Source organism: Rhinolophus sinicus, chromosome 15 (genome assembly GCF_057876585.1).
Source record: "Rhinolophus sinicus isolate RSI-liver-muscle chromosome 15, RSI-T2T, whole genome shotgun sequence".
NCBI lineage: Eukaryota > Metazoa > Chordata > Mammalia > Chiroptera > Rhinolophidae > Rhinolophus > Rhinolophus sinicus.
Genome location: NC_142515.1, coordinates 110,277,756 through 110,335,189, shown reverse-complemented (window position 1 = coordinate 110,335,189; position 57,434 = coordinate 110,277,756). Strand labels below are relative to the sequence as shown.

General features: G+C 45.1%; 1 protein-coding gene across 6 annotated transcripts; it reads left to right on the top strand.

The window, feature by feature from the left end:
• Positions 1-2,347: 2,347 nt before the first annotated feature.
• On the top strand, positions 2,348-49,162 carry FHDC1 (FH2 domain containing 1). Of its 6 annotated transcripts, none has more exons than XM_088792572.1 (13): positions 2,348-3,748; positions 10,107-10,221; positions 17,269-17,882; positions 26,054-26,115; positions 26,783-26,885; positions 32,305-32,390; positions 32,480-32,580; positions 34,540-34,610; positions 34,708-34,815; positions 36,590-36,660; positions 38,742-38,859; positions 42,479-42,643; positions 44,850-49,162. In XM_088792572.1, exons 3-13 carry the CDS (start codon positions 17,403-17,405, stop codon positions 46,872-46,874), a joined length of 3,390 nt encoding a protein of 1,129 aa, XP_088648698.1. In that variant the 5' UTR covers positions 2,348-3,748; positions 10,107-10,221; positions 17,269-17,402; the 3' UTR covers positions 46,875-49,162. The 6 variants fall into 6 exon arrangements, with proteins under 6 accessions (XP_088648698.1, XP_019578155.3, XP_088648699.1 ...); XM_019722596.3 differs by lacking the exon at positions 2,348-3,748 and adding an exon at positions 8,425-8,540; XM_088792573.1 differs by lacking the exons at positions 2,348-3,748; positions 10,107-10,221 and adding an exon at positions 10,858-10,993.
• The last annotated feature ends 8,272 nt before the right edge of the window (positions 49,163-57,434 follow it).

Here is a 57,434-nt window from a genome sequence, read left to right as displayed (position 1 = left end):
ATCTTAAGAGTGAAATGTACACCTTGCTGGCATGGGGGTACATAAGGAAGAAAAATGTAAACCATATTAGTTTGCACCACATCGTGGAGTCTGGCTGTTGAAGTTCTAAAGAAAAAGCAGTCTCGCTGTAAAAAATTTTTTCTTTTTCAAATGGGTGGAAGTATGGGAGAGGGAGAGAGAAGCTAACTAATCTGGTTGGCCTTCCTGAGAAGTTTTAAAACTTCAGTTTTCAGAATAATGAATCAAGTACTCAAATTACACATGTGAATTTATTTTTATCCTCCCCCAAATGATGTCTAATTCTATTATCGTATTAGGAAGATTTTATGAAAAACTTACAGGTGAAGTGACATATTGTCTGCAACTTACTTTTAAATAGTTCAACAATACATACATACATACATATATGGAGAGAAAGCTGGCGGAGAGAAAAAGGAAGGAGAGGAAAATGTCTTAAATATGGCAATATGTTAGCAATTGTTGAAATAGGGTAGTTGTGTGGGATTTCATTGTACTAGTCTTAACTTTTCCTTCTTTGAAAGTTTTCATAATAATTTAAAAAAAAAACACCTAGGATATTTGATCCAGAAATACAGGTAGGTGCTCGCTTCGGCAGCACATATACTAAAATCAGAAATACAGGTAGTTTCCTGATAAGTTTTCCCTCTTGCACCAGAGTGGCAATCAAGCTTTTTTGGGTACAGCTTATGACTGACACACTCCTGCAGATATCGGAATCCCTCCTCTATGTAATATGTGAAAGACATTGGTTTGTACTTGGAAACAGAAATTCAGGAACAATAAAATTCAGGAAAAATAAAGTTGAACAGTTTTCTGTTTTCCAGTAAAGGTTATGGAAACGGCAACTGAAATAGCAGCAATAGCTTAAGATAATGAGACTAGTTAGAAGCCAGAAGTCATGTAGGAACTACCTGCATCACTAACTAGATTTTTTGCCTCTCCTTTTCCCCTCAACTGTCTAAACAGCTATTTGAAACTAAGGGAGCTTAAGCTCGAAAGTAAAACACTTACTACATTTCAGCTTTACTACAAACAGTTTCTTCTGTCTCAATTGTTCTTAGAAATAAGCATACACTACTGTACAACTCTAGATTTCTTAAAACATAGCTGTTCATCGCTTCATTTATAACTTACACTGCTTACAATAAAATATGTGTATACATTGGTAATTGTTAACAATTTATTCTCAATCTAAAAAGATATTTTATGAGCTGGCCAAATAGTCCTTAATTCACACTTCTTAACTTGGTCAGTTATTAGCTTAAATCTTTAAAGAACTCCCCCCAAAGAAAGAATGGATGTTTATTTACATTGCTCTCGAATTCTGTTTCCTGTTCCTTCACCCCTACTTTAGGTCAGAACAAGGAAAATCCAGTGGATTAACATTTTCTAACTAGTTTGCATCAATAATAAAAGCAGCAAAAAAGCCCAGATGATGTTTTGAGAATTGAGTTTTTACCATGGCAATGGTTACTATATAATCACTGGTACTATCAAGTGACTTGAAAAAAAAAAAATCTAGGTTTAAACGGTCATGAGTATTTACTGAATGACTGGTCAGCTTACCGGTGTTGATTTTCATCACCTGATTCCACTACACCCTCAAGAGTTTCAGATGGTCCCTGAAGTGGGTCTAACAATTTCTTCTTGGACTGGTGTTGGCCACCGGAGAGGGACAGACCTTTTTTTTATTTATTTAATTACAGTTGACATTCAATATTATATTAGTTTCAGGTGTACAGCATATGAAGTGGTCACCTTGGTAGGTCTTGTACCCATCTGACACCATTGTAATTGTAATATTATTAACTATAGTTCCTAAGGTGTAGTTTTACATCCCCATGGACTATTTTACTACCAATTTGTCCTTCTTAATCCCTTCACCTTTTCATTCAGCCCCCCAAACCCCCTCCCATCTGGCAACCATCAGTTTGTTCTCTGTATCTGAGTTTGTTTCTGTTTTGTTTGTTTATTTTGTTCTTTACGTTTCACATATAATAGAGATCATATGGTATTTCTCTGTCTGACATTTCACTTAGCACAATACCCTCTAGGTTCATCCATGTTGTCGCAAATGGTATGGCCGAGTAATATTCCATTGTATATATGTACCACATCTTCTTTATCCATTTGTTTTTTAATTGGAGCATTTAATCCATTTACATGTAAAGCAATTATTGATAGGTATGTAGTTATTGCCATTTTATTCATTGTTTTCTGATTGTTTTTGTAGTTCTTCTCTATTCCTTATTTCTCTGGCTTTCTTGTATATTGATGACTTCCTGGAGTGCTGTATTTGGATTTCTTTCTTAATATTTCTTGTATATTTCTTATAGTTTTTTGGTTTGTGGTTACCATGTGCTTCATATATATCAAGTTATGTTTATATCAGTCTGTTTTAAGTTGATGGTTTCTTAATGGAGAATACCAGACCTTTAATTCATCATTTAGATTTCCTGTGGTATGGTTTTTAAAAAAATAATCTGTCTTTTATGTTCTCTAAACTTTATTTCTCTAACAAGCCTCACGATATTTTCTCTGAAGTTTAGTTAGCATTTTTCTCCAATTAAACCAGCCATAAAATAAGAGAAATTAGTTAGAAATTTCAAATGAGCAGCTATATGTCTAATGATATATTGAAAAAAAGAAAAAAGGAAAAAAGGAGACCTTTCCTAAACTCACAAGGAAAGGGAAAGTGAAGTATTAAAGCTTCATGCTTCATAGCAGACTGTGGTCCAAACTTGCCTCTTTAATAAAAAAAAAAAATGCAGTGACATAAGAAACCATTGTGCTGTCTTCCGGTTTTCAAGCTTTTGGAGTCACTATTTGTGCTCATGACTAGAGCAATGAAAAGTCTTTTTTCCCCCAAAACACAAGTAGCTTCAGTCCAATCCACTCCAGACTTCCCTGCCAGCGACCCCAACACTGACCTTGACTTATTCTAGGAAGAACTCGGCCTGTGTAGTCCTTTTAGCTCATTTTTATGTGAATTACTGTTCAGGAATGGTGAACTGAGACCGCCCCATTAAGAAATCCTTCATTCATGATACATTTAATTTGTAGTGTGCTGGCTTTTCATTATTGTAGTATCTCTTTTCTGTACGAGCCTCTGTGGCATCTTGTCCTCTTAGCCTGTAAGCATTTTACCCAAGCAGTGACAGAGCCAGACTCTGACCAAGGGCATGCGTAGTCTGTGACAGGCGTCCCCATCCTTTTGCTGTAGCCCTCAGAGAAGTAGAGGATCCACGCTACAAGCTTCGATTCTCAATCCTCGGTATCGAATTTCAGAAGAGAGAACTCAATCCCAGTCATTCTTCGCCCCAAACATTGTCAAAGCTGGAGGTGTGTTTCAGTCCAGCACGGGGCTCCATTACTTTGGGTCGAGCATCAGCATGTCTCCTGAAAGATCTCACTTGACCGGCCCGTGCATGCCTACATGTCGTCAGTTCACCGTAAAATGTTATGTTACCTGGCTGTTCGTTTCACGTGCTCTGAGTCTGCTTCAAGCAGCTTGAATCTCGTCTGGTGGATTTCCTTCTGGATCACAGAAGCCTCTTGAGAACGAAACTGTTTTGAACATTTCTGTAGCCCTCCCTGTACCTTGCACAGAGGCTTTCAGTTACGTCAGTAATGACGATTATCGTTACTGGAGCTTCTAGTGCTGAAGGACTAGAGGCCACTGCTGTCATTCGCTGGTGATGAGGACCAAGTTTAGTGGGCAGACACAGTGAGTAACCAACCATTGTCAGAGCCCTGGGAATAGATCTTACTGAGATACGAAGGTGAATGAAGACAGCCCTGCCCTCGACCTTTTTGGTTTAATGGGGGGAAAGTCTATGCAAACACTGGGGATAAATGGTTGAGGGGAGGAGAGGGACCAGTATATGTAACATGCTCTTAGCGGTTGAGTGTGGAAGCAGCCAGCCTTAGGCTGCAAAGTGGAATGTCTCATGCCTGCGTGTGTGTGATGCAGAAGGCTACATTTTACTCTCCTACGGTGGCAGCTTGTCTGTGGGAATGGGCCTATTCGTGTTGTCAAACATAAACCAAATCTTAAGTACCGTACAATATTATTTTTTGTAGGCTTTGAATCTTAACTTTTTCTATTTTCCTTGCCAGCAGTCCAACAGAATGCTTGAATCCTTTTTACCTAGTAGCACTAGAGTGTATTTTGGACAAACAGGCAGAAGTTGTCTATAGGTTGTAGGTCACCAGGGGAGAATTGTTAGAAGATTTAGTAGTTTAATACATGACCTTAGTTTCCACCTGGAGGTCACCTGAGTGCTCCCATTTTTGAGAAGAAAAACAAATTAATGACTAATTACCTAGCTACTTGAATGGGTGGCTTATAACTAGGCATGCAAGGACGGGGGTGCATGAGTGTTTTAAGGTCACCCAGGGAAACCTTAGGACCTGCAAATAGGGCCTTCTGGAATTTGAAAACAATTCTGGTCAAGTCCTTTATTGCAGTTTCTAGTCTTGTAGTCTGATGAAGAAGAAATCAGCTTCTTTTGACAGGAAAGACACACACATACAAAAAAAATGTCTTTGTTGGTTATCTCAAGAAATGTGGCTAAAGTAGAATAGCATGTGACTTAAAAATCTAGGTGTTAATAAAAATGTGGGGGTGAGTCATAACTCCATGGCTCCCCCGTCTCCTCATGCCCCTGGTCCTGCTCCAGCCTTGTGAATTAGCCCCTCTGATTTCTTTATGAGGCCTCTAGCCAGCCTGATACACGGGACAAAGGTCTTTAAACTATCCAGTGACTTCTGTAGACTCTGTACCATGAGCACGGGGATCACAAAGGGCCCCCCTTTTTATGAGGCTCTTGTACAGTGGAGCTACTGTGGTAGAATTCCTTCCTCTGCCCTCCTTCAAGTAGACAAGGTTTAACCCGATTATGCCCAGCAGGCAAGAAAGCGCCCTTGGAAATGAGTCTCCTTACTGAGATGAAGTGTAAAGAGGGCTTGTGAAGGAAAAGATGCACGGCTAACAAATATGTCCAAGTATTTGATAACGGGGTGTGTGGAAAGGGAGGATGAAGATGTGTGAACATCTAGCATTTTCTCTGCTCTCCCTTATTTATACTCTTAAATTACAAATGTGATGTGACTTTGTGACCCCAAGCTTGGGTTAAATAAGAATCCATAATGAGAGGGTGCTCAATTTCTCTAGGAAGAGAAATTACCTCTCTTTCTCTCCCTCTCTCTCTCTCTCTCTCATATAAATATATATATATGTATTTTATATATATATCTCATATATATATATATATATATATATATATATATATATATATATATATATATCTTTGGAGGGGGAAGGGATTTGGTGAAGCCATTTCCAGCATAAAAATAATTCCATTATACAGTGTAAATTAAAGTCCTGTGTTTAATTGTGTGTTTACCTTGCACTCCCTCCCTCCTTGTGTAAAACAGACACTCTGAGTGTCACTGCACGTCAATCACCTCAGAGGAAGCACCAAAACACAATTTAAAACTCAGAAATTCAGAAATGTGTTTACCTGTGCCTTCAACAAAGGTGTGCTGTGGGGAGGGAGCCCAGCGTTTTACTTAGAAAACCAGCAACATTGCAGGAAAAATTTAAAGTGATTTTCTCTTTTCTCCAGCCTAGTCCTGAGAAGTCACCAGTAGAAAAATACTTTTTACAGATAAATTTTACTCTCTTTTATGACCTGACATACAATTCAACACAAAAAGCTGACCATATGCACAAAAACACTAAGTAAAAGGAACTTAGAAATGTGAGGGGAAAGTTTTTCATCCATTTTAAACTACAAATGGCTGAATGTTTCATACCACCTCTCTGAATTGATAAAATACAGGAGCCTCTTCTTTCAGGAGGGGCCGGCAAATTAGGAGTGAAAATGAAAAGAGAAGTCCTGGGTTTAACCCCAGTGCACCCACCCCCCTTTCTGCTTTAGCCTGGACAAGCCCACAGAGGGATGGAGCTGTGAGCTAATTGGGAGCCTCTTTGTGGCCAAGGCCAGTCAAAATGTGAAAACTGGTCTTTCCATCAAAAGGCTTACCGTCTTTACTTTCTCCAAAAATGGTCCATTGTAATTATTCCCATAAATTTGGCTTGAGAAATATTAAGATGCTAATTGTTGTGGGCTCGTTTTCTTATTTGCTCTCATATCTGGTCCACCAAACGAAGTACAAATTTCATCTCCGAGGGGAGTAAAAAGGGCTTTACAAATTGCTAAGTGACCCACATGTCCTTTCACACACCTTTATGTGTGCCACAAAGTCTTGCACGGAATGTGCACATAGTATTTCCCCAGGGAGGCGCGCGCGCGTGTGTGTGTGTGTGTGTGTGTGCGCACACACACACATACACACACACACACCCCCACACACACCCCCACCACCACCACAAACCAATATTGTTGGTATGGGTTTCTGTTTGGAGACTGCCTATACTGTGTGTGTTATGATTTCAAATTACTGTTTGCTCTTCTAACTTCTTAGAAGGGTAAACAATTTGGAAACAGTTAAAACCAGTAGCAAAAGAAACTGTCACCTGACACACTCCTTAACTTATTGAGACTCAACACTTATTTTTGATGGTGCGCAGTGGAAAGAAATGATAACGCTTTCATGTTACATTTTAAAGCTATTTTTCTCCTCAAAATGTGAGTAGTAACCAGACCCTATATTTATAATCAACACCAACCAGTTTTCCAAGCACTATATCAATTATAAACTCAAAAAAGGCCTAGCTAAAGGTTTTCTTGATAAAAACTCAGTGATATATACAAAGTGGGTTTGAACTGCGCCATTTCACTTATACTCAGATTTTTTTTCAGTAAGTACTGTAAATATATTTTCCTTATGATTTTTATCATCAGTATATAATACATATAACATACAAAATAATGTGTTAACTTACTGTTTATGTTATTGGTAGGGCTTCCACTCAACAGTAGGCTATTAGTAGTTAAGTTTTGGGGGAGTCAGAATTTGTATGTGGTTTTCAACTGTTGGGGTCAGCGCCCCTAACCCATGCCTTGTTCAGAGGTCAACTGTATTTCTCTTTCCTTAGTTTCCACTTCTATCCCTTCCTCCAACACACACACACACACACACACACACACACACACACACACACACACACCACAGCCCTTAAAAGGGAGAAAATGGGCAGTTTGCTCTACAGAAACATAGACAGGTGGGAACAAGGGTCCCTGGGTGTCCACTTACCTTATTCCTGTATGTTGGGTAAGGGTTGTCTGTCATCCCTCCTATCCTCAAACAAATCAGGCACCGTTACTGACAAAATACCTGTATTTACTTCTGGTAAAGGAAATGCTGTTGATGCTGCCGTGGCGTCACATGTGAAAGCATTTTCTATGTAAAACTTGCAAAAATCACTACTTAGCATCTAGAAAAAAAGTTTCTCCCTCTTAATGATCAGAGCTTAGTCATTGCGTACTACATTTAAAGCCAATTTGCTATTTCAATTTCTTAGCCTACAGAAATAAAACATTTTGTCAGTTCTAAGTTGTTTGGAAAATTATAATACCATGTCTGCAGTTTGCCCATAAGTTAATTGATGCAAATTTGCATTTATAGTGACAGTAATGATTCTGCTGATTTTATTTATTTTATACTTTCTACCCTTTGAGGGAAACAGGGTCTAGGAATTCCTCTTAGAAACGACTGTTACTAGAAGGGTTGGTGAGTCTTTGCAAGTCTGTTTCAGTAGTGTTGGTAGAGTTTGTTTCTTTTGCAGTTTCCAGTTGTAAGAGCCAAGACACAGCCTGTAATCTAAATACTGAACAACCGATCTCATCAGATATGTTTTAAGAAGAATAAAGATTAAGTAAATCTCAGTCTGTATGAGAGGGGGCGGTATTTAAAAATCAGTTTGATGCCTCACGCTGAAGTGAGTCCACTGTGGTTCTCTAGAGGGCCAATGAAGTCAGCTCATGAATTAGATTTATTCCTTAAGCAAATAAACCTATTTTAAAACTGTAAGCCTGTAATTCTTGGGCATGGATCCTAAAATTTGATTCATTTTTTTGTTTGAGGCTTTGTTTAGTGGCTCCTAATGACAGATTTGAATACAAAATACTTGATGTAGGAGAAACAAAAAGCTGCTCAGGGCTAAGGAGGTGAAGCTAGAAGAAAGAAAATGAATTGGGCAAAGGAAGTGGAGCAATCTGGCCTGGCAAAGGGAAGCGCAAGCTGCAAATAGAATTCTTCAGTAGGGCTTGGAGCTGGCACCTGTGAGGCCCGTTGCCTGGGCCACACTAAGCTACTAACACACTCCCCAAGAGGTTTGGCTGGCTTGGAAAAGTGCAAGCGGGCCACACTGCCCACTGCTCCAGAGCCCCTGCAGCAGCAGCAGCAGCCACCTCCAGGCCACCACTTCCAGGGGCTGGGTTGACTGGGCATAGTTGGCCTCAGGAGTCTTTCCAGCCTTCCTCAGAGTGACTGGCACATTTGTGGGAAACAGATGAACAGCAGATCTTTACGCCCAAGCACAAACTCAGGTGAGATGAGGGTGTGGTTAACAGTCAGCATATTAATAGCTGAATAAATTGTTCTCTAGATTTGCAGCCTTAGATCAATCCATCGAAACCTTAGCTCTATTTGACAGTTGTGCTCTGCTCTCTTCGTGTACTTTTTTGGCCATCTAAGAGTCACAACATAGAAAATAAGAGTCAAAATAATCATGACACATTCTGGAGCAGCACACATGCTGGTCGGGTGAAATGGGATGCTTCAAACTGGGGGAGTTAGAGGTAGGATGCCGCAAGAGTGTCAGACTGAAGAATGCCTGTAGGTATACACGTGAACCTATAGAATGGATTGAACAGGTAGGTAATATGATGAGATCAGACTTTTAAAAGCACTGACCTGACGCAGAGTCAGGGAGAAGAGAGGATAGAGAAGGCACGCGGAGCGAGTGGACATAGGAGTCCAGTTTAATTTCTCAGAGAACCAAGTGTGATGCCTGACATTTGGCCAACAGCAAATAAATATCAGTTTCCCCTTCCTCTAATTGGGGCTCGTGTGGTGACAATGAATATAGAGTACAGATATAAGAGAGACTACTTGGGGAAAAGCAACACATTTGGCAAATACTTGGATATAAGGAACTTAAAAGAGAAAAAGCACCAGAGGAAAGCTGGGGTTTCAGGTTTAAAAAATCAAGTCTTAAGGGATGAGGGCGGGAAGAGTTCTAGTTTTGAGAGAAAGATAAGTGGACTTTGGACATTGAAATTGGACTTGAGATATTACAGGGACGGTAAGGGTTCAAGAGTCCCTGACACAGAGGTGAAATCAGAAGTGGATTTGCCTTGGAGCTCAAGTTTTCATGCCCCTCACTTTGCCCAGACACAGATCTAGTACCGGGTTTTTCCGTTTCTATTGTTTAACTAGCTCCCTCAAGAGTTACTTACACAGGCTTCAGGCCCTACAAAATCGGGAGTCATCCAGATTGAAGTCAGAAGGCAGTACTCGGGATAATTGGAGAGAAAGGGTTGGAAGAATCCAGTTACTGTCCTCAAAGGACAAGATGGGTCAGCAGAGGAGGCCAGGGAGGCAGAGGGGAGGCCTGTAGGCCAGGATGCTGCAGGGAGATCAAAGGGAAGGGGGGCTGAGAACGGGTCACTGGACTTGACCTCTCAAAAAAGTGACTGATTTTAGAGCTCACAGTACAGTGGGGGAGGAGGGGGTGAGCGGTGCGGGGAGCCTAAGTAGGAGGGGGCTTGAGGAGTAGGAAGCGAGTAGTGGGTGTAGACTCATCTAAGGGGGGTGACATAGGAGAGATGCCATTCTGCTCCTCACTTTTGATATTCTGTCATTTAACTTTTGCCTGTATAGTCAAATTTCCTGCATTAACTCCCTGAGCATCGGGCTGTCTTTATCTTTTATTACACTTCCCACTCCTGGACATTTTCTGTGGTCTTACATGGGTCTATGTTTCTTCATGGGTAGTGTAAGCCTGGTCAAATGCTAAGAAATGGGCTATTGGCTGGGGCAGATTTTGGTTTTTGGTTTCTGTTTGTTTTGGTTTTTACTCTAATAGCTTCTCTTTTTCTATCCACATGGAGGTCAAGAATTCTGTCCTGGGCGTTCAAGGTCTGAGGACCAAGGTGGAGAGGCCGAAGTCATCAAGCACCAAGGCTGGAAAAGCACTGGTCTGGGATCTGGCTCACAGGGTCAAAGGTAGCGATGACTTCATCGTTGAGGAGGGCGCCTCCCCACCCCTGCAGCTGATTTCCGATTAGCCAGTTCGCCCGGGATAGGTTTTCTTAGACTACTCCTTTCTCACTGCCTGGCGTCACAAGTCACTTTGGAAAAAAAAGATGTGATTAAACTCTTCCTTGTTACCTCCTGTGAGGATCCCTTCCCAGACAGCGTCTGTTCATGCGATCAGGCCTGGAGTGAACTCCCCTCCCCTCCCCCCCCCTCCCGCCGCTTAACTGTAGCTAAAAGCTTCCTGTTACCATCACCATTGAGGATTAAAAAAAAAAAAGTAAACTTACATGTTGGCAGTCCCCGAAGAGGAGCTGACCTTTGTGAAGCTCCTGCCCGGCTAGGATTCGGCTGCGCGGGCCGGGACAGTTCACCCAAGTCCTGCCTAAGTGCTCCGGGGAGGAACAAGTGTGGGGCAGAGGGGGAGCTGGCACGCGTTTGGGTGTGTGCGCGGAGGGTGTGCGTGCAGGAGGGAGCGCGCGTGTCAGCAGGGGAGGCTGCCGCAGAGGCTCCTTTGTGGAAGGCTCTTGCCGGTTCAAAAGCCAGCTTGGCACCTCCCCTTTTCTGCTTCCACGAGGACACCTGGCTCTTGTGCACAGTCCGTACATCTCTGTCCCCACCGCCCCAATTTCCCTCGGTGGCCAACCGTCTGGTCCCGCACCAGCCTTTGGATGCTCGGAGCAGCGTGTCGGGTGGCGGCCCCCAAACCTACAACCCCCGCCGCGGCCCCGGGCAGGTGTAGGTGAGGGCCGCAGAGCGAGCCGGGGAGCTGTAGGAGGGAGGAAGGGGCCGAGCAGAAAGGGGCGTGCTGGCCTTGCGGCGGGAGCTGGGATCAGCCTCTTAGCATTGTTACCTGAGGCAGCGGCTGCGCCCCGCCCCGCGCCGCCCTGCCCCCTCGCGGTTCGGGGCTGCCGGGGCTGCAGTGACCTGGGAACAGGCGACGGCGCTGGGAGCGAACGCAGGGAGCAGGGGCCGCGGGTGAGTGTGAGTCGCGCGGCCGAAGCAGACACGATCGCTGCCCGGGGGCACCCGGAGCCGGCGACTCCCCGGCTCGGGAGGGCCAGGGGCGGAAATCAGCCAGGACCCGGGGCTGGGGCGCCGAGTCTCGGCTGCTTTCGAGTCTCACTGGGAAGGCTGAGGAGGTTTGAGCAACCTCCACACCCAACCGGGTGACTTTGGAGGCTGTACTCCCTGGGCCGCAGAGGACAGCGATCGGTCCCTTGAGACGAAGACGCGCGGATCTGGACCCGCGTCCGGAGAACGAGCTAGGTCGCAGGATGCCTCTGGGTTGGACCTGGGTCGGCTGATTTAGCTTTAGCTGTTAAGACTTTAGGATAAAGTGAGCCCCCACTTGATTCCCGCCCGTCCAAAAGCGCGCAGTTGGGGGCGCCGGGCCAGGTCCCCGGCCTGCGGGACCCACGGCTTTCCCCTCTTGTCAGTGGGTGGTGCGGGGTTGGCAAGGACCGCGTCCGAGTATTGCAGACTGAGGACAGGCGTCTCTCGATCTTGCACTCTGTCCGTGCGAAGTTCAGATTAGAAGTTGCGCCCAGCATTTGTGGAAGTCTGGGGAGGAAGCGAGTGGGCTGGCCAGTCAGCCCCCGCCGCTGCGGTGCCCCCTGTCTGGGGACAGACAGTAGGTTCTCCGTTTAATCCTTGGATCAAACACCAGGAGTCTCCCCTCGCTGCTTTTCTCGCCGGCTCTTCCCTGCTGCCTTTGGTTCATCCGCAGTGCGGCCGTGGGGCTTTCTCGCCCCGCGCTCCGGACCCAGACCCCGGACGTGGGGAAGTGTCGCCGCCAAGGTGCGAGGAAGGGACGGAGCCCTCGTCCACGAACCAGGAGACCCCACCCCCCTCTCGCTTCAAGTACAGAGACACCTTTCCTAGTTAGCTCCCTCCTCCCGCTCCTGGGAGCTTTGTGCGGCTGCCTCTGTGGAGGGGGCGGACACGGGGAGAGGATGGCAGGGGCCAGAGGGCGCTAAAGCCGGAGGTGTCGGGGCGAGGAGGCGGGGTCGGGTGACCCCCTGGCCCACCCGGACCCGCGTACGGTAGAGCCGCCGGGAGGGGCGAGGTAGTGCGGCGGCTGCTCCACTCGCTTCTCCCCGAGATCGGGCGTACGCTCCCAGGAGGCAGAAGGTCCGGCCCTTCCAGGCCGTCGGCCCGGCTCGTCCCCGCACGGCCGGCAGCGGCCTCTCTCCGGCGCGCCCTCGCTCCGCCGCTGCAAGCGCCGCAGAGCCTGCGCGGCGCGTGTGGGCGTCTATCTCCACCGCGCACCCGCTCGCCGCCGCAGTCCAGATAAGGACATCGCTGGGGGTTCGCGTGCTGCCCGCGGGGCCCTCCCACTTGCGTCCCTCCGGCTGTCGCCGCACGCTGTACAGGGACGCCGCTGTGTGGCCGCCGCCGGCCAGGGGCTTCGGCGCCCTCCGAGCCTTTTGTGCGGCGGAGCCGTTCGCGGTTTGGTGAGTGACGGGGCCGGGAAGGGATAGTCGGTGTTGGGGGCAGAAGGACGCGGTGGACCGCTCGCCGATGCAAAGACCTGGACAACTACCATGTGTCCTGACTTTTTGAAAGAAATCGTTCCCCCAGTCTCCTCCGCCCCTTATTTCTTCAGAACCTGGTCTCAAACCTGTTTGCACAGAAACGGCCCCTAGGGTTCGGCCGTCTGTGACCCCCTCGACTGACCCACAGTTGTGCGCCTGGAATGAGTAGCTAGCGCTTCCTTCCTTCTCTCTAGAGTATCCCTTGGCGCTCGTGTGCTTCCCCCCCCCCCCCCTTGGTTTTAGGACATTGATAGAAACTGACAATGCACATTCAAAAACAGGCGTTCTTTCTCTCCTCGCAGGGTGTTGGGTTCCGAGGCATCTGTGAAGTGTTTATGTTGTGCTGTAGATTAAACACGCTGACTGGAAACAGTCTTGGGTTCTTTCACTGCTGGTTAGACTGCCAAGGTGAAGAGTTGGGTGTTGCCAGCTCTGGTTCGACTGTGTAGTTGACATTCAGTGTTTAATAATCAAGAAAGGTTTTGAAAGATTAGGGTGAGGGAAACAGCCTTTACTAACAGTGAGTTAGTGGAGAGCAAAAATTCCATATTTTAGAATTGCCTGTACTCTCTCCACCGTTTCTTCTTAAATAAAATAGGGCTGTAAGTTCCTCTGCCTCTTCTCTCCAAATCTGGCGTGCTCTGCCCCCTTTTGTCAGCAGAAAGATGTGGGCCAGCCTTTCCTGCCCCCACCTCATCTATGACAAGTGTCAGCAATCAAGGGGAAGGGTTTTCTGGTGTCGGTTTTCCTAGCGTTTGTCTGTGATGACTGTTAACCTAGGGGGTGAGTGACCAGCTGAGGAACAAGTCCCCACTAACCCTCTTTCAAGGAAGCTCTGAGCTCTGAACTGACTTTCAGGAATATGTTTTTCTCTTAAATACACTGAAATGAAGCACACGTATTCTTTTTCTTCCCTCCCACCCATTCCTTTCAAGAGAACCGAGTTTCAGCTGCGTTTCCGACACCAAGAGCAAAGTTACGCCAGCTGTTTAGGCAGGAGAGTTGAAGAAGGGGCCTGAGCGTTTCTTTGAAGACCCCATGAACACGTACATTCTGAGACTTCTGCTTGCTGATTAGGTAAAAGCTAAGTACATGGTCACAGCGTCCTCTTATAAAAATTCACATAGTTAAAAGATGCTCAGCTGAGCCAGAGCTTCCCCAAAAGGGTCCATCATGCAGACACACCTTTGATGGGTCATGAGTAGCACTCAGGGGACTTGAAGACACATTCTCATCTTCAGAGCCTTACCGTGACAGCTGCCCATTTGAGTCAGAGCTGGGCATTTGTCAGCCTGAACAGCTATCCTCCCTGCTGCTGAGGTCCCAAACCTGTAGGTGACATGTTAAATACAAGTGTGTCTCTCTGTCTGCTCTGGGGGGGAGATTAATGGACACTTGACATTTTCTAGACAGAGCCAAGGCTAATTCCATCGTCCATACTGGCAATTGCCAGCTGTGAGAAACAGTATCTTTAGGTCTGCCACTTCACCTGTGTTCTCCTCGCATACTTGGAGAGTGTGCGTTTGCATCTTTACTGTGGACAGTACCATAGTAAATCAAATGTTCTTTGTGTATCCTCTGTTTGAATATCTCCTGAGACTGTGGAAAGGGTTAGAATGTCTGTGTACACTCTCTTTCCTACCATCTCTCTGACAGAAACCCTGGCCAAGGAGGAAGCCCTACTGAAGCTCTATTGATGCCAATAGTAAAAGCATTAGCATCTTAGCTAATCATTGCTGGAGAACTTATTCATTAGAAGCTGTTGGGGGCCTAGGATTCTTGTATGTTACCCTGGGAAAATAATTAGCCAGACAACATACCAGGAACAATGTTGTAAATTTTCTTTTGTTCCTTTAACTTCTTAAAATAACATTCTTTCTCATGAGCGGGGCAGTGGTTAGAATCATGCCAATGCATAGCTAACACAAGTTACTTATTACTTCCACAAGCTTTTGTCTGGCACTTCCCCTGTGGAACACATAATACTCAAAAAGACATGCATCCTTTGGAGCTTTGGTATTAGAAGATAGCATTGTTGCACAACCTCCAAGTGTATCGTCTTTCTCAGTCTTTATTAGTATCTCTCTTTACCTTTGCTGTGTGAGATTTAATGCCACATCTGTGCATATATTTACCCAGCACTGAATGAGTTATTGCTTTCTAGGATGGAGACATTTTCAGCTTCTATCACCATTCTTAACAGGGATAATCTATAAACAAGTCAGCATATCTGGAATTGAAGGATTAGCAACTCTTCTTTACATGATTAGTGAATTGGAGGATTAGCATGAGATATTTCATGTACAGAAGTATTTTAAAATATGTAAGGGTAAACTGCCAAGATTACCTGTGCCGTCTTGAAAAAAGAAGAGTTCAAATATAACTATAAACTGTAATTGACAATGAGTCATTTGCTTTAGGGGTGCCAACTATGAAAACAACCTAGTTATGCCCCTAATGATAATTATGAAAACTCCTTTTAAAAGCCAGTTGCATCTCTAGTGAGCTGTAAGATGGCTTGGATAAATATTTTCAGTTTTACTTTCTAAAAAATTACCCAGTAGTGATGGCTACACAATACTGTGAATGTACTTAATGTCACTGATACACACTTAAAAATGGTTAAAAGGGTGAAAAAAAGAAAATTACCCAGTTAATAATTGGAAATGCAATTTTCTACTCTAATATAATCTTCAGAACTTAGATAGTCCAACAGTTTATAAAAACATCCATTCCTGCAATGTAGAGATAATTTAATATATAGTCACTGAGTATTAAAAGAAAGACAAATCTCACAAACCTAGTAACTTAGAAAACAGAGAATGGAAATATTAAAGGTTTTTAGCAGCCTTAGCACTTATCTGTAAACCCAATCCATATTTTAAAGCAAATGTAATGCCTCTGAAAATAAAGAGAAATCATGTACATATGACACCAATTGTTGTTATTAATAGCTCTATACAGGCAACTGGGTAAGGACTGTAAATGTATTCATATATTCTTATACAAGCAAATGTAATGGTATATCCTTATATTATAGATGAGGATATTGAAACTTAGGGTTAATAACCCGTGTCACCTCAGGTTGCACATCTAAGAAGTAACAGAACTAGGATCTGAGGAAAAGCAGTCTGTTTCTGGAATCTCTACTCTTAGGTTACCCTGCCTTTTACATGCGGTTTTGTGTAAAACGTTTCATAATATTTGAATTAGTGATATCAGACAGTTGACTCCTGTGTAACCCAGTATTGTTTGACCAATGTATGCGTCTCAGTGTGAGCTTGGACAGCGATGCTGTAAAAAGGTAATTATACTCAGAAGTCCAATCTAGAAAGCCCCTCCATTTGGCTCTTTATGACCGGGAGGAAACAGTCCCTTTTTTCATACGCTCACATAGTGGGGATGCTTACCCGTAGCCTGCCTGGGGTCCCTTCCTCCATATCTCCACTTACCTGTCCTGATATATGAGGCAATGCAGTTGTTTTGACCCCTGTTTTCACATCAGGTGTGTAACAACCCGACACCAAAAACAAACACTTAAAAGTCGGCAAAAATGCACCGACTCCCAAATAAGTCAGTAACTGTGTGGATAAGAGATCGGCATGTGGCAGGTGTGATGCAGACAGCATATCCTTATGTGTGTGTGTCTTCTTGGCTAATAGTGTCACAGGAGAAGCAGAAGAAGCAGGTGAGAAGTTCTGATGGTTTACAAACAGTGGCTTACCTAGAATCCAAAGTGATTAGCATCAGAAGCGATGACAGAAGTCATGTAATGTATCCCAACCTCCTAATTTTACAAATGAGAAAACTGAAGTCTAGTGAAGCGAAGTGATGTGTCTAAAATTGGAAGCGATAAAGCTTGAGTTAGAGCTGGGACCTTTCATCTTCGTGTCTAGTGTTCTTTTCTCCATTTGCGGGGAAGCCATGTCACCAAGTGGAGCCAGGAACATGGTGGCCCTGACTCCTGGGGGATGCGTTTGGCCGTTATTTTATCATCTCAAAATGCCCTGCCTGTTACGTGCAAAGTGGGTGATGCCAAATGATTGGTACAGGACATGTCCACACTGGAGAAAGGCAGGGTCGCTAACGCCTAATGCTTAAGCCATTTGGGTAATTTCCCCAGGGGTTGGGTATCCATTTCCTAAAGAAAGTGAGCCAGGTAATGAGTAAGTAGTTTATTCATAAAGTAAGCAATACTTGCTCAAGCGTTTGCAGGTTCTAAGTAAATACGTGTTTTATCGATTAACCGAACATTTCCAAGTCGGACTGTTTGCTGCTGTTTTGGCAGCATTTCCAGGTAGTAAATTTTGGTTCACATTCAGAAAAGTATTAGTCCCTTTTAATGCTCTCTTGAAGGTGTTGTCCCTTATTGAATTTTAACATCCAACTACTCTAGGAGGACTGGCTCTGGCCTCTGAAGGGAAGAGCTAGTATTAGAATGTTTTCCTGCACTGATTTTAAAGCTCTTTTATTTTTGTAGGTTTGGAAGATGACACGCAACACGCCTTTTTCTCTGGCGACAGACTTGCGCGTGGAAAAAGTATGACACAACTTTGAGGTTTGTGTCTGCTTCCCCAAGATCAAGAAATTATCTTCTTAGCCGGCAAAAGTACTATGCATGTTATGAATTGTGTCTCCTCTGTCAGTGATAAAGAAAATGGGACTCTGGCCGCGGCCGCTGGATTCATGATTGGGCAAACGCCACCCCCCCCTCCTCCACCCCCCCCTCCTCCTCCCTGTCCTTATGCAGGGGAAGGGTTTCCTCCCTCTCCCCCTCCCCCCCCACCTCCCCTGCCCGAGGGGCCCGTGGTCCCACCTCCCCCTCCAGGACTGCCCTCAACTTCTCACGTGAACGGCTACAACCACGTTGGTCAGAAAAAGCGAATGAGAAGCTTTTTTTGGAAAACCATTCCAGAGGAGCAAGTTCGTGGCAAAACCAACATCTGGACCTTGGCCGCCAGACAGCAGCACCGCTATCAGATCGACACAAAGACCGTTGAGGAGCTCTTTGGGCAGCAAGAAGATACCCCCAAGCCTTCGCTTTCCAGGAGAGGAGGAACTTTAAATTCGTCCTTCAGGGAAGCGAGAGAGGAGGTAAGACTAGACCTCGGAGGGACATCCTCCACGCTGCATTGTTTTGAGTTTGGGGGTATACGTACGTTTCACACCTTGCTAGAATCACTAAGAAATAAGGTAATGCAAGGGAATGTGCTGTGGGAATGCTAGGAAGGGCCTTACATGATAAGCTTGAGCTGAGTAATAACAACGTGTAGGAAGCATGCATGCCGGACCCTCCCAGACATCTCGGCGGAGTATGACCTCATGCAGAGAGCATGCTGTCTGGGGCCATCCTCGTGGGCCTCTCAGCTCTGCCCTGGCTCTGCACATCGGCTGCCGTTTCCCCTGGTGGAGCACTTCAGCTGGAGTCCAGGATTATCCGTCTCCACTGAAACAAACAAAAACTAAGTTCCTAAACTCGGTTATTCGCGATGAACTGCAGCTTTCTGAGACAAAACACCTTTTGTTTAAAAACATCATTAACTAACACACATCTAGGATTTTATCCTTATTTTTCCCTGTACAAGTGTTTGGAGATAGCCTTCCTTCCTCAGAGCTCTGAATTAAATTACAGCCAATGTGGAACAGAGATTTCCAGAGAGCCACAGCCTGAAGCTATATTTCCAGGTAGACTTTCTAGGAGGCGTATTTCCAGTTAACACTCAGTGTGTTACTTTGAGAAAAAAAAAATAAAGCTAGCAAGTTTTAAGAACTTAACTGAAAACATGGTCTCAGAGCTACAAATCACTATATATTATAGGAACAGAATCCAAACTTGCATTTGTAAGTACTCTCTGTGTAGAAACATGAGAGTAAATTAAGAAACCTCTATTTGCTAGAATAAATAATTAGGAAAACAGGGATTAAAAGGGAAGAATGCTGCCTGTCCTCCCCTCCCAAAAGGCAACAGAAATGCGTAATTTTTTTAATCTGTTGTAAAGGAGCAGAGAAAATAGGTCAGAGATGGAACTGACGAGATAAGAGAGTAGGCAGGGCTCTGGAATGAAGTAGCATAGCAGCTCCCTGCATTATTGAATTCTTGAGCTGACAATATTGACCTCTTTTCTCTGTCTGGCTCAGGAACAGGTTAACTTCACTCCAGGGCCCTTGAAGCTGGTGGTATGGCCCCCCCATTGAAATAGCCAAGAGTCTATTTATTATAAAATACAGAGAATGCTGGGATTAGAATTCACTGTAAACTGTGACATAAATTTGAGAGGAAGCCTTCAGGATAATCCTAGAGCTGAACACAGGCTTTCCCTGCTCTTTCCTTTCTGCAAAGTCCTTTTATTTCATAGTGGATCCTTTCAATATTGGAAGGAGCAAGAAGTCATTTCCTTAGTACCCTGGCCTTTGCCCCAGCTTCCAGCAGAGGTTTCTTATTGTACGGTAGGTCATGTCTCACCATTGTTTCCAAGCTCTACTTACTGAATTTTAAGAATTTTGAAGGGAAGAGTGGATGGGCACATGTGGGAAAAGCGTGTATGTCTCAGAAAAGCACCTGGAACACACAGAAGGGGGTCTGGCTCATCATGCCGCTGGGGAGGCAGCTGGCCTTTGTAAACTGGGTATGTTTCTTTTGCCAAATGATAGTTCATGGGACTACAAGGAACTTGCTACCTTATGTTTGTGAATTCAAGAGAGGGTAAGGACCACAGAGAGGGACGGAAGCGGCAGGGACTGTGGCATTCTTTTTCCAGCTGTAGTAGAAGCAGAAATGTCCATTTCTAGGCCAGATCTAAAATTCAGGGAGGAAAAGAGTCTTTCTCCTTATCTCCCTCCACCCCTAGACCTAGGTGCAGCCTTTTTATTTTCCCTTAAGTAAAAAAAAAAAAAAATTCTAAAACTGAAGAATCAATTTTTTAATTGTGTTAAAATACACATAGCAATGTTTTAAGTGTAAAGTTCAGTAGCACTGAAACATCCACGTTGTTACATAATGAGTTCATCCCTGTTGTGGCATGTGTCAGGATTTTAAGACTGAATAATATTCCATTGTATGTATATACTACATTTTGTTGATCTAGTTACCTGTTGATGGACACCTGGGTTGCTTCCATCTTTCTGGGTTGTTTCCTGGGTTGCTTCCATCTTTCTGGGTTGCTTCCATCTTTTGGCTAGTATCCGGCTATTGAGAATAATGCTATTATGAACATGGGTTTGCAAATATCTTTACTTTTTTTTTAAATTTTTTTTTTATTGGGGAATATTGGGGAACAGTGTGTTTCTCCAGGACTCATCAACTCCATGTCAAGTCATTGTTTTCAGTCTAGTTGTGGAGAGCGAGGCTCAGCTCCAGGTCAGGTCGTTGTTTTCAATCTAGTTGTGGAGGGCGCAGCTCACTGACCCATTTTGGAATCGAACCAGCGACCTTGGTATTATGAGCACTACGCTCTAACCATTGTGCCAACCAGCTGCCCACCGGAGGTTCAGCTCCAAGCTCAAGCCGTGGTTTCTCACTGGCCCATGTGGGCATTGAACTGTCGACCTTGGTGTTATGAGCACTGTGCTCCAACCACGAGCAACCGGCTGCCCCAAATATCTTTATTTTTAACACTTGCAGGTCCTAATCTGAGAGACGGCATACTAGAAAGAAAAATTAAATCACCATCACCGTGTACTCAGTCTAACTTCAATTCTTCAGTACACACGTAGGAAAAGTAGTGTAGATAGATGGATTTAAGTGCAGATTAGGTAATGTTGTCACATAACAGAGGGTCATCTAAAATTATTTTCAATTTTCCATGCTATCTCCCACATGGCTTGAAGTATTATATATACTTTTTTTTAGTAACAGGATACAGTTCATGCTATTTTCTTCCCTGATTAGATTTTCTTCTAAAGAAATTACAACTTAAAAGAGGGATGGTCTAACAAGGACCAGTGCTACATCTTCCAATTCACTCTGTAGTAAGTGGAGTTCAGGGTTGAAAGTAGTAGTCTGCTCACCGCCCGTCTGTGTGGACTGGAGAATACGCTTGACCGCATGTTCAGCAGACAGATCCATCCTGAGCCTGGAAACACGGCATCCCAACCGTTACCACACAGGCCGTAATTCTGGAGGTTCAAACGTGCTGAGGACCAGATTATGTGTCCTTGAAATATAATAATCTCGTACAGAAACGGCCTGCCGTTATGTGGTTGGCTCCTACTTTAAATGGCTTATAAAGCATTACAAGTAAAGTCCATTATACTCCAAAGGAAGAAGTTGCTGGAAGATAGGGAAAAGCTGGGTTTGGGAATCGCCGAATTTAGGAAGAATAACTAATTGAAAATAGTAAATTAGGACATTTAATAAGGGAGAAAAAATTTATGAAACATTACTATCCTTATATCTTCGTTACCTAAAAATTCACTTGAAGAGGCTACAAATGATACAATAATAATTAAGCTGTAATAAAGTAATTAGATATAACAAATTTATATTACTGGTGATAATAATAAAAAGATTCGGCTCAAGCTCCACCTTTTTCCCCCCAAGTTTGCTGATCTCACCCCTGAGAAGTTCCCAGTCCAACTATTATCAGCGTTGCTCAGCCCTTTAGCCTCACACTGGGTAGTTGGGTCTCTACTTGTTTCTCTCTAGATCTAAAACGCCCTTAAGGTAAGGGCCAGTGTTAAAGATTTGGTTTCCTCCGAAGAAATTAAAAGTAACTGAGCCTGACAGAACTGAACCAAGGAAGCAAAGGGACTATCTTACAAGGTATTGATATGATAGATCAAAATTGGGATTCACGAAGAAAACACAGTAAGATGACTAAGGTCAGGTCTGAGGATCTAATGTAAAACATGGTGACTACAGTTGATAACACTGTATTGTACAATTGAAATTTGCTAAGAGAGTAGAACTTAAATGTTCTCACCAAAAAATAATAATAAAGATAAATATGTGAGGTGATGGATAGATGTGTTTATTAACTAGATGGGGGGGAATCTTTTCACAATGTATACGTATATCAAATCACCACGATATACACTTTAAATATCTTTACAATTTTACTTATTATACCTTAACAAAACTGAAATAAAGAAAAAGAAGACACAAATGTTGAAACACTAGAGGGCATTCGTTATGTTTATAGTAATATTACAATTAATATTAATTCATTATACCTTGGAAGAAATAGCTAAAATCATTTATTAGAAAAAGAAGAAGGGAGTGTGGCTGGTTAGCTCAGTGGGTTAGAGTGTGGTGCTGATAAAACCAAGGTTGCCGGTTCGATCCCTGGGTGGGCCACTGTGAGATGCACCCTCAAAAGAAAACAAAAAGGAAGGAAAGATGGAAGGAAGATTGGTTCTTCTAAATTTATGAGAAGTAATATTTTATTCTTTCACTGTAATTTTAGGTGTTAGTCATTCTTTCTCGACTTTTGTTATGATCCCAGTATATTCTAGAATTCTGGGACATGCTCAATCCAAAACTATAGAACCAGGTAGTAGTACTTGAAAATAGATATATTTCAAAGAAAATAAAAGCTTCAACTGGGTTTTCATTCCCCCCCCGCCAAAGTTGGAGGAGGAACATTTCCCAAACAACCAATAAGCAAAAGTAAAGAAAATGAAAAACCATAAAAAACCAAAAGTTAAGTCTATGTTGGAGGATACAGGAAGATTTTTTAATTCTTGCCTTCCAAAGTTTGACATAGGATTGAAATAACCACTCCTTAGAGCTAAGGAAGGAAGGAAGCCCCCTTTGACATGCTGAAACAAGTGGTTTAAAATTTTCTTTTTCTATCTGAGGGCATTATAAGTGAAATAAACCAGTCACAAAAGGACAAGTAGTATATGATCCCACTTATATGAGATACCCAGAGTGGTCAAATTCATAGGGACAGAAGAAAGTTGAATGATGGTTGCTAGGGGATAGGGGAGGGGAAATGGGGAGTTATTGTTTCATGGGTACAGGATTTAAGCTTTGCAAGCGGACGAGTTCTATGATGGCTGGTGGTGATGGTTGCACAACAATGTGAATATACTTGAGGTTACAGAACTATACACTGAATGGTTACGATGGTAAACATTGTTATGTGTATCTTACTACAGCTAAGAAACAAAAGTTTCTTCTCTTAGCGAAGAAGGGAGGCAGATTTTGCAGTGGACTGACACTAGGTGAAAATACAAGAATTGTAGTAGAAGAAACTAGGAGAGCTGACTTAGAGGTCCGAACAAGAGGGGTTGTGGACCCACTCCCACCTGCTATTGAGTTCATACCGGTAGTACAGTCACCGTGCTTCTGAGGGTGTCAGAACAACCCTTGGCCATCTGAGGGGAGCTGTTATTATAGCAAGTCCCCCTCATCCTGGTGGGATATCCTCTGGATGAAATGAGTGGAGCGCATTACCACCTTAATTTTAGCTCTCCTGTTGGCCAGGAATGGTTGAACTCTTCGGTGAGCTTTTGTGGGAAAGCTCACGAGCTCTGTAGTATGCTGGCTGGACCTGCTGTGACAGGCCCTGACTTCAGTGGGGTCCTGCCTACACGTCCTGCGGCGTCGGGGAAAGTAGATACGGATTGATTGGAACTGGTGGAGAGGGAGGGGCCAGGTCGGTTCATCCCCTTTCTTGACGATTGGTCTCAGCCTGTTGGAGCCTGGGAGTCTCAAAAGGAGCCCATGTGCAGTCCACTGTGCTGACTGCTTCCAAAACACCACCATCCCCCACGCCCGTGTGTTTCTGAATTGCCCAGCTTTGAGCTGGCAAGCATTTGGGAAGTAAGATAAGCTAATTTACATGTAGAGTGATAACCCTCTTTGAAGGACTTTAACAAACACTTTTATAACACTGCTTAAGAAGGATCCAGTGCGATAACCTATGAGAAAGAGACTGCTCACTCACTAGGCAAATCCGAAGCTGCCAGGAGAGAGTGGGACGGTCCCTGGAATGTTATCAGTTGTCTCCTTTTCCTGTTGTTTGGATGAGGCGCTGGGCTGTTTTCCGTGTTAGGTGCACAGTCATGGCCAACCCAGGTTTTTCCTTAGGAATATCACTGAATTCTCTTAGTGCTGGGGTTCTAAAGCCTTGTTTCAAGCTGTGGAGACAGCTGGTGCCCAGGCTGAGCTGCCCCTATGTTGAGCATGAGGGGCTGCTCCTGGGGGCCCAGGCCTTTCACTCCTTAGCTGGTGAGAACATGATTTCTATCCATCATCCCACATATACAGCTGTGGACTTGGCCAGCAGGGGACTTGGCCAGGCCCTACAGATGGCTTTCTACAGATCTGACCCCATTCCTAGAGAAACATCCCAGTGTTAATACCAGGCTGGGGGGTCGGGGGGGTGTGGTGGGGAGAGAGGATATTTTTTACTTCTCTATATTCCTGTATCATCAGTGATATTAAAACTCACAGGAACTAAAAGGAACCAGAGGGACCCAGGCTAGCATTTCATTTCTAGTATTGCTTTGGGGAGGTTATAAAATGACATCTGTGAGGCTCAGTTTCCTTATCTGGCAAATAGGAATAATAAGAGAGATGGCTCCACCACTTTTCCAACAATAGCTATGGATCTAGGTCAAGTGTATAGAGTCCCAGAGGGTTGAAGGGTGAATATAATGAGGGTGACATTTGGGGTTTTGGGGTCAGGGGAGGGTGCTACCCTCAAGGGTTAAATATAGCAGGAGGTGGTAATTTAATGAAAAACATAAAAGAAGATATTTCCCCCATTCTGGGCAGAAATGAGTGCAGAGAAAGTTCTTTAGCTACATATACATCTGTATCAATATGCATGTTCTTACTTGTTTTTTAATTTATGAATTGTAATAAACACATAGTTGTCTGTCTTAATAAGTTTAGATTCCTCTTTTCGGTCTGAGCTTTCCTCCTTAAAGGGTGATAAGTTTGACAGGTATTTTTTCTCACCCTTTCTCCCCCCGGTTCCTGTCCTCTCCCTTCACATTGAACTTGAACTGCAACCCCAGGGTAGGATTCCAAGAAGGAGCCTGCTCTTTTAACTTGGAGTTTATTTTATGGTTGGCAGGTGATTGTGTTAACATGAAATAAACCCCTAGGATAGTAAATAATGTGATTGTTTAAGATTAGTCTTCAAATGAAGGCAACCATAGTCTTGTAAAAATTTAACCTTATAGCCAGGAAGTGCCATTAACTTTGGTTAACAGTCTTGCTATTTCATATAAACTTAGAAGCAAGCCCAGAGATCAGGAATTTAATCTGAAACCTGATTCTCTTTTGTTCACAATGAATCACATACATTTGGAAAGGAAGAGCATTATAACAACATTCCTATTTTAGCTAGCCTGCCTTTACCAAAAAACAAATGGAAAAAATTGCAGCACTTTTCAGGTCATCTTTCCTCCTCACATCCTGGATATTTACTTGCAAAGAAAGAAATGGCTTCTGTGTTTCATCCCCCACCACCCTTTTCCCCTGCCAAAAAAAAAATGTCTAGTCTGATAAAACTCTTCTAAATTATTAATTTGAACAGCTAAAATTTATTGGAGCCCAAATCTGGATTTTGATGGTACATTGGAATAGCCACCATATTTCGTTAAATCAAAGATGCCATACATTGTAAGACACATTCTTATTCCAGAGATGTTAAAATGCGAAAAAAATATGCGTCTTAGACTTCGTGAAATGTAGCCCAAGAGTTTTCCTTTTTAAATTCTGAGTAAATAAAATATAGGGTACTGTCTTACCTCTTCCTAAAAGATCTGTTGGACAGCTATATTCTTTTTCAATGAAAAGAAATTTTTCTTTTAGAAAAAATATAAGAATTCTATTATGTTCCTGAAAATAACAGTATTGGTCCTTTTATATCTTTAAATCAGGATTGGGACTCACTCTAAAACCAGTGCAGAGTTATTTTTTACTCTCTCAGTTCAAAGCTCATATGATTCTTACTATGCTGAGACATTTTTCCACATTGGGGCTTTAAGATGTGGACTGTATTATTCTAACAGAAAACTGCTAAATTTAAAAAAAAATTAAGTATATATATAATTTACTTAAAATTATAGAATATTAAAATAGATATGTATAATTATTACATTTAAGGAAACATATCATTGCAGAATGTTTGGGGAGATGATAATATTTTAGTGTTTGAAGACTATATTAGGTATATCAATATTAGGTATGTTGGGAATTATTCTCTTATAAATTAGTATTGTATTTTGATAGGTTTTAATTCTTTTCTCCAGCTCTTCTTATTTGTACTTTAATTATCTTGTGTGTCTCTATTTTGTTTTTCCAGATTACTGTCTTGGATGCAAAACGGAGCATGAACATTGGGATCTTTCTTAAGCAATTTAAGAAGTAAGATTTTTGCCCACAATTGAAACTTCAGTCACATCCATGCTGTCAGCATCAGAGTCTGTGGGTGGGGGCGGAAATTCAGATTCTAATATGAGTGAAAGTCGTTCTTCATACCTTCAAATCCTCTTAGACACGTGGCTTTGATGAGTCCACAAGTGTGTGTCACTTTCTACTGTTTTCCTTCTTGAAAACCTAATCTAGTGATTTGAAGTATAGTGAGAATTGCCCGGGGGTATCTATTCAAGCCTGTCACGTCAGGGAATTTATAAATTCATCTGTAGTGTTGCTCCTTGAGTGGAGGTTGGACGGGTAAGGTGAACAGTAGTTAAGTTCAAGTGTTCTGAAGTAGAAAGGAAAGGGCTCTGCAGGAGTTCCCCGAGACCAAAGGGGATTGTTTTTCTTCTCCCAAAGAAGACCCCAGTGGTCGATGCCATGCTGACCTTCCTGGGATGCCTCGGGGTGGGGGTGGTTTTCTAGGTTAAGGGGCCTCTGAGTGGTGTAGCAGGATCCCTCCTTTCCATGGTAGTAGAGGACACAAAACCGCCTGTGAGACTGGGAAGAAGGTGGGATGGAAAAGAGGGTGGAGATGGTTTGTTTTAATTTCCACTGGCTTGTGTTTCTTTGGCACTCCAGCAAAGGTGAAATGGAATCTGATTGTCTTTTCAAGGTCTCCTCAGTCCATTGTAGAAGATATTCATCAAGGAAAGACTGAGCATTATGGATCAGAGACATTGCGAGAATTTCTTAAGCTTTTGCCCGAGTCAGAGGAGGTAAGGAATTTGGCGCATGAGTTTTAGATGTTAGGAGTGATTAGGAATGTCAAAACCCACATGGAAGGGCGCTCTCCCACCCAGAGCCCCAGTCTTCTCATGTAAAAGAAGTGACCTAGTAGAAAGAGTACGGGTTCTTGGAGTTAGAAAATCTGGGTTTAAATTAGAGCTCTACCCTTAATTGAGAAAACTTTTTTAAATGAGAGACTTGGGCAGGTTGCTTAACTCCTGTGACCTTTAGTCTTCTCACCTATAAAGTGAGACTTGGTGCTTGGCACATGGGGGCTCAATAAATTTTAGGTGCATTTTCTGTCGTCTAATGATGACCTTTGTCTAGGATGTACCTGGGTTATAATACATATACTTTAAAAAAAGATAAAACGACCACTTTTGGATAAAGATGCTCTAAAAATTTGGAGAGATAGGTCAATTGTTAATAAATGTTGTCTATATAACTGACTAAAATGTAGAGGTTGCTGTGATAGCAATACAGTACCACCATATAAAGATGCTGAGTTGTTTTTTTCCTGGACTGAGAGAAATGAATTTTTTAGTGGGTAGGAGCTTGATAGGAAAAAACAAAAACAATCTTATAAAACCTTGCAAAATGGGGATATTGTTTTTATTTCTGAAGAACTGACCCTTGAAAAAAAATTGATAAGAAATTACATTAATATTTATGCTTCTAAACATTTGAATAATATAGTCTTATAAAGTAAAAAGTGTAAGTTCCCCTTTTACAAGGAGTTTCGGTTCTTCCCTTCCTCATCCACACCCCTTCTCACGCGTGATTTATGGAACTTGACTTTGGTACCATTAATGATAATAGGAGAAATATATTTGCGCTTTTTCTTTTACATCAGTGATAAACTCATAATGCCAAATTGAGGATCTTCGTGGGTTTACTAGATATTCTGGGTACATCTAATAACCTGAGGCTCTGTCTACCTTGGGTTTTCTGTTTGCAAATTAAGTGTAATTTAGCTTAGCCAAGATTAATTAACAGCATTCATTAATGTTAGTAAAAAGGTCTCCAAGTGTTGAGGGAAAGGAACATTTAAATCATAATTTACCCAGATCTTCTATACTAAACAGTCATTAATTTTTGTTTTATGTAAAGAATGCGAGTTCCAAAATCTTTAAATTAGGATGAATATGATTGAATTAATGTGAGTTTATTTTAAAAAGATGTAGTTGTTCTCAAAATCTTATTCCTGCTTGGGCTTTTTTCATGACTTCTCTTTAGACCTGCTCTAGTACCCACTCCTAAGCGACCTTGCCGTTCTTTTTAAGTGAGAATCAAATTTGATAGCAGATGTGAAAAGGCTCTGAAAAGTTCTAAATTTCTAAATGGAAGTTAGGCACAAGGGAGGCTGCCAGCTTCTTATCATGAGGAGGTAGGAGATTAAATATGGTTCTTTAAATTTCGAATTGACAATTCAAAGGTGTAATTAGAAAATGCAAAGGTCGTGGAAGACTAAGGGATTTTTCAAAGAAGCAACTTAGCCATTAAACCGCTCATGTTCTGAAAAAGTCTGTTTTTTGAGTTGTGTGGGGGATAAAATTGAAAGGGAAGAAAGTTAAGGGCAAGGTGAATAAAACCCACCCAGCGCCAAGGCGTTCTCTCAGGCCGAGACAATTAGCTAACCCCAGAGGCAGTGTCCTGCTGACATGAAACAGCCTTGGGACCCTAAAATGCTTCTGAGCTGCTGAACCAGGCCCAGCTGCTGCAGGGTCATCCTCAGTCTGAATAGCTGACAAGCTTGGTCACACTTCTCCGTGTTTATGTTACTGACTCTTGGCTTCAGCTCACCACACCCTCCAAACTCAGCTGGGAGCTTCCTTCAGCAGGAACACCCTGACCGTCCCCAGTGCCACTTGGCGTCCCTCCCTAAACCATTCTGGGGGATCTATGCTGACAGAGGGAGGACGGTGACAGCCAAAGCCACCTCAGTGACCCATGCCCTCTGCAAGGACAGATTGGCTTTGTTGTGAGAGCTGTGTGGCCTCTGGCGCCACCCAGACCCAAGGTCGCCCCCAGAGTTTTTGGTGGAGGTTGGAGATGAGGCCAGGAAGAGGCAGGGCCGAGGGAGAAAGGTTTAGGAATGTGACAGAAATATGCTAATAAATACATAAGTGGATACGTCGCTGCATGTTGCTAAGCCTGAGGTTCAATGTTCTGTGCTCATTTTTAGCACAAGAAGGCTCTAAACCTTTATTGAGTGTCCCCATGTACCAGGCGCTGGACAGGGCAAAATTCAGCCAAGCTTGATCACGTATTTCAAGTGCTTAGTTCAGTGCCACGTACCTAGAAAGTTAAAAAATCATTGCTATAAGTATTTTGTATGTCTTTTTCATGTAATCCTCACAGCGACATGATATTTCTCATTTTACAAGTGAGAAATAGGCTCACACGGGTTAGATAGAACTGGTCTAGTGTCACATGATTCACAGGCCGTAGAGGAAGGTGGATTTGAACCCTGATTTGTCTGACCCCAGAGCAGTTCCTTCTGCTGCATTCCACCACCTCTCTTGGAGGAAGGAAGGAAGGGCAGAGGTTCTCAAAACTCTGAAAAGATTTTCAGAGGGCCTCCCAGCCTTTTCATCACCTCTGTTATCAGAGTACTGGTGTGAGTGTCACCCAAATGATACTGTGATCTTATCAGCATGCGGAAAAATATGAACGGAAAGAGCCCTTTTCTCTCTCCTGTGGTCTCAGCTGACAAGCCAACCCAAGGTTAATTTGTTTTTTAGGATTTCTCTGCCTTTCACCATAAATCTTTTATCTGGCATGTTTGTTCATCTTGCCTCAGACTCGTGGTTAAAATTTTCAGAGGAAGAAGGTAGGCCCAGAAATAAAAGAACTGGAGTAGGCTCTCTGTCCAGCAAAGTATTCCTGTGCGCTGAGAGGAGACTGGAGTAGGAGCCAGGTGGGCACTGGAAGGGACCCACACTCAGCCTGCCAGCCCTTCCCTCTAGTGGGCTGGTACCCTATCACCTCTCAGTGTCAGGCATACAAGGCTGGAAGGTGGTAGAAATGTCCAGTTCTATCTGGAGGCAAGTTAAATTGCCACCTCTGACATTTTATCACTTTGTTCCTACCTTTTTTGTTTACTCTGCCCCTGGGAGGGGAGTGACAGTGAGGGTCTTCTGTTAGGTGGGTTTGTGGGTGGGAAATCCTGCTCTTTCAAGGCCATGTGAGTGGAATTAGATGGGATGAAGGAGGCCTGCCCTTTGGAATGTGTGAGTCTTAAGGAGCATGCTGTTTGCTATTAGGACAGAACCGGGCACAGCCGGGTCATAATGAGAGTCACTTGGCTCAGCCAACAAAATTACGCCTAACCATGTTTGATAAATGCTATTTGATGATGATGAGAATGCATAATAATTATAGGGTTGGCTCACCTCTCATTTTTCCCTCCCTACCACTGTGACGGTACAGTAATCCCTCTTAATGAACGTAAATCCCATTTTGAAATGGAATTAAGAACTGTATACATGGTATTTAAATTAAATACTATCTTTTCATCACCATTCTCTTGAAATCTAAACATTTTTAGCTCTTTACATAAGTGAAGGAGATTAATCCTTGTTCGGTTACAGTTTAGCACATGTTTAATAGATGTATCTACCAAGTTTACGTAGCATGACCTGTTCTTCTGCTTTAGACAGAAAACGGTGCTATTTTCAGCAGTTTTGCACATGCTACATATATGGTCTTATAAAAGGTACAACCTCACTCTGCCCCTGCCCATATATAGTGAATTGTGAGGCTCTAGTTCAGAAGGGATCAGAATTCATCCCACAGCTTTCTAGTTGAGAAACTAGGCACTGATTTGGCCTTTTTCTAAACCAGAGGTGCCATTTAGTAAGGCTGAAAATGGTAAATTCACTTTGAGGCCCTCCAGGCAGGGGAAAGAATGCAATTCTATAATGGAAGAAAAACTGTAGGCTTAAGGACCAGACTTAATACTTGGGTGCGTATCTGCACTGTTGCATTTTGTCTTTTCAGGTAATGTAGATATTTCAGTTAGTGTATCTTTGCACATACTCCTTCCTCTGTGTTTCTGAACTGCCATTTCCTATTTTTCAAGAGGCTTAAACATCATGTTATTTTTCTGGGCAGCCAATGTAATCCAGGGGATGGAAAAAGAAAGCTTTAAAAGAACAATAAAAGATGGCAAGTGCTCCTAGGCGACAGTTAGCTATAGAGATAAGCTGTCTGCTTGCCTGGTGGCCTTAAGGTGCTACTTACCGGAGTGTATTTTTATTGGAAGACTCTTGCAACAGACGGAGAAATGTTTCTGCCATTGGGTTGGTCCAGTTTTCTGTGTGGTTAAAGGCATGATTTGCCTTCTGATGCAGTTTGAGCACTTTCTCTTCACCTCCATCCCTACCTGCTAGCTGTTTGGCTATATTCCTAATGCCAGATCTTTATTTTTTTTTCCTTGCTAGAGTTGAAGGAATAGTTGCATGTTTAATAACTTTTAGTTTAATGTTTTATACGTGTAATACATGTTTATTGTAGACATTTTAGAAAATAAAACTGAGCAGCAGAAGAGAATAATAATGACTGTAATCCTGACACCTGATGTTGGTGAGGTCTTTTAGCCTTTTTCCTGAGTCTACATCGTCTGTGCATGGAGAATGGCGTGGGGGGGGGGGGGTGGTAGTCGACACTTTAAAAAAAAAGAAAAATCATAGAAATGGTATCCTACTGTACATACTGTTTTATTACCTGATTTTTTTCATAGGGGGATGTCTTGACATTGATCTTTGGGTTGTTTAAACCACTTTCCTTTTTCTCTTCCGGCTGGAGAGCCAAAGTAGACGCACCTCAACGTACAATAGTCGCTTCCTAGAAATCTATTGTGTGTGAAGGGGACTTGATACAGGGAGAAGATCTGCCTTAGACCTTACCCATTCTAAGTATTTTATACCTAAAATACTCAAAAATAATAAGAGTATATAATAATAATAATATTTTTTCACTGATGACTTAAAGGATCATATTATAATGACTCCTCAGTCTCTTCTTTCTTCTCCCAAACAATGTCCCCTTCCAGATTATAATTTACAGAAAATTTTCATCCGTAGAATGACCCTTTTTCAGTCTCCTGATAGTAACCTGCCTGAGGATTCCAGAGGCAAAGCTCTCTGGTTTGTATGGGATTGTTATACCCACAGAAGTGACGTGGCTCTTCTCTCTAATTTGTCTGTTTGGTGTTTCTTCTTTTAGTGAAGTGGTAGATGTGATGATTTCTTCTTCTGTCTTTTCTTAGGTCTCCATTTTTACTAGTTTGAATTGGGCAGTGAAATCCTATTTTCTTACAGGAATTCTAAGATGAAATTGAAAATCATGTTACATTTTAATCATAAGTTATTTTTTTCTCTACCCCCTTTTCCATTTGTCTTTTAGATAAAGAGATTAAAAACATTTAGTGGAGATGTGTCCAAGCTGTCTCTGGCGGAATCCTTTCTGCACTGCTTAATTCAGGTGCCAAAGTAAGGATCACCGATCATTGTTCTTTAAAAGCCGAGTAAGGTTTTTAAATTAATGACGTCAGATTCTAGTTTTACTTTTTCTTTTTCAGCTATTCGCTTCGCATTGAAGCCATGGTGCTAAAGAAGGAGTTTTTACCTTCTTGTTCTTCTCTGTACACAGACATAACAATTCTAAGAACAGCAACAAAAGGTAAGTAAATACATATGCTTCGTGTAATTTGTTTTTATTAATTTTGGTAGCAGTTTACTTTTTTTAAAAACTATTCAATGGAAATTAGACGTGCAAAGTCCCATTTCTGATACATCCTAAAAAGGGAAATGAGCTGTTACCAGGAATGGCGCATTTAAGGTTTATTTCCATTTACTTTCCCACTAGTTAATTAATTCATTAACTAATCAATCCATTAATCAGCATATTCTCCCTTAAAAGAAGGTTTCTATGGTCTCAAGCTTCAAAGTAAACTTTGCTGGTTGTAGCTCACACTTGTTCCTCCCCTAGTAGGTTAGCTTTCTCTGTGCGTCTGTGCGTGCGCGCGCTCCAACTGTGGGCCCTTGGGCCAGCTGCATCTCTTCTTCTATCTCTGGCCTCTTTTGGTGTGTGTGTGGGGGGGGGGGGGGCGGGGGAGGCCTGCCTCTTTTTCAGAAGCAGACGCCCATTCCTCCTGGCTCCTCCCAGACATCTCCAGTGGACTCTTCTGCGCACCCGCCTCCCCTCCAGACTCTTACTTCTGGTGTGCTAGTTACATTCGAAGCCCAGTTGGCCATTTCTTTAAACAATTTGCTAAATGTTTGCTTACTCCGCTTGGATAGACTCCTCAGAGTTGCTCTACTGTCTCAACCCACAGGGGTAGGAGCTTTGCTTTCCGGCCTTTAGGGCACTGAGGATGCCTGCCTCCTCCTCTTACCTGAGGCAGGCTCTGGCCCTCCCTGACCCTCACATTTTCCAGCATTCGTCAGCCCCAGCCTGATTTCCTCTCAGTCTTTTTCTGGATTCCTAGTTATTGTGTAGAACTGCTTATTCTTATTTGGTTTTCCTGTTCAGTTCCTCTGGCCTATGTTAAGATCAAGTTTTTCTCTTCAGCCTATCCTATTTTCTTCATTTTAGAGAGGAGATTAAGAATTAAGAAGAATTTTTCTTCTTTCTATTTCGAGACCTTTAAAAATGTTTTTCCTATACCAAGGTTATTGCAGCAACTTTGGAAGGGCTGTGCCTCCTGCTCAGTAGAGATGGAAGAATATGTTTTCATATTGAGCAGTGCAAATTTGTGGGCACGGTGGAGACATTGCTTATCTGGTTAGCCTTCAAAAACTGGCCTCCACAGATAACACAATATAGGCAATGATCCAGATGTAATTTTTGGAAAGTAACGCTAGACTTAATGGAGAATATTAACTTAAAAATATTATAGGTGACATTTTATTATCTATATATACTGTCATTTTAATAATCAAACTTTTTTAGTTTTCCAAATATGTTAACAATTTTTAATATTGTTTATTTGCATAGGTATGTGTACAAAAGATTCTGTGGTTAAAGACCTCGTTTATCAATATATTACAATAAGTTCCTTTTTAAATCTTTAAGCCAATCCAAATGCAATGTATAGTTTTGAATAAAATGGAAAGATTCTCTGGGTGCCTGGCCCCTAAGGGTTGGTACTTTGCAACTTATTTACATGTCATTCCAGCCTGTTTATATTTTATCTCCTCATAGCTCATCGACTAAGCAAAATGTTGCTTGCTATTAGTTTTCATATTCCATAAGCATAGTCTCAAAGGCCAGTGGATGTAAAGGAAAAAAGCAATAACTGCTAAGAGAAAATTTATTCCTATTGCACAGTTTGCTGCTTTTCATAAGGCTTTTACATTTTCCACTACATGAAAAATCTTCATTATGGAAGTATTTCGTACATTTAAGTGTCACACATATTTGATTTCCAGTGAAACACTAGGGTATGGATAGCCAGTAGCAAATGGTACATTAGATATAACCATAGAATGTGCTGCTTTATTTGCTTTTTTCAGTCTTTATAAACAGTTTAGGGTCAGAGCTTGCTTCAGATACCCTTGAACTTCGATGTGGCAGTAGTCTTTTCTGCATTTAAGCCAAAGGCTTCTCTAAGGTATTGCGGTGTGTTCTTTTTGACAGAGCTGATGTCATGTGAGGAGCTACATTCAATATTACACTTGGTGCTACAGGCGGGAAATATCATGAATGCAGTAAGTAAAATTTTAAAAAAATTAAAAATACGTTTCCAACTTTAAGGGTCTGTCTAAAGGTTTTTGTATATTTTTTCTTTTGATTTGTCTTCTTCAGGGAAGGTATGCTGGCAATGCAGTAGGATTTAAACTGTCTTCTTTGCTCAAATTGGCAGACACAAAAGCAAACAAACCTGGGATGAACCTTCTGCACTTTGTTGCACAGGTACGGAAGGGACTTATACAAAGAGAGAGAATGTGTGTGAATCCCCATGGAGGCTGTGAAGTTTTTCCAAGGGGTAAGGGGTCATCAGAGTTAGGAAAGAGCATGGCAGGTGCCAAGAAGGTTCTCTGTGCAGAAGCACTATTTGCAAATTCCTGAGTGGAGCTGCACCTAGTGTTATAGGACTGGAGGGGAGTGGTGGGATCAGGGGAGTGAGGCAGAGAAATGGGTGAAGCCAGATTATAAAGGATTCAGATCCTAAAGCTGAGGCTTTTGGATTTCATGCTTTAGCAATGGAGAGCCAACAGAAGTGTGTGCACAGCATATGGCATGACCAGGTGTTTTGTTTTTGTTTCTAGGAAAATAAGGCAATGTGCAGGGTAGATTGGAGTGCAGCGAGAACTAGAACTAGGAGTACCCCTTGGTGTCTGTTGGCTCTAATTGGTGATAGTCGAGAATCAGAGCAATGACCACAGGATTGGCTAGTAGAAGGCCTGGGTATTGAAACATTTCTGATGTTGAATTGACGAGGTTTTTGACCAGTTATATGTAAAGAGTGAGGGAGTCAGAGCAATTAAAAAGGTCATTTCCACTTTTTCCTTTGTGAACTGTGGGTTAGAGGGCCTTGCTGTGAGCCCACGGTTTGGAGTCTGAACCCTGTCCATCACTTAACATTTTCGACTAGGTCTGTATGATGCCAAAGGAACTAGTTACAAAATGAAATATCAGCGAAGGACAATTATCTCTTCGTTGTTAAATTATCTCCAGTAACGAATTGTACTAGTTTGTTTTTCCTTCGTTGGATTGCCTTGTTGTTTTGACAGCAGTCACGGAGACACAGCTTTAACCTGGGGAGTAAGCTGTGTCACGTGCTTGTTTTAAGTGTGAGCCTTAGAACAGGACAGAAGGAGGAGATTTTGATTTGTCCTTTATTAGCTGTACTTCCTCAGACAAGTCACTTAAACCTAAAACCCTCAATCACTTCATCTACTGATGGGGGTAGTGATACCTCAAAACCAGGTAACCAAGAGGGCTGACAGAGATAATTCCATAAAGTGTTTAGCTCGGTGTTCGGCAAATGGTAAACACTCCATAAATAATAATAAACACTATTATTACTATATTCTTTAGAAGACGGAGGACATGTTGAGCTCAGGATTAATTTAAAAGTTACTTTTCAGGACCTTCCTGCAACCCAGGTGTCTTGCAGGTAGTTTCTTGGCAGCCCTTTTAGATCTGTGTATCCAGGTGCTCTGTGTAACTTGCCCCTGCCCAGGTGGGGAAGTTTCCAGAGTTGGTAATTGCTCCCTTCATACCTGCCTTCCTTGTACCCTGTGACGAGGTGAAGAATCCAAAATCTCTGTGGCTTGTGCACCTTCTCATTAAAATCAGTTTGCAAACTGGTTTAACAACTGAAGGTATCTCGGTCATTTAAAGGCACACTCATAGGTATGGCTGGTATATAAGCAGCATACGTTGGATTCTCGGAGAAACAATGGGCCCTGCTAAGCCACCCCCTCCTTCCATTGAGTTTTCATGCACATAAATTGTATTTCATGTAGGATCAGTTGCTCTGGGAAGTTAAATGTGTCTTGAGAGTAGGGGCATTCTGGTAAATCTTACTAAGAATATCAGAGTTCATATATGAGTGAGTTGCTTTGAATGCGTCAAGCATAAAAACCAGGAACAGTGATTTTAAGATTCCTTTCAGCCCCAAGAAAATGATTTCCTTTCAGTTTTATCTATATAGTGAGAGAAAATTCTGCTTTTGTTCTAGGAAGCCCAAAAGAAAGATGCCACTCTTCTAAGCTTTTCTGAAAAATTGCATTATGTTCAGGAGGCTGCTAGGTAAGCAAGTGAATTGTGAGGATTCAAGGGGGTTTTTTGTTTTTTGTTAACTACCTTTTGTGAAAACTGATGAATATTTTATAACTTTTGGATTCAAGTTTGAACTTTATAAAGTTTTGTTTTATTGGACTTTCAGACCTTCTTTTCATTTGCTTACAAAGGTATGTGGGTGAACCTTTGGAATTTGTGGGTTTTGAAAAATTAATCCTTATTTTTAATCTAAAAAAACCTATTGCAGTCTATTCTAATGAATATCATCAGTGTAAAGAAAATACGGATTAAGAACTTCAAATCACTCCACACCCAAAAGATAGAGCTCCAATGACATAGCCTATTACCTTGAGAGTTGGTATATTATCAGTCAAACTTCCAGGGTCATACATCACACTGTTTCCTTGTAGAATCTAACATGGTACATTTATTTTCTATTGCATTAGAAGAAGTTGGAACCATACCAAGGGCTGGGAAAGGATTTTATTTTAAATTAGTCACTCGGCTTTACAGAGAAAGTATCTACCAAGCATAAAGCGCTATTTACAACACTTTAATTTGCTTCTAGTGCTAATGTAGATGTGTATTTTAATGTAGCTATAATCTGTGTATATGTGCTATCTTGAGTTCCATGTTTTAAAATTTACAATGCTCAGCCATGCATCCAAGTGATAAATGTTCAACTAACTAGCTTTTGGCGGGGGATTGGGGGGAGGGGGAGGGAAGGTTCTGATCTGTATGTAGCATTTGCTGATTTCCGTGGCCTAACTACTGCTGCCATGGCTGATTTCAAGCCACGAGCAAGGCATTGCTAAACGCAGAGTTGGGAAGAGATGTCTGTACCCATGGTAGCGTCTCATGAGCTGGCTCCAGCACACCACTTCATGGATCAGCCCAGTTCATGGATTTATTTGCAGTAGGCTTAATTGCATATATTTATTATCTGAGTGACTATTTCCAGTTAGGACAGCCATAAACCACGTGCATCAACTTACATGAACCATAGCTTTTCAAACCAAGCCCTGTCATTGGCCAGTGTCTCAATGTTATGGATTATGAACATCTAACCACAGATTACGTGTCTTTCCCAAAGTAAGATTATCAGTCCAAAGGCGTGAACCGTTCAGAGTTCAGGTTTACAGATCGCCACATTACTCCCTCCAAAGAATGAGCGTCTTTCTTATAAGATACAAACTGTTATAGTAATACAAACTGAATTACTAACATAAATTTGTGTGGGAATATTTTTTCCTCTGACTAGTATAGAAATGTTACTAAGAGAGATATATAAAGAAGTAGCCATTACATTTGAACTGACATTTCTGGTCAGAGTTGGATGGGGGAGCTAGCTATTGTCTTAGGAACAACCTATTCAGTAAGGTTTGTTTCTTTGAAATGGCAGGTAAAGTACAAACAAATCAAAATGGGTACCAATGACCAATGAAGGTGGAAGACTTTATTGCATAAAGAAAAGTTAGAATTCACAAGGGAAGCGTGAAAGCACACTAATTTATGAATTTGCTAATTGAATTCTGCCTGGATTTTCTATTTCATCTGTTCACTTTACCAGGTGGCAAAAACATTCATACTCTACTGAGCTTCATTTGACACATATACCAAGAGACTTGCATCAACCCTACCTTTTTTTTTTTTTTGAGAATTGTTAGCTGTGTGTTAGTTGTCTCTAAAATACTCTGTCCGTGGCAAGCGACATGATGTCTGCTTCGTATCTCCGTGTTACCCTTAATATCAGGTTTATCAACATACATGGCCTTGTTTTCATGACTTAGAGCTTTTGTATTTGTGTTGAGTAGCCAGAAGAAAGTGTAAGTCTGAGTCCTGCTAGCTTTTCATTTTTCACGCTTATTGCATAAAGGTATTAAGACAACTCCCATGTCTTTAAGGGAGGAATCTCCTCCTAAACAAAACATAGGAAGAAACTCTAAATACAGGGGTAGGTCAATGAAATCACAGTGGCTCTCTCTCCCCTTCTGCCTGTAGGGTTGACCAACGGTTGATCTTGTTTGATGTATGCACACGACACATAGCTTCCCTGTGCCAACTGCCCACTCTCCCCTTTCTTCTTCTAGATTATCTCTGGATAACATGGAGGCAGAACTGCACTCGCTCTTTGTCAGGACAAGATCTCTAAAGGAAAACATCCAGGGGGATGGTGAACTTTGTCAGCAAATGGAAGATTTCCTTCAGGTCTGTGGGTGATTCAATTCCGTCCCTCTAATGTCATCTTCCAGCAGCACCGCAGAGGCTGGTTTAATTTTTGCATGGGTGTGTTTGGGGAAGCGGCAGGTTCCCATTCACATTTTTCCCCCAGTCAGTAAAAGGAACTCCGTATTTCAATGCCCATTCTTTGCTGGATTGGTTTTTGAGCACAGGGTATTGAATAGGGTCTAGACTTACTAAAGTATTCGTTAGAGAGCGGACCTCTGCTTATCACTCCTCGATGGGAGTGATTGCACCGCGCCGTGGTGAATTGGTATCAAGTTTATGGTGCTTACCTTTGGCAACTTGTGCCTGGCAACTCAAATTGTGGTTCTAAATCATGGTTTAGGAGTTCCTGTCTCCCAGTCAAACTTGGAGGCAACAGAACGAAGTTCCATGGAAACCATAGAGACACTTGAGAACTTGGACTGTTGTTCCTTCACTTGTTTTCATTAAAGCAACGAGCCGCGTTTTGGCACCATGTAGAATGAGAGCAGAAGAACCCGATAGCTGTGCCTATCACCACCCGAAATATATCAGCCCACAGGGTGTGTCAGGAGCTGCTCCAAACAACATCAACAGAAAACAGCAGAGTGGACATGTTTGTGACAGCTCACTGTGACTCACTAATCACATAGTCTGACATACTTCTTTTATCTTCCTTATTTGAAAAAAGAAAGCGGGGGGGCCCCTTTTCATGCTCTCAGTCTTCAGGGAACTGGTGTGCTACCTTAAATGTCAGTGCTTTGAGATGAGGGAGGTGGGATATGTATGGCAGGGCTGCCCTCAGCCCTGGGGAGTAGCGCTGCGCTCCAAAAGCTGTAACAACCAAAGCCTCTCCCTGCTTCCTCGTAATTAAGCTACATCCAACATCATGAGCTTCAGCCTCCATCAGCAAACATTTGTTTGGCTCTGCTGGGAGTTTATTTGTATAAACACGTGTTCCGTGTTTCCTTTTAAATACAGCCAAACTCTGCTTGTCCCCGTCAAGTGCACAGATTTTTCTCCAAATGAAAGAACAAAGCGAACAGCAGCACAGACACACCTCACAATAGGTAGGAAAACACTCAGCATTGACCACATTCAGACAAATGAAGCAAATCCAGAAAGCCAAGGAGAAGGCCCATCGCACTTCGAGATGAGAATTCTGGGTGACTCATTCCCCAGTTCTTACATTAAATACTAATATCGTATGCTAAATAGCAGTACAGGAAGGTTTACGATGGAAAGCAGCTCTGTCTTAGCTGCACCCCTAGACTGGTCTTAAAAGGCAACGTTGTTTTGATTCTAAACACTTCTTTCTGGTAGTCTTTTTTTTTTTGTTATTATTTTTATTAGTTTCAGGTGTACAAAGCAATATAATAGTTAGACATTTACACCCCTCACAAAGTGATAACCCCCCTTCCCCAAGCTACTACCCCTCTGGCATTTTATATAACTGTTACAATGCCACTGACTATCTTCCTTATGCTGTACTCCACCGCTCATGACTATATATATGCATATATGTTTACTTATAGTTGACATACAATATCTGGTAGTCATTTTTATCTCTGTAAATAAAGTGCCCTACCCAGCTATTTATTTTTCCTTTTAAAATTCAGTTTCTTTAAATGGGGGAGATACAATTTTTTTAAGGTGGGTTAGGGTCAGGCCAGGAAGCGCTCTGAGTGTTAGTCTGAAAACTTTGAACTTTATATTGTAAGCTTTAGGGAGCCACTGAAGAGTTTCGAGCAGAAAAATGGCAGGAGCACAGTTGTACAGATCTGTTTCAGTATTTTGCCCCTTTGGGCGAGAAATACTGAGTAAATTGGCTTAGAATTTTGGTCCATAGCAGACAAGTTAGAGATGGAAAGTTGAATTTGCTACCACAACTGCTAATCTGTTGTCTTCCACACTTTGCCAGTGAGGTCTGAACATTTTTGTTTGTGGCCCTAGTCATGTGGGCAGGGTTCAGAGAATAAGCACCGTGGCTTGACACATCGGTGTTCAGAATATTTCACTTTCCCAGGTCCTAAGGGTGACTGAATGCATTAAGTTATCCCTTCCCGGTACTCTCTCAGTCCCCCGGACTCTAATGATGAGACATAAAGGTGGAGTAAGCTCCTATGTAGATGCTTGTCAAGAGTCCCATTTTTTTCTGCAGTTGAGCTATTCTTGGCTGGAATCCATCTTTCCATCTGTGGAAGAATGTCAGGCGAAGGTTTACCCTTTCATTAATACCCTTCTCTCCATAAAGAATACAACATCAATGCACACACTGCCTTGGGCTACTGACTCAGATGGTTACTTTCTCTGGTATTTGGTTTACTAAATAGTTTTGGTTTCCTACTATCTCTTGAATGTGTTTGGTGTAAGAAAAGCGCTTTTAAGGAGGAGAGTGTGTTGGAGTGGGTCGGAGGTGATGTGTCTCCTCGGAATTTCTCTTTAGTTTCTGTAGCTCTCCAAGCATGTTCCAGCAGTGATTGGACTCCTGGAGGGTGGGCAGCCTGTCACTTCCCCATGACCTAGGCCTGTCACCCCACTCAAGAAGTTTCTCAAAAACAAGCGTCCTTAAAAACCTGACACACCTGAGTGCATAAAGCGAGACACATTCTTTCTTCATAAAAGCTGACTTACCCAGTGCGAGAGGAAGCAACGGGCGGCTTCAACGTGATGATCCCAGTTCTCTGTCAGGCCGTGGCTCCTCGGACCACACTGTGTGCTCACGCCAGCTCAATACCAGCTGTCACTGAACGGCTGTCGGGGAAGTGTGTTTGTGCCCTTTGGCCCTTGGGGATCCCATCCCGAAAGGGCTGGAGCTCATTGGAAGACAGTAAGCTTCTTTCAGTCCCACTTGTTCGTTGAGGTAGTACCTGGATCTATAGGGACATTAGAGACTTTGTCCTAGAAGAAGTAGGAGAAAATGAAGAAGTCAAGAGGATGGATTTGTAGAGGGCTATAATTTCTAACCATGGGTACTCCCCCCTAGAATTTCCTGGGGGATTTAATAAGCTATTAATGCTAGATCCACCCCATAGCTACTAAATTGCATGGACTTTCGACAGAGCATCCAAAGCTGATTAGATAAGTACCCCTGGATAAGAAACCCTGGCTGGGGTCTGTGTCTAGGCATGAGGGCTTCAGTCCTGTGGGGGTGACACTGACTCAGACGTAGCTCATTTGGGGTTAAGTTTAAACTCTCATGTCAGCAGGACAACTTGTCAATAGAACACGTGACTCCTGGGTCCCTAAAGTAAACTCTCAGCTAGTATAAGACTCAGTTTTAAGAGAGAATAGAACAGATGCAGAATGGATCTTCCTTAATAAACCCAACTGTACACCTGTGTCATTCTTTTCAGTGACATTAAAGGTGAACATTTTTAGTGGCATTCTATAGGTTAAGACTCTTCAATCTCGTGTATTGCTTCCAGACCTCACACACCTTGCTTCGCTCAGGTCTGTTTGGGTTTAAATGAATTTTCTTTTGGCTCTGAATGCATTGGACTTGCAATAAACCTTCCCTTGCTTAACCCAGGAGCACATCTTCCCTGGGCAGCAGATGGGATGCCGGGCACCTGGTCCCCTGCGTGTTCACTTCTACGCGTGCTTGTTTGTGTCCCCGCAGTTTTCTATGAAAAAGCTGACAGAACTGGAGCACTGGAAACAACAGCTCCAAGAGGAGGCCCACACCCTCATAGATTTTTTCTGCGAAGACAAAGAAACCATGAAACTGGATGAATGCCTTCAGATATTTAGAGACTTTTGTGTCAGATTCAACAAAGCGGTTAAGGTATGGCTGGTGACATCTCTGTGTTCCCTGAGTTGTTTGGGGTTTTTATTTCTCTTCTTCCTGACCCAGCCCTCGGCCCATAACAGAATGATGGCTCAGCATTTCTGGGGATTCAGGAAAGTCGGGCCCAGGCAGCCTTGCCAGGCTCTTGATGGGGATGAGTGGGAAGTGGCTCTGTCATTCCAGCCCCAAGCACTTCCGTACCACCAGGACTCTAGCAGTTGGCTGCCTCATACCAAACACTTGCTGTCCTGCCCTAACAGCATTTGGTTAGTAAGGTTTATTTACAATGGCACTCACAATATTACAAAGTCTCTTGGAAGGTCCCAAATATCTTTCTCACCCCCCTTCCCTGGAGAGTATATCCTCTTCCAAGAGACCTTTGTCATGGTGGGGTGACCGGAAGGCCCTCTCTCACTGTGTCAAGCACTGTAGCCATCACCACGGAGGTAGCGCCTGTTGTCCTCGGCCAGAGCAGGCTTTGCAATTCTCGGCTATCCAGGGAGCGTGCTGCTGTTGAGCACACCTTACCCTTCAACCAGCAATTCCACTCATCTCTGAGTTCATTGCTGAAGCCAGAAAAACTCTCTGGGTCACTAGGTTTTGCAGATAATCTCAATTAAGAACAAAACAACTCATCTCCCTTCATTTCAGGTGGTGATGAGAAACCTAATACTTGCGCGTCATCTCTTCCTCTGCATTTTAAAAGCAGATTTGTCCATAGTTGAATTTCTTTGAGGGACTGGTGGAATTTCACCCCAGCCCTCAGTGAGTAGTCAGTTCCTTGAGTGCTTGCTCCTCCTTCCTCTGTCTAGCCTAGAGAAGGAGGCTCAGCCTGTGTCCACGTTTACTCTGCCTTGTCCAAGCAGTGAGCTCAGCAGGGAAGGCGGTAATGGATCATAGGTGCCAAATTGGCTCCTTCTAAGGCCCTCACTCCCAACCAGAATTCTCTAGGCCCTCAAGGCCACCTGTGTGATGCTCTCAGCCCAGCTGCTCTCAGAGTCAGGAGCTGGCCCCACCCCCACCTCTGGCAGCTAGCCAGCCAGAGCCAGAGCCTCACAGCAACTTGAATAGGAATGTCTAACATTTGAGGAAACTGATTTTAAGTAAAAAGTGCTACCGATAACAGATTTGGGTTGTGAAATCCACAAATTTATATGACACAAATATATTTAAAGTACACAGCCAGACAGTAAAGTGTGTTTGGAGTGTGCATTTATTCTGGTTCCATTTTGATGGAGAAGGGCTGCGTACTTGGAGCAGGGTGGAAGGTAGAAGGATTTGTAAGGCAAATCCTCTTCTCTGATTGTGGGAAGGGCATGGGGCACAAGGGACAGTGCAACCCTGGCATTTCTGGTGTTTGTGTCTTTTTTTTAACCAGGGATCAGTCAGAGAACAGATTTGAAAGGCCTCTCTTAATATCTTGGGTGTACATTTATGCATCTAAATCAGGGGTGTCCAAACTTTTTTTCAATGTTTTTCACCAAGGGCGATATGCGGTAAAATACACAAACAGCCGGGCCACTCACTCGAGGTGAAGTACGTATTGCCTCACCTGGTTTATTTAAGTAAACTAAATATATTTTTGGAATTTTTTGCGGGCCAATTAACAATGGATATGGGCCGCAGTTGGCCCACAGGCCACAGTTTGGACACCCCTGGTCTAAATCTTTGTTAAGTAGAATGTGCTGCTCAGGAGCATTAGTGTGTGAGTGTGTATGTGTGTCTATGCATCACAGAGGTACACTTTCAGGTTTCCGCTTTACCACCCATAGTCTTTTTCTCTGCCATGGCCTAAATAGCACTCTCCCGGAAGTCCTTTCTATATTGTCCTGCTGAGAATCAAGTTGGGTTTCCTCAGAGCTGTGGTCACAACCGTGCATGTGAGCAATCACAGCTCACACTGAGGACACAATGCCTTGACTAGAAAGCTGCAAGTTGGGCCCATGGATCCGATAACAACCTTAGACAGACTCTTACTCCTGGGGCAGGCCCAGTGTGCTCTTCCGGTCACCCCCACATAGCTTTGGAAGAACTGAGCCCTCCCCCCACACTCACACCGTCTCTCAGTGACACTCATGACCCAGGTCTCTCCTCCACACACGTATGTCTGTCTCATTGGGCCCTTAGAGTAGGTGGCTCTGGAATGGCACACGGGTACCGCGTGTCTCATGCATCTTTGGGCTTCTCCCCATCCCTCCGCCAGGACAACCACGACCGGGAGATGCAGGAGCTGAGGCGGCTGCAGAGGCTGAAGGAGCTGGAGCAGAAGCGGCGCTCCTGGGCGGCTGGGGAGCTTGTGGGATTTGGCCGGAGCAGCAGTGAGAACGATGTGGAGTTGCTGACCAAGAAGGGTGCGGAGGACCTGCCCCCTTTTCTGCGCCGCAGGCCTGTCAGCCCTTCCTGCCGACCCCCCAACGCCCGCCGCTCCCGCCTCTCCTTGGGCGCCGCCACTGACCGGGAGCTGCTGACCTTCCTGGAGAGCTCCACCGGCAGCCCAGAGGAACACAAGTTCAACAGCTTGCCCTGGAACAGCCCGCGGCAGGCCCGGGCCGCAGCGGCCTGGGTGGAGCCTGGAGAGCCAAGTGACCGGGACTCCAACCGCACACACAGACCTCAGGCCTCAGAGGGCCAGGAGGAAACCCCCGACACACCCTCAGCTTGTCAAGGCCAGCTCGTAGTCCCCCAGCCCGAGGAACCCGCCCCAGTTTTGCTCCGAGCTCGTCGCAGGGGGCTCAGCATGCTCCAGAAGAGGAACAGCGAGCCTGTGAGCCTGGGGCCCACCTGGTCCCCTCCACTCTCACCATTGGCTCTGGGGGTTAAGGAGCATGAGTTGGTGACCGGGCTGGCTCAGTTTGACCTCCAGGGTCCCAAGGGCCCACAGGAGACACCCCAGCTGATCCTGAATGACTTCCTCCCAGTAGAGCCGGTGTCTCCGGGAGATGGGATCCTGCAGCCCCTTGGCGCCGACCCTGACAATGGCAGCCCGACCCCTGTGGTCAGAGGTGCCCAGGGGAGTCTCAGCCCAGCCCCGCAGGGTGACGGGGCTGCCCCTGATGAGCCCAGCAGCGAACCTGAGAACAAAGATCCTGGGCCTGTGTTCTATATCTCAGACACCACTGACTGCTCGCTGACCTTGGACTACTCAGAGGGAACTGACTCCAGGCCCGGCGGTGGGGAGCCAGGGGAGAGCGGTGACGGGGATGGCTCTGTGTCCTCTGGGGCAGGGGAGAGCGGTGGCAGCCAAGTGTCCTCTAACCCTGTATCCAGTCCCCCTGGGGAGGCCTCTGCTCCCGCCTCCGAGAAAAGTGGGCCCAGCTGCAAGGGTGGCCTTTCCGAGGACAGACCCGCCAAAGAGAAGGATGGGATAGCACCAAAGAGAAACTCCCTCAAAGAGGCATCCCAGGGGGCCCCCAACATGGAGACTGTCCCACGGAGCCAGGGGACGGCGCCCAAGCCGGTGCGGACCTTGACGTCCTCCGAGAGTGCGAGCATGCGCAAAGTCGTGCCTATCTCCAGGGCCAGCAGGGGCTCCACGGGCTCTAAGCAGTCCCCTCGGGAGCCCCCCAGCGGCGCAGATGCACCGTGGTCACGCCCGCGCCAGGGCTCCATGAAGGGCACCTCAGACACATCACCCAAGAGGTCCTCGAAGGGGGCTGGGGCGGTAGCTGCGGTGACCGAGGAGCCGAGGCCGCGAGCAAGGGTCGGCTCCGGCAGCACACGGCCGGGGAAGGAGCCCCCACTGCAGCACAAGGGATCCCTCAAGAAGCCCAGCGCCAAGCCCCTCCGCAACGTCCCCAGACAGAAATCGGAGGAAAATAAGATCTGCCGCTCCAACTCCCAGGGCCCCCAGAGCCCTGAAGAAGAGCCTAAACCCCCGCCGACCCCCACTGCCCCCCGTGCCCCACCCCACCTCCCGAGCTTTGCTCGAAACACAGTGGCCTCCTCATCTCGGTGCATGAGAACAGATTCCCCTCCTGTGGCCAAAGCCCCCGGCCTCACCCGGACAGTGTCCCAGCGGCAGCTGAGAGTGAAGGGTGGCCCTGACGATGCCCCCAAGGACGGCACCCTACGGCGGGCTGTCAGCGCCCGGACCCCCAAAAGGTATCCAGAGTCTCCTGAGGGTCCCAGTGCCAACATAGGCAGAGGGACTGCAGAAAGGACCTCCCTCAGACTGAAAGACTCCAGTCGGACCACGCTGGGGAAAATCCTTAATCCTTTGTGGAAGTGACGTGCCTGTGCTCTCTCATCTCCTGCGGCTGTCATGAGGCCAGCACCGAATGTTTGTTCCACGTCAAGCTCCTGTCACTGAAGGCACAGTCCGGGAGGCCTGTGGACTGCTGCCTGCTGTGCTGACTCCCGTCAAGTCCCCACTCACCCCCATGTTGGGCCGGCACCCCCCACATACACCCCGGAGGTGTGTGCGAGCAAACCCTCTTCTCCAAAATAAAGACCCGGCTGTGTAAGATGACCTTATGTAATGAGTGAAAAAATGAATTTGGGCAGGTTTTTGTACATCAAAGCCTTATTTTTTTAATATAAAAATTCCATGTTGTTTTAGTTGGTTCCTTTCGCAGAGTGAATGCCTCCAAAAAAAAAAAAAAAGACAGAAGAAAAACCCCTTCCTTTGAAGATCTTTTTATTTTCCTGCATTCCCTGGCCTCGGGGTTCCTCCGGTCCACACATCATCCATTGCTGGCAACTGGACTGCTCTACAAGCCCTCGGTGTTCTGTGGTTGGCACTGCGTCCTTGAAGACTTTCTGCCTTGCTCACCTCTCCCTGCGTGACTTTGGGTGAGGTTTTGCGTGTGAGCAGGAGGGAAAGTAAAACTGATGGACAGAAGTGGGTGCTCCTGTGCATGCAGGGCAGGTACATGGGCAGAGGGATGCGCTCCTGGGGGGGCCGGGAGGGGGGCATGGCTGTAGAGCGAGCCTCCCTGCAAACAGGTGGCAGCCCCTGGGAGAAGGCTGCATTGTCCAGAATGTAGCAGTGCCATATTCTGATGGAAAGGCATCTGGGACTGTTCAGCTGAGCACACCTTTCCCCACCGTGTTTTCCCATTTGTGTATCTGTTGTAAAACTGAGTGAAGGCTGCTATGACTTGTGTTCGCTCTGGTTACAGGGAAGAATAAACCCTTCTGTTTCCCAGTCTTTCTTTCCCCTCTTCTCTCTTTGCCTGCTTCCAGCCCCTCCTCCTTTTCTAATGTGACCTGGAGCCTGTAGTATCTCTATCTCTATCTCTATCTCTATCAACAGTGATACTTTCAAGTGTTGACGTCTGTTCTTTGGTACAGTGGTTTTGAAATCCTGAGAAATCCTGACAAAAACTAAATCAAGTTTTTAAACACCGACCAAAAAAAATGAAATTACTTTTAGAAAAATTTATACCATCAAGAAAAATTTGATAAAAGAAAAAAAAAAAAAGAAGGCTTCATTCAAAAGAAAGGGGGAAACATGGACTTTTCTACCCAGTGTTCCATTTACTACTTCCCTCTTGGACTAATGGGGAAATAGGGGGGATTCTTGAAGCTTTTTTGTTTTTTGGGGGTTTTTTTAATTGCCCCTTTTTTCACTTTTGGTCACTTATTAGTGAAACCTCATTTCGGATCCAACAGTGGTAGATGGATTTGGCAAATAGGATGTATTACAGTCTTCCTCCTGTACAGTGTTGCCTTGCATCCAAATTCAACTTTTACAAGTCAGCTATTTTGAAAGGGTAAATTTGATGGCTGCAGAAGTAAGGCACCTGACCACAAAACCTCTTGTAAAAATAGCCCCTAGTAGATGTTACCAGGTTGATGGGAATCCTGAACCATTTTTCACCATTTCAGAAAGCTTAAGAAATCATCTATTTAACCATTCAGACAACAATGTTCAAAACATAGGTCCCATGGATGGGTGGGAAATGGATGAAAGAGGTCAAAAGCTTGTGCATTTGTGGAGTGACAGGGTCGGGACCCCTAGGTGGGACCCTAGGAATCAGGGTCAGAGTCCCTGCTGATGCCATGTAACTAGCAAGTCACTCACTCCCTGTCCCTAAGCCTCTGTTCCCCAGTCTGTAGAAGTGGAGGCGTGGCTTCGATGGTGGTCTCCAAGGGTCCTTCTAACTCCAGGAGTCTGAGTCATCACAAACAGCCAAGGACCCACCTTGGCCCTGGGACCAGCTCCTCAGAACCCACCCCCAGCATCTCTCCAGCAGAGGCCTCACATAAGGGCCTGCTCAGAAGAAAGCACCTCCAGAATGAGTCGTTGCTTCGAAACCTAATACGCTGAGTTTCCTGAGAAGGGGTATTTTACTTGCTTAGCCCTCTGGACAGCTTCTATGTTCGCATCTGTGTGAGCAGGTGATCATTCTATTACCTTTTATCGGTAGTAAGCTTGGAAAAGTAATTTAAATATATAATGGAGAAATGTAAATAAGTTTCTGTATAAAATTGTTGCAGATGAACAATGTATTTAAAGGTCCATTTATATGTTATTTTACGTAACATGTAGTTTAATAAAGTTCCTGTTTATGAGATTGTGTTTTATCCTCCACTTATTCTGGGGTGTGTGTGTGTGTGTGTGTGTGTGTGTGTGTTGTTTTCCAGGTGGGAGAGGAAGGCTGGATGCAGGTGGAATGGGAAGGTTGGGATACAGGAGTCTTGTTCTCAAAAGGTTCAAGAACCAGAGTTAGGCTGTTGGTGTGTGTGTATTTTCTTGGTAGCAGAGAACCTGCATTTAGCTGAGGGCCTAGGCAGTGGGCCTTGCGCCAGACCTGTGGGAATGCAGGCGAGCATCTGACACAGCCTTCGCTGGAATGTTCAGCACTTCATACACACTCCATTATTCCACATTTGGGGCCAAGCTTTGTGCAATCTCCGTGGGGCCGGCAAGTCTGGATCTGCTGCTGTGTGTCCTCATGTGTTTGGGCTCAGGACACTATTGGGAAATCACAGCTCACCTTTGCGCCGCCTCAGGAATGAGCAGGGAGGGAGGGAGGTGGAGTCTTCCTTCAAATGCAGGCTTGGTGCGTATTTGACAGGAAAGGGGGGTTGTGCATAAAATGCACCTCATACCTTGGGGTTTCACATCAAGTTGTAGTCCTGGCCACTCTCCCACTTACTTCATCTGTAAGTGGGTTAGAGGAATATCCCTGAACCTGGATGAGAGGATAGGTGACGCCTCATGAGTTGCTGCTTGCACTGTGACATTTAGAGCCTGGTTTTGCCTGTTAAGAGCAGTTTGGGACACGGGAGTCCTCTCTACACCTTCAGCCCTGCTGTATCAGGGGTTAGTGACTTACACCCCAAAAAAGGTCTCAAGTGGTATTCCTGTTACCCTTTCATTTATGGGTTTCACGAGGACCCTGTGTTCCGCTCTTCCTCCTGAAGATACCGGCTGAGATTCAGGGTCACAGTTTCCTAATTGTTGATTCCAGAGTCTGCATATTTATGTTTTATGATGAGAGGCTCCAGAATAGTTTGGTAGAACTCTTAATTCAACTTTCTAAGGTGCGCAAATCAATTTCTGCCTCTAAGGGTATGGAATCTCTTCAACTCCTCCCATCTGGCAATGATGACATTTTGCACTTGCACAGAATTTTCTATTGAAACTTAGACTTTATTCTTAATGCTTAATTGTGCTACAGTCCGCCATCTGTTACAGTCCTGCCTCTCCCCAATTTTTTTTTTGGGGGGGGCTGTTTCCCCACATATAAGCATCAAATTTGAGTAAGGGATATTGCATCTGGTCACTAAGTACTTTTTAAAATTATTTCGGCCCCGAGCATAAGCAAAATGGAGGACAGTGGGTCTGCCAAGTCACCCTGCTCAGCATGGATGGGGTATCAGCACACAGCTGGACTGAATCTGTGGCAAGGAGGAAAACGTAACCCAGAGTGACCTCTCCCTGGGGGCAGTTTTCATCTGCAAACATCTTCCAGTAAAAAGCCCTAGGGCTCACAGGATCACCTCAGTGAAGACAGAGTAACCTTCTGGTAGTTGAAGATAATGGCTTTTCTGCCTCCCAGGCCAGAGCTCTGCATGAAGCTCTTGGCTTCCTGGTTGGTGAGTAGGACAATTGGACCCCCCTGCAAGAAAGGTCTCGGCCCCAAGCAGCCCTCATTCATGGGCCCTTGACCAAGAGCTCACCAGGAGCCTGGCACAACCTGACCAGCAGCCTGTGGAACCAAGATTGCGGGGCCTTTCGGTGAGAATGCTGCTGGGAGGTCCCATGGGCACATTCGGGCCTGGCCTTGGGAATCAGGGCCTGGGCTTTCCCCTGCCTCCTCAGAGATTCAAGGGCTGAGTCATACAAGCAGCCCCTAACTCACAGGCAGATGACGGTCCCCAAGTTTGCTCACAATTGGATTTGAGGAGTTCGGAATGCACTTTCCCAGAGCAACAATGTCATGCATTATAGGTAGGTTTCCAGGACAGCCCCCTGAAAACCTATTTAATCCATCCGTGGGTGGACTGTGGCACCAGTATTTCCACGGAGGAGAACCTCGCTCATGGCAGGGTTTCTAGAGGAAAATACCAGGGGGCCAGGAACATCCCTGCCCTACTTCAGGACTTCAGGTAGGGGCTACGCTGCTGCAGCCTGAGGGCCCCAGTAACGTTCACCAGCCACTACTAGGTGAGAAGAGGCCTCTCCACTCTGGGTCAGACACAGGGACTGCCGTCTCCTAGGCCAGCTCCAGTGAATGTAGGCTCTGTCTTTATCAGAGGCTACCTGTTGTCTGTTCTCCCTAATAGAGAGCACATTAGCCCAGCAGAAGCGGGTACGCCCTCTGCTTTCAGCTTTCCAGGAGGAAGTCTGGATCAGCCACACTCCCGTCGCCTCCTGATAACAAGTGAGAAGATGGCAGGATTGTGGCGAGGCCCCTGTGTATCTAGGGCCATGACCTCGTGAACCAAGGGCAGCTGGGAGCTGGCCCAGTGGGTCACTTCAGTGGGAGCTGGACATTCACTGCAGGTAGTGAGCTCTCCAAGGTGCCCCCCGACCTCTGACCGTATGGAGCACATAGTGGCCCCCACTTTCTCACAGTGGGGCGTGGGCCTGTGTGTAGCAGAATCACCCAGGGCTGGTGGGTGATTCCCAGCCCCACCCCAGACCTATGCCAAGTCAGAATCTCTCTGGTGGGGCCTCAAAATTTGCATTTTAAACAATTTCCCAGGGGTTCATATTTCACCCTGCTGTTGAGAAACAGTGGGCTGGAGAGAGGCCAGAGGCTGGGGTTCTGTTGTGTGGCTCATGAGCTGTTGTCAGGGCTGGGCCCCTCTCTGAGCCTCTGTCGGGCAATCAGGTTTGTTTCCTCCTGCGCAAGCGATACAGAGACATCAACTCACCTCAGCGCCTGGTGAGAGGGGGTGCTGCCTAACTGAAGCTTGAGAAAGTGGTCTCACTTGGATCTTAAAACAGAAGCACCTCCAATCAGACGCTCGGCCACTCCTTTGAGTCTGGAGCTCTTGGTCATGTAGCATCAGAACTTCCAGAACAATGGCATCAGGGGACCATAGGAAGTGACACTTCATGAGTCTTTGCAATGGCTGCCCTTTAGGAAGATTGCAATGCAGCATCTATGAAGCAATTTGCTAATAAGTGCTGAACGATGTCACACCCATCTCAGTGCCCACGGTGAGATTCTGTCAGCATAGCTAATCTTTGGAGCCCTGTTCCCTGGGCCTCTTGGCTTCTGGAGTTTTCCGCAGCATTCATGAGCATGACTTCAACTCAGTTCTTGGGAGCCTTGCCTAGTGGTTGTGTACTGGGGCCAGGCAGGCCAGCCTGTGTGCTGACCTCACTGGTTAGGAAGGGGTGGGGTGCAGCTCTCCAGGGTGCTGACTCAGTGCAGGATGGGAGCAATGAGCATGCTCAGAATGCGGGCAGAAGAAGGGATGCTGGACAACCCACCCCCCACACACACACACCCCGCCCTCCTCCCCCAGCCCCTTTTGAAATGTGGAAGTACTCCCTGGAAGGAAGACAGCCCTGGTGCTTTCCAAAGCTGTCAGCATAGATTAATTTACCTTTCACCACTTCATGCTGTAAACGGCTCCCCATCGGACCAAGAAAGTTGCTGGGAGAATCTGGACAAACCTTGCCACTTTCAGGGACAACTATTTTGCCAGTCTGGGAAGGCGCAGTAGAGGGGGTTGAGCTATATTCGGATTCAAATGATGGTTCAGCTTTGGAAGTTGCCCTAGCAGAAAGAACAGTGCCTCCATTCAGCTGTGGGTGAACAGAGACATCAGCCTTCTTGGTCAGCTGTATGTTCCTCTTTCCCAGGGCACCAGTGGTTCCCACTGCTGACTCATCCCCAGGGAGGAGAGGAAAGAAGTGGGCTGCCTGCCGGGCAGACTTCTTGCCACTGATGACAGACAGACAGCACAACGGTCTCCCCACCCCCACACAGACTCCTACTCCCAAGTTCAGGTTTGACTCCAGTGCAATAGAAATAGTCACTAGCTAAGCACCTGGACGAGGTACTAAATGTTCTCAGCCTCCTCCCGATCCCCTGCTTTTCTTAGCCAGCTCCTAACAGGTTGAACCCTGGCTAGTGCTTTTCTCCCAAAAAGCTCACGGCTTTGCCGATAGTTGCTCAGCACACACCCACTGTCCCAGTGACCCAGAACTTGTCATTCCCACTTGTCAGTGGAGGGATTCCTTCTGGGAGAGGTCAAAGGGAAGTGTGTGAGCCAGTGGTCTCATGTAGCTAGCCAAAGCAGCATGTTGGCCACATTCGTGGAGCGATAGCATCCAGCGTGAGGTCCAGCTAGTTAGTCCCCGTCTGGACATCGTGCTCCGCCCGGGGACACCTTGCCGGAGGCGGAACCCCGAAGAGCTGGAGCATGATGGAGGAGGACGACGGGGACAGAGGAGGTGTGGCATCGAGCATACGGATGAGCAGCTTGAGGAGGAGGCCGCTGAGGTGGTTTCAACTGAAACAGGGCAATAAAAACTTGGTGGTGGGATTCATCTTATTCTGTTTTGTTCCAAAGCAAAATGGAGATAAATCACCAGGGACAGGAGAAATTCATGCCAAAGCCACTTGTCCTACCTCCCTGGGCGGGAGACCAACAGGTCCCTTCCACCTGGAAGACTCTGAACCTATGAAATGACTGCCCACACTCTGGCTAAGTTGATCTATAGACCCTGAAGGCCACTTTCCCTTGGCGGGGTCACCTCGTGGGAGGCCCCGCTGCACCTTGAAAAGTCATGAGCAGAAGCTTCAGGAGACTCATCGTCACCTTTGGGTGGAGGGCCCATGGTTGCTTTGGGCAGCATCTATTTATTCTTCTTGGATTTGTCCACAGGCAGGGCACTGGCGCAGCAGGACAGTCACCTAAGGACAGGTTTTCAGTGACAGTTAAAATAAGGTTTGTCGTTCCAGAAAGCTCTGGCAAGGACTCTAAACCGGGGTGCCCAGACCTGTGTTGTGCAGGGGCTCCTCGGAAGCCCACCTGCCCGCCAAGTCCAGATTGGCCTTCCTTCCCTCCATCAACTCTTTTCTGACCTTTGCTTTGGTGATTGAACTTTCCTTCCCCTGAACTCTCAGCGCCCGTGGGGTTATAAACGCTGGCCACCACCTGCCCCGTAGAACAGTGGGCCGTGTTTGTTTGACTCCTGGGCTAGGCTGTGATGGACCTCCTGGGGTGCGTGTGTGGGGTGGGGTGGGGGGGCTTCTTCATCTCTGGAGCCCTCCAGGGCCCAGCAAGGGCTGCCACTCAGTAGGAACTGAGCCCGTGTGGGCTGATGGAATTAAATGGGTGAGGGGAAGATTCAGAGACCTGTGCTTAGGGGAACCTGTAATTGAGGACCACAGCCCACAGCCTCACCCACACTGACAGGTCTCTGTCTGCCTACTTGGCTGACGCACGTAACGGTGGTGGCATCCAGGTCTCCCAACTGAAGGCACGGGGCCTGTACTTTACATTGAGAGAAAAGGGGACCTCATGGCCACCCCACAAGCCCTCGGGCCCACTGAGAAGCAGCTTCTTCTCGGGGAGCCAAAGCCCCACCGCAGGGCTGCATTCATCTGCCCTGGGCACCCTAAGCCGCGTACGCAAGCACCGAGAGTAGGGAGAAGCAGCCAGTAGGTTTTTCAAACATGAGTCTCTCATCCCTGATTTGCAAAAGGCCCCGATACATTTCAGGGGATGTTGTGGGGATGGAAGGGCTGAGTGCCCTCGCTCCACCAGCAGCTAGGCTGCTGCCTGCTCTGCCATTTATTCGCTGTGTGACCTTGGGCAAAATGCTTAACATCTCTGCCTGGGAATCATAGCCCTGTGTAACTTCAGAGCAGTTTTGAGAATTAAATGACTAATATGTTAAGACAGTGTAAGTGTTTGCCATTATTGCTATTCTAGGTCTGAGCCCTAGAATAGCCAGCTGCTCAGAAGTTTGAGTGATGTGAGCTGGCTGGCCAAGAAGGCTTTAGAGACAAATGTGTGCCATGCAAGGAGGCCAGCAGGCTCTACAGCAGCTTGCTGACTTAGTGCAGGGGGTCCTCACTCGGACTCTGTCCCTATCTGGCTGGGTGACCTTAGACAGGTCACTGAACCCAGCTTTCTCTCTACTTCTGCATCTTCCTCCAGCAGAGTAAGCAAGGCAGGGCTCCGTGACACCTGAAAACACATAGCTAGGTTGTGCCTAATTTATTGGGTCTATAAAACGCATTTGTTTCTAAGGCCCATGCTCTCATCCTCGAGGCCAAAGTCTTCAGGGGTTCCCTCTTGCCTGGACTCCTGACTTCTCTCCTCTGGGAAAATGTTTGCCCAACATTTATATAAAGGGAAGGTGCTCTCTACATGGTAGCAGTTGGTTCAGGGAAAGTCCAAGGGAACACACTGTGCTCGGAGTCTCCCTCAAGGTCAACACACCCCACAGCAGCACACAGAGCGGGAGGCTCTGCCGCCACAGCCCAACATACTCCATCCTGACTCCCCTGTGGGGCCACCTGGGGGGGGGGGTTCTTCTGCTCACATCAAACCTGCCACCCTGGCCGCAAAGAAAGCAAGACAGGAAAAGGAGGCCACCAGATGCTGAGGACGGAGCACAGACCTCCTCATCCTGCCTCGGGTGACCCTGGGCCAGTGACATATCCTTCCTAAGTGTCTGTTTCCTCATTCCTCCAGGTGGGGCTCCATGTCCTCCAAGGATCCATCAGGGCTGCTGTTCTTTGATTCTAATGGTTCTTGGCAAGAATGTTAGGTAGGGATGCTGGGTGTGGGGACAGAGTCCCAGAGAGCAGTTTCCAGGCTCTCAGCCTCACGTGGCAAGGTGCTGGCTCGGTTATTAGGTGGCCATCAGCTGTAATCAGATGGCCATCCGCTGTGGCTGGGTGGCCATCAGCTGTAACCAGTGAGCCATTAACCACTAATATAACTGCTGTGGCTGGGTTCATTGGTTGGTTTGTTGGCAGAGAAGCAAACAGCAGATTGCGTATCGTGTAGCTCCTGCTTCCTGTGTCTCCAATCCAGCCACCAGCGAGAATACAGTGGTATGACTCCCCTATCTATGGCTCCGTTGGTGTTCCTTTTTGGCCTCACCATGTCCTGCGTTCTTGTGCGGAGAATGGGACCGGAGACCCTGTATGACACCGGGGTCCCCCTCTTCTTCTCCATTCGCCCACATCTTGTGCCACCTCCTCAGAAGGGGCTCAAAAGCTTTCCCATCACTGGTCTTTGTGGTTGTCCCTCTGGGCCTTTCTGAGGACTTGTGAAGACTGACAGATGAGAGCATGGACTTTGCAGCCAGACAGACCTGGTTCAAATCCCAACTCTGCTAACTGGGTTACCTCAGGGAAGTCACTTCCCATCTGAGTCTCAGTTTCTCCTCTGTAAAATGGGGAAAATTATGCCTACCTTTTGGGAGTTTTATTACAATGAGAAAGATATCCTGGTGCATAGAATGTGCTCAATAAATGGTAATTGGAATTATTAGGGATGTCTGTTCCGTGACTATTTCCTGTATGCTCAGTGACAATTGGCTGCAGCTGTTTTCTCATGGGTACACATGTGAGAAAAATGGTGGGCAGTTAAACAGGCTTACACCTGTCTTTCATCACAATGTGATAAGGCACAAGATAAAATCTATGGCTTATCAGCTGGCTCCTAAGGAATTTCTAAAAGAGAAATTCTAAAGTAATATGAGCACACTAGATCATTGCTTCTCACTGTGGCTACGTTTAGCCGTGTCCCACAATCTAATACATCTTTAAGGCTCTGAGGTTTGTCACCATCGAGGCCTCTTAGAGGAAAGTACCAGGAGCTTGTCCCAGCCACTTACATCACGTCTCCAAACTGTACCCTCCCCACAGGGGCCAGGTGACTCAGCTGAGAGCTGCTGCTGCATGAGGCCCTCAATGTCACATGGCGCAGGGCAAGCTGGGGCTAGCCTGGGGTCTTGGCCGAGAGGCTAGGTCTCTGCTGACTCACTGGGGAAGCCCAAGACTTTGAAAGTCACTTAGTTCTCCTTGTCTTTTGACACCTACGAACCCTGTTGCTGATGGGGTTAAAATGGGGGACACGTAGTTTATCTATGCTGTTAGAAGTCAGCATAGGGGTGACCCTTTGAAGGGCAGTCAGTGACCTGAAAGGGACACGCAGGGCTTCTGCGGTCTGGGAATGCTCTGTAATTTGTTTAGGGCATTATATGGGTTTGTGGAATCCTTGTGACATATGCAGTTTTCCCTACGTATGTATATTGTGATTGAATGATAAAAGCTGGGCCATGTAGGATTTGAGGGCATCAGTGATATAAGCCCATCTCAAAGGCTGCTCCTACAAGAGGCTCTCTCACACT

Excerpts from the sequence above, each read along its gene's own strand:
- FHDC1 (XM_088792572.1), top strand. The coding sequence starts at position 17,403 with ATGCATGTTATGAATTGTGTCTCCTCTGTCAGTGATAAAGAAAATGGG. Across the intron at positions 17,883-26,053 it reads TCAGGGAAGCGAGAGAGGAG|ATTACTGTCTTGGATGCAAA; the intron begins GTAAGACTAGAC and ends TTGTTTTTCCAG. Across the intron at positions 32,581-34,539 it reads TCTAAGAACAGCAACAAAAG|AGCTGATGTCATGTGAGGAG; the intron begins GTAAGTAAATAC and ends TCTTTTTGACAG.